The sequence below is a fragment of the Sciurus vulgaris genome, assembly GCF_902686455.1.
Source record: "Sciurus vulgaris genome assembly, chromosome: X".
NCBI classification, from domain to species: Eukaryota; Metazoa; Chordata; class Mammalia; order Rodentia; family Sciuridae; genus Sciurus; species Sciurus vulgaris.
In genome coordinates this window covers 2,378,643-2,436,916 of record NC_136471.1, presented here as the reverse complement: position 1 = coordinate 2,436,916, position 58,274 = coordinate 2,378,643, and the positions used below count along the sequence as shown (strand labels likewise).

At 42.5% G+C, this 58,274-nt stretch overlaps 2 long non-coding RNA genes across 2 annotated transcripts; both read right to left on the bottom strand.

Annotated features, from left to right (window-relative positions):
* Window positions 1-46,323: 46,323 nt before the first annotated feature.
* On the bottom strand, window positions 46,324-51,267 carry LOC306651322. The gene is made up of 4 exons (XR_013761128.1): window positions 51,166-51,267; window positions 49,795-49,893; window positions 46,759-46,863; window positions 46,324-46,628 (listed from the first exon to the last, which is right to left on the bottom strand). It is a non-coding gene; the product is annotated as an uncharacterized lncRNA (long non-coding RNA).
* Window positions 51,268-53,754: 2,487 nt separating this feature from the next.
* LOC306651323 lies at window positions 53,755-55,199 on the bottom strand. Its single transcript, XR_013761129.1, has 3 exons — window positions 54,566-55,199; window positions 54,014-54,084; window positions 53,755-53,835 (listed from the first exon to the last, which is right to left on the bottom strand). It is a non-coding gene; the product is annotated as an uncharacterized lncRNA (long non-coding RNA).
* Window positions 55,200-58,274: the final 3,075 nt, after the last annotated feature.

Below are 58,274 nucleotides of genomic sequence, written 5' to 3'. Positions count from 1 at the left end.
TACTCAGAATTGCTTTGGCTATTCTGGTTCTTTTATTGTTCTGTATGTATTTTAGGACCATTTTTTCTAGTTTTGTTGTTATGGTTTGAATATGAGATATCCCCCAAAGATCCTATATCAAGACAAAAGGTGAAATTATTAGAATATGAGAGCTGTAACCAATTCATGCATTGATTCATTTGATGAATTAATTTGAAAGAACCACTGTACTATGTGGTAACTGTATGCAGGCAGGACATGATTGGAGGAGATGGGTCAATGGGAGAATACCCTTGGTGATTGTATCTTGTCCCCCTAGCTGTTCCTTCTCTCTGCTTCCTGGTCACCATGAGATGAGTGGCTTTCCTTCACCACTGCCCTTCTACCATGGTGTTATACATCATTTTTGACCCAAGGCGATGGAATTGACCAACCATGTATTGAGACCTATGAACTGTGAGCAAAAATGAACTTTTCCTCCTCTAGGAAAAATAGTTCTTGATTCCTATTTCGGTCAGAGGGATGAACATCTAACCCAACCATGAAGAATGTCATTGGTATCTTGAGGGGGGTTACATTGAATCTTCATAGTGCATTTTGTAATCTGACCATTTTAACAAAGTTAATTCTGCCTATTCAAGAACACAGGAGATTGTCCAATCTTCTAGTGTCTTCTTCAACTTTTTTTCTCCCCTCTGAGGGGCCGAGGATTCTAACTGTGGCCCTTGCACATGCTAGACGAGAGCTCTCCAACACGAGCTAGATCTTCAGATCCTTCTTCAATTTCTTTCTTTAGTGTTCTATAATTTTTATCGCAGAGATCTTCTACCTCCTTGGTTAGAATTATTCCTAGGTATTTTTAAGGCTATTGTGAATGGAATTGTTTCCTGATTTCTTTTTCAGCAGGCTAATTACTGCTGAATAGAAAAGTTACTGGTTTTTGTATGTTGGTTTTGTATGTTGCTACTTTACCAAATTTGTTTATCACATATCAAAGATTTCTGATGGATTTTTTGCGGTCTTCTAAGTATAGGATCATATAATCTGCAAACAATGATAATGTGATACCTTTCTTTCCTATTCAAATCCCATTTATTCCCTTCTCTTGCCTAATTTCTCTGGCTAAAATTTCGAGTACTAATATTTACTAGGTATGGTGATAGTGTGCATCCTTGTATTTTTCCTGATTTTAGAGGAAAACATTTAGTTTTTCCCCATTTACTATGACATTAGCTTTGAGTTTGTCATATATAGCCTTTTTGAAGTTTAGCTAAGTTCTTTATACCACTAATTCCTTCAATGGTTTTAACATAAATGGGTGTTGGATTTTGTTGAAAGCTTTTTTGTATCTATTGTGATGATCATGTGATTTTTTTAATCCATAATTGTATTTATGTAAAGAAATCTTCATTTGTATGTATTGAACCATCCTTGCACCCCTGGAATGAAACTTACTCATCTTTTCATCACTATAACCAAAATACCTGACAAGAACAACTTAGAGGAGGACAATTTTATTTTGGCTCATGGTTTCAGAGGTTCAGTTCATGGTTCATTGCTCTGGTCCTGAGGTGAAGTGGAATGTTATGGCAGGAAGGCATATGGAAGTGGAAAGCTATTTAGTTCATGACTGCATGGAAGCAGAGAGGTAGGCCCCAGGGATACAAAATATCATGTCAAAGGGCATGCCCACAGTAACCCACCTCCTCCAGCATAACCCACCTTCATACTGTTGTCACTCATTACAGTAGTCCTTTCAAATTATTAATCCATCAAATTGACTAATCCACTGATTAGGTTATTACTTTTATAATTATTCACCCTCTGCATTAACACAGGAGCTTTGAGGGCATTCCTCATATCCAAACTATAACATTCTGCCACTGACCCTCCAAAATGGGTGTTCATCTCACAATGAAAAATTCATTTAGTTAATCTCCAAGCAGCCACATAGTCTTAACAGCTCCAGTTTTGCTCAAAAGTTTGAGTTCAAAATCAATTTTCAGATTCATGGCAAACTCTTGGCTGTGAGCCCCTGCAAAAATCAAAAGCAACTTAAACACATCCAATATATAATGGCACAGAGTAAACATTTCCCCTACAAAAGGTAGGACTAAGGGTGTAGAAGAAAGGGATGGGACCAAAGCAAGTCCTAAAGCCAGCTAGTCAAACATTTCTTCTAGCTCCACCTCTAGCATCTGGGAGACAAGGTGGCAAGATGTGATTTCCAAATGGTTTGACAACTCTTCCCCTCTGTTTCTGGTTGAAACCCATGTGTCCTCTATTTCTTCCTGGCTGTGTTCAAAGTCAGCATCTTTCCTCAGCAGACATTTGAATTTACTAGTAACTCTTAATTTTGAGGGGTCTCTACCTTAGCTTCACAGACCTTCTCACAGCTTTATGCATCGCCCTCTCAGGGGCTGCCCGCAGAGCTTCTGACCTTTACACACTTTGTCTGGCCTCCCAGGCCTTCCTTTAAAATCTCATTGGAAGCCTCCATGACATCTTAACTCCAGCATCCTGCATTCCTCTAAGACCAGTATCTTGTATATGATGCCAATTTCTACCACCAGATTGAGCAGTAGCTGAACCCCCTAGAACCATGGCAACAATAGCCTCAGAGTGCTTGGGTAGCTGAGCATGGTGAAATTAACGCTAGGGAGACAACTTTCTGCGCACCCCTGTGTGATCTGGGCACCCCCATAGTCTCTTAAGGGATTTTTCACTTTTACACCCTTGAGCCTGCCATAGGCATGGTCTTGCCAATTACTGAGATATCCTCTAGGCATCTTTATTATTGTCTATGTGCAAAGTACTTAACTTCTCTTTAGTAATGGTAATGTCTTCAACAACCACATCTTCCTTGCCCCCAAATTTATATGCACTTTTCTGGCCAAATTATAGCTTTTAAAAATCCTTCTTCTCTGCTTTCTGCTCTCAATTCTTACATTAAACCTGGCTAAAAGCTGCCAGCAATAATCATTCCTTAATGCTGTGCTGCCTGAAAATTTCCTCTGCCAGATTAATTAGTCCATAATCTTTTAATTCATCCTCACAGGAAGTCTCAAGTCATGGGCAAAATGTAAAAAAGTTCTTTGCCAGAAGGTTACATGTGGGGCCTCTTCCCAATTGAGTCCAATTCCCAATTGAGTCCAATTCTCAGTTGAGTCCTCCTTCCCCTTAGAAGACTCATGGTCACAGTCTTTAATGTCTGCATCCCCATCAGCATTCTGGTGACCACCAGAATTGCCCATTAGGCTCTACCTATAAAATTCTAAGGTCTCTCTAATCTGCATCTACAATCTTTCCCAAATTTCTCTGGCAAATCAGTTCCAAACATATCTGAACCACACACTCAGGTTAGTCACAGTAATGGCCTCACTTCTCTGTACCACTTTCTATGTTTGTCAGATTTTTATTGCTGTGAAAAAAAGGCCAAAAAGAATAACATACAGGAGGAAAAGTTTATTTTGCTCACAGTTTCACAGGTTCAGTCAATAATCAGCTGACTCCATTTCTCTGTGCCCAAGGTGAGGGAAGACATGGTGGAAGGTTGTGACAAAGGAAAACAGATCAATCAATAAGCAGAAAGAGTGCTCTCCAGGGACAAAATATATATCCCAAAGGCATGCCCCCAAAGATCTAAGTCATCCAGTTACACCCTATTTGCCTACAGTTCCCATCCAGTTCATCCATTCAACTGGATGAATGTACTGACTATGTTGAGGCTCCTATAACCCAATCATTTCACTTCTGCACTTTCTTGGATTGTCTTAAACACAAGCTTTTGGGGGTACAATTCATATCTAAACCATAACAATAGCTCTCAGTCCATGGTTGGCCAATTTCATCACTTTGGGTCCAAGGTGAGACAGAACAACATGGCAGAAGGGAAGTGGCAGAGAAAAGCCATTCACCTCATGGTGACCAGGAAGCAGAAAGTGGTAGGATCCAGGGAAACAAGATATAATCCCCAAGGGCATGCCCCAAGCAAGGGGCCATGCTCTTCCAGCCACTCTCCACCTGCCTACAGTTACCACTCAGCACAGCAGTCCTTTTATATTATTAATCCATCAAATGGATTAATCTACTAATTTTGTTACAGTTCTAATAATCTAATCATTTCACCTCTTGCATTGAAAGAGGAGCTTTTAGAAAACATCTTATATCAAAACCAAAACAGAAACCAACTTGATCATAATGTACAGTAATCTTAATGTGTTTTGGACATGAATTTTTAATGTTTTATTAAGGATTTTTGCATCTGTGTTCACTAGATATTATTCTGTAGTTCCCATTCCATGACATGTTCTTACCCAATATTGGTAAAATACTGTCTTCCTGGAATTAATTTATGAGTATTTCCCCCTTTCTATTTCATGGAATAATTTCAGGAGAGTTGGAATTATTTCTTATTTAAAGGTATACTAGAACTCAGCTGAGAATTCATCTGGCCTTGGGCTTTTCTTTGTTGGGAAGCTTTGTAATAACTGTTCCAATCTCATTTTTGTTATTAATCTGTTTATGTTTTCTCTATCTTCTTGGTTCAATTAGATAGGTCATATTTCTCTATAAATTTGTACATTTCTTCTAGATTTGTGAATTTATTGGAGTATATGTTTTTAAAGCAATTCCTACTTATCCTTTTGTTTTCAGAGAAGTCTGTCATTACATCTCCTTTTTCACTTCTAATTTTTGAATTTGGGACTTCACTCTTTTGCTTCATTTGGAAAAGGGTTCATCAATATTGTTTATCTTTTCAAACAACTGACTGTTCCATGGATCCTTTGTATTACTTTTTATTCTCTGTTCCAGCTCATGTTAATCATTTCCTTCCTTCTAATTAATTTGAAATAACTTTTTCACATCTTTCCAGGACCTTGAAATGAATCACAATCAAGTTATTTGGATCTTTCTTTTTTTCTGTTATGATTTTAATATGAGGTGTCCCCAAGAAATCTTGTGCGAAAGAATGCAAGAAATTTTGGGGATGAAATGACTGGGTTTTGAGAGGCTTAACCCTATCAATGAATTAATCCCCTGATAGGGATTCAATTAGTGGTAACTATAGGAAGGCTGGGTATGGCTGGAGGAGGTGGGTCCTTGGGTTGTGTCTCTGGGTTTATATTTTGTCCTTGTTGAGCAGAGATCTATCTTTACTTCTGGATTTTGTCCTGAGTTTCTTTCCTCTACCACACCCTTCTGCAAGGATGTTCTGCCTATCTCAAGCCCTGAGGAATGGAGTTGGCAATATGAACAGAGACCTCTGAAACTATGAGCCCTCAAATAAACTTTTCCTACTCTAAAATCATTCTTGTCAAGTCTTTTGGTCATAGTCACAAAAAAAGCTGACTAAAACATTCCCCCCACCTTTCTCTCTTTTGTGTGTATGACTGTGGATGGAACTCAGTGTGTCATGCATACGAGGCATGTACTCTACCACTGTGCTATACCTCCAGCACTTTTCTGAAAAATTTTCTATGTAGGCACTCATAGATATAAACTTTCCTGCTAGAACCACATTCATGGGGTCCCAGAGATTCTAGTACTCAGTTATCTCCATTATCATTTGATTAATGGAATTTTAAAATTTCTCCTCTTATTTCATCTCTGATTCATTCATTGTTCAACAATGTATTGTTCAATCTTCATATTTTATATAATTTCTCTTAGTTTCTTCTGCTGATTTCTAGTTTAATTCAATTATGGTTATGATCTGATCACATATAGGAGATTATATTAATTTTTGTATTGCTAAGATTTGCTTTGTGTCCTAAAATATGGTCTATTTTGAAGAAGATTCTAAGAGAAGTTCATAAAAACATGAATTCAGTTGTTATTTAATGAAATATTCTATAGAAGTTTATTAGGTTCATTTCATTGACAATATTTTTAGTTCTGAAAACTGTTAAGTTATTTTATGTCTGTATGATCTATGTATTGGTTAGAGAGGTGTGTCGAAATAACCCAGCCTGAGGAAAGACAGTGGAAGAGAGGAAGGTGCTATTTTCCAGGTGCCCCAGGGCTCAGGATTCAAGCAGCAAGAGTACAGCTTCTCAGCAAGGTGGGTGAGAGGGGATTCACTGAAATTCGATATGGACAGTAAGAGAACCACAGAGACATAGAAGTTGAGTGCTTTGAACATAGGACAAGGAAGAATACCTTGGAGTCTGGCTGGGGGTGCCAGTGCCACCACTTTACCTCGGAAGGGAGGGTGACACGGGCAGAAGGAGAGAGAAACACAGTGAACATGCCTCGTCCAGCGAGTACAATGAAGACTTGGCTCTCAAATGAAGTTTTAAGGTCTTTATTTTTATGGGAGAGCTTCTGAGCCGAGTGCCTGGTTCTTCCTCCTCCTCCACCGCCGCCGTCTTCTTCTTCTTCTCTTGTCGCGCAGCTCTCTCTCTCCTTCTTTTCTCTCGTGCAGCTGCCACTTCTCTCTTCTTCCTCTCTCGTCGCGCCGCGGCCGCCTCTCCTCTTTTCTCGTCCCGCAGCTGCTGCCTGCCCTCCTTGCCTTGCTTGCTCTCCCCGCCGCCCAAAGTACGCAGCTTTATGGGCTATAACAGCCAATCACCTTAACGGGTCAGGCGTTTGGCTCGTGGAGACTTAATGGTGGGTAATGAGGACACGTACTGATCACGAGCTAAGCACGGACGCGGAGGAGATCAGTCAGCCAATAGAAAGCACTTGCAGCTGGGCTTCTCGGTGCCATAGGACGAGGCCAGCCACCACTGCAGGCCCTACAGGGCAGCGGCCTCCAACATCTTCCCCTTTCTGTTTTATTAATGGCTTAGGATCAGGTCATCATGATAGCTCATGTGGCGAGCACCATCCTTACCCGTCATCAGAATTCTGACCTCCAGGCGTCAGAACCCTGTCTTAGGTTGGTATGGGCCCCCATGAGCCTATCGGTGACTCTGGATCCCCGGGATTGTGCCTGTCTTAGGTTGCATAACAGCAGAACATATTCTTACCCATCGTTGGTATCTCACCCATCTTGGGATGAGGACCTGTCTTAGGTTGATATATGTCTCTGTTTGCTTACCCGTCATTGGCTACCGACCCAGCATATTTAGCCACACCTGGGGAGATGTGCCAGTTTTAAGCGCCATAAGTGCCATTTTGCTGGTCTGACGTTCTCCCTGTTGTTGCCATCTTACGTGCATAAGGCATCAGATCATTAGTCCAAACCCAGTACCATAAGTATTCCAAGAGCCATGATGTCTGCCCATGTTTCAGTCTCTAATCATAATTGAGTGGTAAGGTTATCAGGAGTATAAGATCTGTTATGCCAGCTTTTAAGTGGGCATTGGTAACCTTTTGTGTTTGTAAAGCTGAGGCGGCTCTTTCAGCTATATTATTGACAGCTTGGGCTATTGGTATTGTAGTAGCTAATGCTGTCGCTGCTACCGTAGCTGCAGCAGCAGACACAGCCACTGCTGTAACCACTGCTGCTGTAATGCCGAAGTCTCTTTTGTTTCTAGACAAAATCATAGGCAGCTCTTCATCAGTTACGGAGACTGGTTACTGCAATGAAAAACTGGGAAGCATTCCAACATTGTGAAAGGAAACAAGTTACGTTAGCATCAGAACAACTTAGGACGGTAGTACTATGGTTAGTTAATAGAAACATGAAAGGGGGTGATACACAAACTGGAGTGGGAGGAAAGGTTATGCTTCCATTACAGGTAAGAGACTGAGTAGCAGATAGGAAAGAAGAATTGTCCCAATTAGAGGAGTTCCACTGGCACAATTTATGTTCCACTCCCAGAAGACTGAAAAAAGACTGTATATTAGTATATCCTTTTGTGTTAGGAAGCAGAAGCCAGTTATAAGGATTGACATGTTTCATTCCTAACTGAACATCATCCTGGTAAAGAAAAAGATGTAAAAGAACAGTCTGTGAATCAAAGAGAACTGCAGGCAATCCTGTCAAAGCATTGGTAAAAATAGAAGAGGCATTAGTTAATGGGAAGGGATGATGACGTCTTAGATGCGGGTCTTGTTAATCTCTCTGGGATCCAGACTGGTGTTTTTTCACCCTGTGGGAAAACACATGGAGCCTCGACTCCAGAATAACACTGTATCCGGGCCTCTCCATTGTCCATTGAGTACATCCTTCCATTGTACAAGGACCTTTGGAGCCGCTGTAGGATTTTCATGTCTATCTGCGGCTGTTTTTCCATCTTTGTCCAAATTTAGAAAATTTAAAGTAAATAATGCTATGTTTAGTTTATCTTTAGGAGACCTGTATGTGTCTCCTATTCCCCCTTTTAGTTTATTTAAAACAGCCTTTAGTGTTTGATTGGCTCTTTCAATGATTCCTTATCCCATAGGATTGTATGGAATTCCAGTGGAATGGGAAATATCAAAGGTACTTAAGAAATTTTTAAATGATGCAGAAATATATGCAGGCCCATTGTCTTATATTGTTTAGGCTTTCCCCAAGTCGCAAAGGCCTGTAAGCAATGTGATATTACGTCTTTTATTTTTTCTCCACTATGTAATGAAGCAAATATAACCCCTGAGTAGGTATCAATAGCTACATGAACAAATTTGAGATTTCCAAACTCTGGAATATGTGTTACATCCATCTGCCATAGATGGTTGGGCAATAGGCCTTTTGGATTAATGCTATTATTAGGTGAATTTATGTATGTTACACAATTATTACAGGTTTTTACAATGGTTCGGGCTTGTTCTTTGGTTATATTGAATTTTATTTGTAAGGTTTTAGAATTTACATGAAATTTACTATGGAAGTTTTGTGCTTCTTCTATTATAGAAAAAACATGAGGATCCCTTGTGGCTAGAGCAGCTATATTATTGCCCTGTGTTAACGGACGTGGCAAGTCTGTGTGAGCTCTTAAATGTCCTCTGTAGAATGGCTCTGTTCTACTCCAAATGAGTTTTTGTAATGCTAAGAGTATGTTGGATATGGTGGAATTTTTGTTGATTAGACAGGCATCTTCCAGTTGTTGAACTGCATTAACAGTGTAATGGCTATCTGACAGAATATTTACAGGAACTTTATGAAAATCTTTTAATGTTTGTTCTATTGTTAATAATTCTATTTGCTGTGCAGAAGCCTTTGGAAAAAGAAATGTTGGTACCTTGTCTTTATGAAAATATGCTCCAGTACCATTATTGGAACCATCAGTAAACACTACCACTGCTTGTCTTATAGGTTCCCTTTTTGTAGTTTTTATTTGAATCACAGGATTTCTTAGATAAAATTGTATATATGGATGTTTTGGATAATGATTGTCAAATTGGGCAGCAGTTGTGAACATAAGAATTGCCCAATCATTATTATTATTGCTTAAGTAAGAAATTTGTTCTGAATTATATGGGGTTATTATCTTGTCTGGAGTTTTTCCAAATACTATGATGGCTGATTTTAATGCCTTGAATATTATTTGTGCCATTGCTTCAGGATAAGAAACTATTGTTTTTCCTGGAGAGTAGGGTAAATGTATCCACATTAAAGGTCCTTGTTGCCAGAGGACTCCTGTAGGGACTAAATTATTTGGAAGTACTATGAGTGATAGAGATGCTGACAGATCTATATGATCAACCTGTGCCTCGTCTAGTCTTTTTTGTACTACATCCAGGGTTTTTCTGGCTTCCTCTGTAAGTTTTCTGGGTGAAGAAGGATGAGCATCTCCCTTTAAGATATTAAATAATGGTCCTAAATCTTGAGTAGTTAATCTAAGGTAAGGCCTTATCCAATTAATATCACCCAATAACCTTTGAAAATCTTTTAAGGTATTAAGATGGTCGAGTCTAAGAGAAGTTTTTAGGGGTGTAATGATTGTGCTGTTTATTTTAGTGCCTAAAAATTCTTGAACTTGTTGTCTTTGTATCTTTTCAGGTGCTATAATAAGTCCTCTTGTCTTTAAATGACTAATTAGATCAGTAAATACCTTATCTAGTATTGTTTGTTCTGGGTGGCAAATTAATACATCATCCATATAATGATATATAATCATATCTGGGTACTTATTTCTGATTGGTATTAAAGCACTATTTATGTAAATTTGACATATGGCTGGACTATTGGCCATCCCTTGGGGTAGGACTTTCCATTCATATCTGGCATCAGGCTGTCCATGATTAATGGAGGGGACCGTAAAAGCAAACTTTTCTATGTCGTCAGGGTGGAGAGGAATAGAGAAAAAACAATCCTTTATATCTAGTATTATTAATTTCCAGTCCTTTGGTAATGCTGATAAGACTGGTAGGCCCAACTGAATTGGCCCCATGGATTGCATTATGGCATTGATGGCTCTTAGGTCATGTAATAATCTCCATTTACCTGATTTCTTTTTTTATAACAAATATGGGGGTATTCCAAGGTGATGTGGAGGGCCTTATATGCCCTGCCTCTAATTGTTCTTGTACTAATTCCTGAGCCGCTTTAAGTTTTTCTGTATTTAGGGGCCACTGAGGGACCCAGATTGGTTTTTCTATATTCCATTTTATTTTAATTATCTCATCAGTGGCCCCGAGGAAAAACCCAATCCCTGTCTATCACCTTTTTGTTTAATTGATATTGGTTCCGTTATGCCTTGTTCATTGATTCCTAAGCCCTTTCCCCACTTGTGCCCTTGTTTTTCAATTATGTTTTGTGCTTGTTCACTGTATATTCCTTCTGTGGTTATTTTCATCCCCATTTGATTTAAAATATCTCTACCCCATAATGTCACTGGGATTTGTTCTAAGACATATGGTTGGAAAAGTCCTTCTTGACCTTCTGGGCTTTTCCATTATAGCCACAGGGAGCTCTTTTTTGGTTCTGTGGCAATACCTAATCCTCTCAATGTTTGATTTGCCTTTTGTGTGGGCCAATCCTTTGGCCAGTCTTTTTCTGCTATGATACTTGTGTCTGCTCCTGTGTCTAACAATCCATTTATAATTTTTCCTTTTACAATTAATTCTAACATAGGTCTGTTTTTTAGTTCCATAGTAAGGCAGGCCAAATTGATACCTGTAGATCCCATACCCTTATCTCCCCTAAAACGTTGTTGTGATGGGAATGAGCCATGAAGACTAGGTAGTATACAAAGCTAAGCTACTCGGTCTCCCGGAGAAATGGAAATAATGCCCTGAGGTGATGAAGCAAGCACTTTAATTTCTCCTGTATAATCTTGATCTATGACTCCTGGAACTATCATTAATCCTTTGAGTGCACTGGAGCTCCTTTTTGTATGTTCTTCCCTATCGTCATAATACGGATTATAGGCAGGGGGGCTGTTGGTACAATATTGAATTTAAACTTTCTTCTTTTTTTTCCTGTCCCTCTTTTTTAACTATCCTCTCTAGTTCCTCTTCTGAAAGTTCTTCCTTATCCGAGGAACTTTCCCTTTTTGATAATCTTTCAGAGGTTCTGGATAGTCCCTCTTTTATCTCCTCTAAAATATCTTCTCCTTTTTCTAGTGTATCTTTAAACGTTGGCCTCGGGTTAGTTAAGCACCTGCGAATCAACGTCCAAATTGTGCTCGTGCCCACCGGCAATGGTTCTACTCTCTCCCTCTTTCTTAGATCCTCTCCTAAGTGATCCCACCGTGGTATGTTTAAGAGTCCCTCATCTAAAAACCATGGCGCAGCTTCCTCTATTGTTCTGAGGAAAAGCCTCACAGTCTTTGTTTTTAGAGGTGTTCCATTTGCTTTTAATAATCTCTAAGCGGACCCTCCATTCTGATCCGTGATGTTTTGCTGCCCATTTTCTAAAGCTTTAAATGCTACCCACACTACAATGCTAAGCCACACTAAAACAACTAAAAACAGTAGCGCTCTGCAACAATACAGTACAACCAAAGACATGAACTCTTGACAAACAACAAGCACACAAAATCTTAATACCTGGCCAGTCCACTGGGGGTTACTTTACCCAGTCCCCTGTATTTGGGCCCTCTCCACTGGGGGTTGCTTTACCCACTTCCCTGTACCTGGGCCCTCTTCGACCCAGCTCCACTGGGGGTTACTTTACCCAGTTCCCTGTATACTGCTTTAACCTTTCTTAACTTATTTTACTAGACTTGTTTAGTTTTAGCAGCTGTTTTACCTGGATATTACTTACCTCTTTTGTGGCGGTGCGAGGGGTCCCGGGTTTCGGCACCACTTGCCTCGTCCAGCGAGTACAATGAAGACTTGGCTCTCAAATGAAGTTTTAAGGTCTTTATTTTTATGGGAGAGCTTCTGAGCCGAGTGCCTGGTTCTTCCTCCTCCTCCACCGCCGCCGTCTTCTTCTTCTTCTCTTGTCACGCAGCTCTCTCTCTCCTTCTTCTCTTGTCGTGCAGCTCTCTCTCTCCTTCTTTTCTCTCGTGCAGCTGTCACTTCTCTCTTCTTCCTCTCTCGTCACGCCGTGGCCACCTCTCCTCTTTTCTCGTCCCGCAGCTGCTGCCTGCTCTCCTTGCCTTGCTCGCTCTGCCTTGCTTGCTCTCGCCGCCGCACAAAATATGCAGCTTTATGGGCTATAACAGCCAATCACCTTAATGGGTCAGGCGTTTGGCGCGTGGAGACTTAATGGTGGGTAATGAGGACATGTACTGATCACGAGCTAAGCACGGATGCGGAGGAGATCAGTCAGCCAATAGAAAGCACTTGCAGCTGGGCTTCTCGGCACCATAGAGTGAGGCCAGCCACCACTGCGGGCCCTACAGGGCAGCGGCCTCCAACAGAACAAATTTGGCAGTGAATCTGTGGGACAGAGAGGCACCACGATCTTAACGGAAACAGAGACAGCATGGCCAACTGGTGCTTGAAAAGTGGCCCAGGTTTCTACGCAGGTGAGTGGAGGACTGAGGCAGGGAGCCACCTTGAAGTGGCCATGCTGTGGCTTTCTGCTAGGGGAATCCAGGAGACCATAGCAAGCATTGCCAGACTGCACCAGCAAGCCCCTGCCATGGGGCCTGGCATGTATCTGGTGGGGCATGATCCAAACGGAAACAGAGAGGATTGGCCCAGCGATGCTCAGGCTGCCAACAGAGGGGACTGGGAACTGTAGCTCACTTTCCTTTTGGGCCTGGAGGCTCTTGGCACCAGCCAGGAAGAGTCCAGAGGGTAGTCAGGTGGGCACAATTGCACTTGCGACCCCATCCTGAGAAGACAACATTTTCAGGCAGTGGAGTGTGTGAGACCTGTGGAGGGTTATCTACCCCACCCTCGGAATGGAGGTCTTAGGAGGCCCCTCAGATCCAGAGGCCTGGCCGTAGAGTGGGTTGATCTAATCTCTCTGGAGATAAAGTCTAATGTCATCAAGAACATTTTCAGTGAAATAACAGCAGAAAAATGTCCAAATCTTAGGAATGAGATGAACATCCCACTTAGAGGATGCATATAGAACTCCAAATGGAAATGAACAAGGAAGAACCTAGACAAGATATGCATCATAATCCGAATGTCTTACACAAAGAATAAGGATAGAATACTAAAAGCCACAAGAAACAAACAGGCCACAGTTAGAGGTAAACCAATAGGGTTCACTTCTGACTTCTCAACTCTGACTCTACAGTCCAAGAAACCTTGGAATGAGATAACCCAAACTCTGAAAGAAAACACTTGCCAGTCAAAATTACTAAATCCAGCAAGCTATCATGTAGAATTGAAGAAGACATAAAAACCTTTCCATGATAAGCATAAAGAATTCATAACCACTAATGGATCACTTCAGAAAATGCTTAAAGAAATATTACACAGAGAAGAACTCAAAAACAAATTACAGACCCCTCAAATGGATGAAACTTTCTAAAAGAGCAGTTAAGTAAATGAAAATCAAGAATGAAATAAATATATGAAACAAATGGAAATGTCAGTAAATAGTAAACATCTCTCTATAACAACTCTGAGTGTAAATGTTCTCAACTCTCCAATTAAAACACGTTGATTTGCCTATAATCCCAGTGGTTTGATCTCGAGTTCAAAGCCAACCTCAGCAACATCGAGGTGCTAAACAAGTCAGTGAGATCATATTTCTAAATAAAATACAAAATAGGTCTGGGGATGTGACTCAGTGTTTAAGGCCCCTGAACTCAATCCCCAGTACCAAAACCAAAACAAAACAAAAATGTTGACTGGCAGAGTGTATAAGACAAGAAGACTCAAGTATATGCTTTTTGCAAAATATATCCCATGCAAATGGAGTCTAAAATCAAGCAACAATAAATATGGTCATGTCTAACAAAGCATATCTCAGCCAAAATTATTCAGAAGAGATAAGGAAGGTCACTACATGCTGGTAAAGTGAATGATTCAATAATAAGATATAATGATCATAAATATTTATGCTCCAAATATCTGTACACCTGATTACATACAACAAACACTTCTTGACACGGTCTCAAATTGACCCCAGTACAATAATACTGGATGATACCAACACGTCTTTCTCACCAACGGACAGTTTATCCAGATATAAAATCAGTAGATACTTCTGACCTAAATAATACTATAAATCAAATGGGTCTAACAGACATTTATAGAAGATTTCATCTGAAAACCACTGAATTCTCTTGCTTCTCAGCAGCATGTGTAACCTTTTCCAAATGGGCCATATTGTAGGTCAAAAATCTAGTCTTAGCAAATGCAAAAATAAAAGAGATATATAATCCCTTGCATCTTACTGGATAACGGAATGTAATTAGAAATCAATAGCAAAAAAATCCCATAGAAATTATATAAACACATGAAGATTGAATAATGATTGGATGATAGATGGAGTAAGGGGAGAAATAGAAAAATTCCTAGAATAAGTGAGAATAGCAATTTGACATACCACAATCTCTAGTATAATATGATTGCAGTTCTAATAGAAATATTTTTGCTATGTGGGTTTACATAAAAAGTTAGAAAAATCCCAATAAACAACTCGATAATGCATCTTCAGACCTAGAAAAACAAGAACAAACAAACAGATGCAGTAGAAGAAAGGAAATAATTAAGCTAACAGGTGAAATTAATGGAAAAAAAAAGAATCTAAAAAATACAAAGGATCAATGCAACGATGAGTTGTTTCTTTGAAAAAAGAGATAAGATTGATAAACCTGACCCAAATTAACCAAAAGAAAGAGAGACCCAAATCAATAAAATTAAAGATTAAAAAGGAGATATCAACACAGACATTTCTGAAATTTAAAGGATTATTAGGGACTATTCTTAAAACTTATATTCCAATAAATTGGAAAATCTAGAATATATTGACAAATTTCTAAACACATATGGCCTACCAAATTGAACCAACAAGACATCAAAGATATAAACAGACTAATATCAAGGAATGAGATTAAAGCAGTAATAAAAAAAACTTCCAACAAGGAAAGCCCAGCACCAGATGGATTCTCATCTAAGTTCTACTAGACCTTTAAAGAAGAGGTAATGCTAGCCCCCTGAAATTATACCATGAAATATAAATGGAGGGAATATTCCCAACTTCATTCTATGTAGCCAGTATCACCTTGATACACAAACCAGGTTGAGAAACATCAAGTAAAGAAAAGTACACACTAATATTTCTCATTAAATTACATGCAAAACTTCTTAATAGAATATTAGAAAATCTCATTCAAAAACACATTTAGAAGATTGTACACTATATCAAGTTGGATTTATCCTAGGGATGCAAGTTTGGTTCAACATATGTAAATAAATGTATACTTCATTACAAATAGAATCAGGGACAAAAATCACATGATCGTCTCAATAGATGCAGAAAAAAAATCCATTGACAAAATTCAGTACCCATTTATGTTTTAAAAAAAACTAAAGAATGTAGGGATAGAAGGAAGTTATCTCAACATCATACAAGCCATAGGTGACAAACAAAAAGACAACATCATACTGAATATAGAAAAGCTAAAAATCATTTTGTCTAAAATCAGGAACAAGACAAGAATGTCTACTGTCACCATTCCTACTCAAACTAATTCTTGAAACTCTAGCCAGAGAAATCAGGCAAGAGAAGTAAACTTATAGGATACAAATAACAAAAGAATGAATCAAACTCTGTTTCCTGATGACTTGATCATCACATAGAAGACCCAATAAACTCCAACAAAAAATCTAGATCTGATAAATTCAGCAAATTTCCAGTATACAAGTGAACACACAAAAATCATTAGCTTTCCTATTGTCCAATAATTAATGTGCTGAGAAAGAAATCAAGGAAACTATTCCATTAACAAAGAGGCTAAAAAAATTGGGGAGTATTTTTGCGTCGATGTTCATTAAGGATATTGGTCTGAAATTTTCTTTCCTTGATGAGTCTCTGTCTGGTTTAGGTATCAGTGTGATATTGGCTTCATAATGGGGGGACGGAAGGGTTACTGTTAGGGTTAGAGTTAGGGTTAGGGAGGGGGGCAAGTATGGAGGAAGGAAGGACTGTATAGAGGGAAAAGAGGGGTGGAGGGGTGGGGGGAAGGGAAAAAATAACAGAATGAATCAAACAACATTACTCTATGAAAATTTATGATTACACAAATGGTATGCCTTGACTCCATGTACAAACAGAAAAGCAACATGTATCCCATTTGTTTACAATAAAAAAAAGATTTAAAAAAAAAAGCAAAAAAAAAAAATTAAAAAAAAAAATTGGGGAGTAAATCTGACCAAGGAGGAAAAATACCTCTGTAATAAAAATTAGAGGACATTGAAGAAAGAAATTGAAGATGTTAGGAGATGGACAGTTGTACTGTAATCAGGGATTATCAGAATTAATATTTTAAAAATAGGCATATTACCAAAAGCAATCTACAGATTCAATATAATCACTTCAAAATACCGATGAAATCATTCCCAGAACTGGAAAAACACTAAAATTCACATGGAAGAATGAAATATTGAGACTAACCAAAGCTATACTGAGTGATAAGAGGGAAGCTGAAGACATCACAATACCAGATCTCAAATATACTACAAAGTTATAGTAAAAACAGCATGGTATTTGCATAGAAACAGATATGAAAACCAATGAAATTGATTAGAAGAAAGAGTAATTCACACACACGCACACACACACACACACATATATATATGTGTGTGTGTGTGTGTAAATATATATGTATATATGTGTGTGTATATATATATAAATATATTTATATATATATTTATATGTATATATATGTGTGTATATATTTATATATATATACACATATATTCATTTGTTTCCTGCCTGACAAAGGTGCCAAAAACATTCATTGGAGAAAAGATAGTCTTTTGAACAAATGATGCTGGAAAACTGGAAATCTATATGTACAAGAATGAAGCTAGATTCCTATTTTTCACCCTGCAAAAAACCAACTCACAGTGGATCAAAAACCTATGAATTAGACCAGAAATACTAAAACTGGTAAGAAAAAACCCTAGTTGCAACACTCCAACATACTGAGCAGGCACTAACTTCCTTAAAAAGACTCCTAAAGCTCAAGAAATAAAACCAAAAATCGATAAGTTGGACGAAATTAAATTAAAAATCTTCACATCAAAGGAAACAAGATTGTGAAGAGAGAGTCTACATAATGGGAGAAAAAAATTTCCGCTATCTTTCTCACAGAGAATTTTATCTACAATATATAAAGAACTAAAAAAAAAAAAAAAAAAAAAAAGAAAAAAAGCTAATAACCCAATCAACAAATGGGAAAATATTCAAATAGACATTTCTTAAAAGAAGAAATAGAAATAGCCAACAAATATATTCAAAATTTTCACCATCCATAGAATTAAAACTACAAATCAAAACAACTACACTGATATTTTATCTCACTCCAGTTAGAATGGCAATTATCAAGAATATAAAGGGCTGGGGAGATAGCTCAGTCAGTAGAGTGCTTGCCTTGCAAGCACAAGGCCCTGGGTTCGATCCCCAGCACCGCAAAAAAAAAAAAGAATATAAATAATTATAAATGTTGGTGACGATGTGGGGATATGTTGGGGGCTGTGCCATGTTGGCGGCGCTGGGATGGCGCCTGATCACATCGCAGCGAGGAGGTTAATTGACATAAGCACACTCAGGTGATTTTCTTGTCCACGCACACAACGTATGCGCATGTGTTCTCGAGCACTAATTGCCTGCTCGGAGTGTCTGGCCTAATCTTTGCGTAAGAGGCTGGCCCTGCTCTCCACGTCCTGGAGGTGATATAAGCGTAGGCAGAGCGAGACAGAGACACAGCAGCCATTAGAAGCAGCCAGAGGGAAAAACACACCACAGCAGCCATTAGCAGAAGAAAAGCAGTAGTAGAAGACACGCAGCGGGGCAGTAGCCAGAGAAGACACGCCACAGCAGCCACTAGCAAAAAAGCCAGAAGAAAGAACACAGCAGGGAGTAGGGGCAGCGGCGGAAGGCAGATTGCGGAACGGAGAACTGAGGCGCATCACTAGGGCACCTTAGGTAGACACACCCTTAGTTCACAGGATGCAGGACTTCAAGGCGTGGCAGGCCTCTCTCCTTCTAAGCTCTAGGAAAAGCCTGTCTTTCCTTCAAAGTTTCTCTCTTAAGCAAAGTTTCTTTCTCTCTGATAAGCGGGGTCTCTCTCTCTCTCCTCTCAAAGCTAGTAAACCTCATTTCCTGTATCCTCTATAAACAAACAAGCAAGAAAGCAGTGCACCAAAGAGAAAGATAGAAGTGCCTCAGTTTCCACTCCACCACCCATAAGACCCGTGCAAGTTGTTGCTGCAGGCGGTGACAAATATCCACGGATTTTGGAACCGCAAAGAGCCAGCGACAGGGATAAAAGTACACTCATACATTGTTGTTGGGACAGCAAATTAGTACAACAACTCTGGAAATCAGTAAGGAGATTCCTTAAAAACCTAGGAATGGAACCACCATATGACCCAGTCATCCCACTTCTCAATTTGTATCCAGCAAATCTAAAATCAGCATACTATAGTAATATAGCCACATCAATGTTTATAGCAGTAGAATTCAAGCTATGAAAGCAACTTAGGTGCTAAGTGAAATAAGCCAGATCCAGGGTTGAGAGTATTCTCTCATATGCAGAAGATAGAGTGAGAGAGAGAAAAAAAAGGGAAAAAATCAAAATTTGGTCTCACAAAAATCGGATGACCAATGGAGTAGAGGAAGGGGATCTAGAGGCATGCAGGAGGACAGAGCATAGAGAAATACTGGAGAATGAAATCTACCAAATTATGCTATGTCATGTATGAATATACCACAATGAACCCTGTATAGAAAAATGAAATTATAATTCACTAATTAAAATAAAAATAATAATGTTAGGGATATCAGTAAAGTATGACGTAATTAATCCTTCTGTTATGTGTGATTATAATGCACCAATTTAAAAAAATCAACCAGCTTTGTTTTATTGGGGTGTGAGTCTTTATCTGAAGTAGTATTTATTTATACAATTAGGTGCCCCAATATTGGGGGCATAAATATTTACTATTGTATATTTTCTTAATAGAATGTTTCCCTTTCCAATACAAAGTGACCCTCTTTGTCTTTTTTGATTAGTTTTGACCTGAAAGTAAGCTTTGTCAGATATGACAGTATGTATTCCTATTTGCATGAATTTTTCATTTGCATGGAATATCCTTTGATATCCTTTTCCATTCAGCTTGTTTATGTCTTTGCCTATAAGATGAATCTCTTGCAAACAACATATAGTTTAGATCTTGTTTTTATATTCACTGCCAGTCTGTTTTCATTGGATACTTGAACTCATTTACATTCTGTGTTATTATGAAGAGATGTTTATTATTTACTGCCATTTTTATTTAATTCAAATGCTGAATTCTGTTCTAATTATCATTTGCTTAGCAAGTCCTCTAATGTGACTCGTCTATTTTCAAGTCCTGAAGTTTATTTTTAACTTTTGTGTTCAGTGATTTGTTAGGCATTTTAAGTAGTGCTGGCCTAATGGTCAGGCATTCTTTTAGTTTGTGCTTATCTTGGAAGTTTTTTATTTCCCATTTGATTCTGAAATATAGCTTAGCTTGATGTGACAATCTTGGTTGGTAATTATTTTCTCTCTGGGCTAAAAGGCGTGTTCCAAGTCATCTTGAATTTTGAAGTTTCATCTGATTAATTTACCTCTAAATGTGTCATGATCTTTTTCTCTGAAGACTTTTAAAATTCTGCCCTATTTCTGTCTGTGTATGTGTTCTGTAGAAGTTCTTTTATGATTTCATCTATTTGGGATTCTTAATGCATCCTGTATGTGAATGTTCATCGCATTCCCAGTGTTTCGAACTTTTTTTCTGTTATCATTTCACTGAAAAGGTTATCCATGCCCTTATCTTGTATCCCCAACCCCTCTTCAATTCCAGTGATTCTTAGGTTGGTCTTAATGTTGTCCCAGATTTCTTGTAAATTCTGATCATGGTTTCTTATTTTCTTTATTGATGTCTGAGTGTGCAAGTTCATATACCTTACCTTCAAAGTCCAAACTCTGTCTTCCACATTTTCTAATGTACTGATAAGATTTTCAACTGAATTTTTATTTTCTTTATTGAGTCTTTCATTTGCAAGATTTCTGTTTGTTTCTTTTTCAGAATCTTTATCTCTTTGATTGCTCTTTCACTTCCTATCTTTTTTCTATTAGTCTATTCCTTAGATCTTTTATTTCGACGATCATCTTAATAATCAACTTTTTAAATTCTTTGGTATTCCAGGTCTACCAATATCTGTGGATTCAGTTATTGGGGGATTATAGATTTTTGGAATCATCTTCTTGACCTGTTTCCTCGTGTTTGTTATCTGAGGTCCTCCTCATTCTTTTAATTCTCCTGCCTTACTTTCCTCCTTCTCTTCCTCCTCCTCCTTCCTTTGCATCTGTTGAGATGAATTCCTCTTCCTCTTTTATGTGGGTACTTTAGTGAGTAGTTGTCTCTTATAACAAGCACTAGTCTGGGAATATATCCTGGCTTCAACATGTCTGATTGGTGTAATCAAAGTGTTAACTTAAACCACCAGTATCACTTTAAAGGGAGAGATAAACTGCCAGTAACAGTGGTAATTTAAAAGCAAACCATATGTCAACATATGCTAGGTGAGTTTTTACTACTAATCATCACAAATATACAGGACAAAAATAAGCATGGGTAAGAATTGATTTAGAACAGGCTGAGAAGTTTAAGAATTAATGAGTTAATGACAGTATATTAAATTGCACTGGAAGAAGGGGTAAAAAATATTAAAAGAAAACTGGGCAAATGGGGAAAGGAAAAAGTAAAGAAAAAGAGTCGGGGAGGGAAGAGAGGGAAATTAAAATGAGGTGAGTATAAAGAGTGAAGGAGAGGGGAAGGAAATGGAGATGGGAGAAAATAAAATATGTACCAAGAAATGATCCAATTAATTGACAATATATATAATTAGATATAACTGATAAAACTCAAAACATGGGCGATACTAGGAATCATTTTTTATCACACAGTTGATAAAATATCAGTCCTACAGTGATTTGGTTTTTTATTTTTTTAAAGAGTAAAACATTTTATTTAAAAATTTCATATATGCTTCAAATGAAAACTCCTGTCAATTTGTTAAGCACTCATAGGGCGCCAGGCACTATACAAATTATTAGCACTTGTTCATGCTCTTTCAGAGCAAAATTAACAGCTCTGCTCCACTCATTTTTTCATGACACTAACATCCCAATTCCAGTGTCATAAAATGACTGCATCTTTAAGATTTGCTCAAGACAACCAGTTTCCAATCCAGAATAGAAGCAATCATGCAGTTAAAGCAGAAGTCAATTGGTAAAGTCTGTCAGTTGCTACATCTGATGTCCTCTCCCTGGAAACCATCACCCCTTCTTCCCCTTCTGAACTCCCACCTCCTCTTCAAACAAATCTACCATCTCTACTGCCACCTCTGCCACCTCTTCCCCTTCTCTTTTTCTGCCTCCCAGTCCACTGACTCTTGGAGGTCATTGCTCACCTGGGGGTCAAGGTAAAATCTTCTGCAAGTGGAAGCAGGTTAAATTGATGTACTTAAAACTGTAGTTTTAGTTGCCTTCATGTTTTCTGACAATTTAACTGAAAAATAAAAATCTCTAAGTTGTCTAAACACTTCATCCAATTTATTCTTTGTTTTCTAAATAAACAGGAGCATTGAAATAAGGCACCTTATTTTCATCTGTGGTTTATTTACAAACTCTGCCATCTTCACAGGGATGCAGAAACACTCCTAATAAGACTACACGTTCTGGAGGTCCTTGGTCTTGGCCTTTGTTGAAGCCTGCATGGTCACCCCTTCATCCTAATATTCTTCTGCCACAACCTCTGAAGTTGCTGCCTCCTCCACCTCGAAAGTGGTTGTTGTTATTGCCATTACCTCAGTTAAAGCCTCCATGACCTCTGATCTCCACCTCAAAAATAGTTTATCTCTTCTACCGTCTCCCCAGCCTGGAAGCAAGGTCTTCACACCACATTCCCTTTCTTCCTCCCTCCCTTTTGCAGATGGGTTCTGCTTTCTGCATTCTCAGATCCTCCTGCTTCTGTGAGCACTCACCAGTGCCATGTGCATCTTTGGGTTCGCCTTTGCTGATTTGGAATTTTTCTTGCTGATGCTTTTGAAATAGAGGCCTTTCTTTCTGGAGTTTTGGTTTTAGAATGTAACTGTGAGGAAGTTTATGTGATGTAGGTATCATGTTGGGTTTTTTTGTTTGTTTTCAGCTCTTATAAGTGGAGTCTGTCTAGCTCTGTCACACCTCTCATTCCAAGAACCTCGGTCTGTATGCTGGCAAGAGTTGATTTTGCATCATGTCAGCCTGTCCTCCAGCTCTTTCTTGGTCTTCAGGAGGTTGCATAGGAGTCACTGTTTTCCATTTGACCCTGATCAGCCCCAATTACCCACCACTCGGGCATCAGATGCTCTTCTTAGCCCAGAGCTCAGACTGCCAGTTGCCAGGTTTTCTTTCCCCCTCCACCCCTCACCCTCATCTGAGGGTCTGGGGATTCCAACCACAGCCCTTGCATATGCCAGGCAAGCACTCTACAATATGAGCTATTTCATCAGCTCCAGTTGCCAGTTTTCAATGAAAATGTTCTTCACTCTTCTCTACAAGCTGAAAAGAACTGACTTTCTTAAATTTCTCCCCAATCCATGTTGAAGTCTCATCATTATACCCAGACTGACCCTCAGGATAGGCCCTCACTGACACAATGAATAATAGAACCTCAGTGACAGATTGGTCTTGGGTATTCAAAGAGCAAGTGTACCAAGAACCAGTCAAAAAAGAAAACATAAACAAACAGAGAATGCAATATGATAAACAAGCACAACAGAAGGACTTTCAAGCTTGTCATTTGAGCACTCCAAACAAAGAGTTTAAGCTGTTATGGCTTCCCCATTTGAGTAGTTAACTAGGTGTAACTGGAGATCATTATAACAACTGGGTAAAGTAAAGAAGTCAAAATCTTAGGTTTTCCTCAAGAAGGAATCATTAATTTTGATACTTTATTAGTGACGTCCATCTAACAATCACTCTATCTACCTACCTAGTTCTAACCTGGTAATTAATTTACAAGGAATAAGTAATAGCAGCTAGAGAAACTGATGGGAGACAGTCATTTAAAAAGCACTTTTTACTCAACACTTTTTATTTACTATCGGAATAATGAGCTGGTACTATAGGCAAGTTGTAATGTTACCTAAGTAAGTAGTAAAAGACAGACAGCAGGAACAATATGTGGAAGACAGGAAATAGAAAACGTACTCTTCTCAAATATGGTTTTGTTGTTAGATTGATAAATCAGTTCTACTTGACAGTATTTCGTGAAACAGCAAGCAATAGAAACTTCAAGCAATCAGTATAACAACTGATGTTTGAAACTGAAAATCATGTTCCTTTCAACCCTCAATTATTAGTACTAGCTGGGCAAAGAACTCAAAAGTGTAGATGCTGAGTGTGTTGCCTTGGGGAAAAACGATGTGAGGGATAACTAGAAATAATGATATGATGACAGGAAGAGGGAAAATCTGGCCTTACCATTCTATTATTTTTTTCTTATTGGACTAACTAATGATTATAGACATTGAATTGTAAATTATCAACCTAGAGATAACTAGAAATATCTTATGTAAAGAGATACCAGGAAGTTAAGTATAACTGGTTTATTATACTAAACAGAATAACCACTCTTTTCAACTCAGAATTCTTACATTGTGTAAGAAATATTTGTTCATATGATAAATATCTGCTTAGCCCAAGTGAATAGGTAACTGGAGATAACTAGATGCAGTCTTTACTTGGAAAAGACATGTTCTTCTCAATGCTATTTATTTCTTATTGAAATACTGTGTTAGTATTCTGGAATATATTTAGTAATACCTTACCTAGTCAACTAGCAATTACTGGGAAAACTACTGGAACTTAGCAAGTTGAAAGTATATTCTAGTCAACTCTATATTCTTATTTCTTCTAGAAATGGTGACTTACTAACTATAGGATATAGTAACTATAGTTGCCTAAGTGAAATTCAAATACAGTTTCCTCCATAAAACTGAGATAACTGGTTGAAGACAAAAAGTGGAAAATCACATCCTTCTCAGACACAATTCTCATTTCTAATTGGAATAAGGACTTATCCCTGAAGATGGGTATTAGTACCTAAGTAATTACATAACAAGAAACAAGAAGAGATAGCTAGAACAAATATTTGATACAAGGATGATGAAAAGTGTTCTTCTCAATCAGGAAATTTTATTTTCTGTGAGGGTATGTAGTTGTGTTTAGTAAAACAATACCTCTATTAAGTGCTAGTTCCATTTAATCTGGGTACATATTCAACATAGGGATTTCCAGATCATATGGTAGTTCTATCTTTAACTTTGTGAGGAACCACTATACTGTTTTCCATAATAGCTCTACCACTTTACACCTCTGTCAACAGTGTGTAACATTCTTTTCACTCCACGTCCTCACCAATGTTTGTTATCTCACACCTTTTTGACAATGGTCATCCTAACAGGTACATGATTTTGATTTTCATTTCTCTGATGACTAGTGATTCTGAACACCTTTATCTTATACCCATTTTTTCTTTGAAAAAAATCTCTATTCAGATCCCCTGCCTATTCATTAATCAGGGTTTTTCATCTTTGGTTTTTGCTATTGAGTTGTGTGAGTTCCTTGCATATCTCAAATATCAATCCCTAGAAGATATATGGTTTGCAAATATTTTCTCCCAATCTATAGACTGCCTTTTCATATTGTTGACTATGTCTTTGGCTATGCAGCAGCTGTTCAGCTTGATGTATGGTAGTCCTTCCTTATTCACAGAGTATATGTTACAAGATGCCCCAGTGCATGCCTGAAATGTACCAAATTCTATATATCTAATAGTTTTTTCCTATGCATATTTACCTCTGATAAACTTAATTTACAAAATAGCCAAAGGAAAAGATTAATGACAATAACATACTAAAATAGGACAATTTTAATAATACACTGTAACAATAGTGATTTAAAACTGATAAATTATTTATTTCTGGAATTATCCATTTAATATCTTTGAATCACTGTTGACTGTGAGTGACCCAAATGGGAAGCAACACCTTAAATAAATCAGGATTATACTAGTCCCAATTGTTTGTTTTTGTTTTCATTGCCCAAGCTTTTGGTGGGATATCTAAAACATAGTGGCCATGGCCAATATCAAGGAAACTTCTTCCATTCTTTCTTCTGACAGTTTTAGCTTGAGGTCTATCATGCATTTTGAGTTCATTTTTTATTTGGTATGAGGTAATGGTGCTGTTTGATTCTTTTGCATACATATATTCTGTTTTCTCAGTGACGCTAGAGAAACTGTAATTTCCTCATTGTGTCTTCCTGGTGGGCTTGTCAGATTTATCTGATTGTGTATGCTTGGGTTCATTTCTGGGTTCTGTATCCTGTTGCATTGGTGTAAGGCTCTGTTTTTATGCCAGTGTGCTCTATACACTTCAAACTCAAGAATACAACATGAACATCATTTCTGTTTCTAGCCTGTAAGTTTGCCACGTGTATTTGAAAATTAGAACTGCAACATCAATATTTTCCTGAATTTTCAGCCTCCCAGAAATACTCTATATTTTTCAGCTTGCTAGCCTCCCCCATAAGAGACCTAAGCCTTAATATTTTGTCTTATATATTTGCACAAAGTTATTCATACATAAGTGAAAAACATAAAGACACACATTTTATATATTATACATGCAGAGTTACACACCCAGGTACACACTTATTTTGTTTGTTCTGTTTCTTTCTCTTAAGAACAGCATGATACAAATATCCAGCTGGGCAAGTTTATTCATTGAAGTCCATAGCCTTAGGCCAGTGATTTGAAGAATAAATACCCCAACTGGAGAGCACCTAAGTGAACAATGGGTACAAGAGGTGAGGTACAGTTTCCTCATAGAAGTCAAGAAGTGAGTAGTATTCAGAGTGTGTAGAGGAAATTTGTCAGAAAGACGCAGGATGATCCATTTCTCCACAGAGTCTTAAATATGGCCAGGTTAGCATGGAGGGACTTCAGGTAAGATACACACAAATGAACCACTGAGAGGGGTGTTTGTGGAATGTTGTTGCAAAAACACCTCCTCCCTACCTTGTTATTCACCAAAATTAAACATAGAGAGATGGAGAGGGGTGCCATGTCTGCTTTGGAAAACTCTTTAGGGGTACTAAGAAAAATTCCCTTTTTCTCTAACCAGCCCATCTTGGCCTCTTCGTCTGTTTTAGTCAGGTTTTTTGCTGCTGTGACTAAAGAATGTGACTAAAACAACTGTAGAGGAGGGAAAGTTTAGTTGGGGGCTCATGGTCTCAGAGGTCTCAGTTCATAGACAGTAGGCTCCATTTCTCAGGGTTCGAGGTAAGGCAGAGCATAATGGTGGAAAAATCTGGCAGAGGGAAACAGCTCACATGATAATCAGAAAGCAGAGAGAGAGAGAGAGCTTTGCTCAACAAGATAAAATATAAACCCCAAAGGTACACCCCCAGGGACTCACACCCTACTGACCTTCAGTTACCACTCAGTTAATCCCAACAGGGAATGAATTCTCTAATTGGATTAAGACTCTCACAACCCAATCATTTCACCTCTAAACCTTTTGCATTATCTCACATGTGAGCTTTTGGGGAACACCTCACATCCAAATCATAACATCATCACACCCACTTTCCAAATGGACCTGATCAGATGGTGCTTTCTGATGTCTAATGACTGCTGAGTGGCTTACTGACCAAACAAAGCCTAAGGGTGTGACCCAGCTCTGTATACACAGGGAAGACAGCAGGCTTGGGATAGATACCTGGGTGGTGTTGACATGGAGAATATGACCAGAAAACCACCAACACCTACTACAGATATTGAACGACCAACTCGAACACAAAACGGGAGAAGAAGAGGAAGGCCCCTATATCAACTCAGGTCCAGGAACAATATTGAGGTGAGATGACCCACCCCAAGTTCCTCCTGCATTCCCTTTGAGTCCTTCCCATCAATATTCCAGCCCTGTCATCGCCTAGGCACAGCACTCTCCTCAGAGCACATTCCTTCTCATGAAGCCCCTATTCCCATTCATCCTCCCTCTTTGAACCAGTGTCCTTTTGTGATCTCTCTCTTGTCCTTTCAGGGGCCCAAGACAACAGTGAAGATCAACAGACCAATTCAGGGAGTTTGAGGAAAACAACCTGCAGCAGAACCCCCAACCTTTCAATTGAACCTAGAAATAGTGGGGGCCAACACCATTTGGCTATTATCACCAGCTGAATGAGAAATTCAATCAAGGTGAACCAGAAGAGGACCAACAGAGTGTGGAGAATTCCACCATCTCAACTGGACTGGACAGCCAGTAACATTAGGTTGAGGTCAGAGACCTCAGAACTATCTGCACAGTCTCAAGAACTCTGGCTGCTGCTTGGAAATAGCCATTGGGGTAGAAGAGAAATTTTGTACCAAATTGGCACATGATGATGACAAGAATAAAATCAACCAGATATGAGATATGTGTGTGTGTGTGTGTGTGTGTGTGTGTGTGTGTGTGTGTGTGTGTGTTTTCTGATGATGGGTATATCATCCTTAAAGTAGCGGGTACAGGAAAATACCATTCCCCTGAATGTCCACTTTCTGTTCCCAAATCCTAGCTAAGGGAACAATGAGATCAAGCCTGGGTCAAAATGTCCAGATACACATTACCTTGAAGGACACTGGTTTTCTCTTACACACACTGGGAAATCAGGCAAGTTAGTGTTATTTGTAGAAAACTACTTTCTTTTTTGTAGACCAGTTGCTCCTTGGGATGCTGGTTATACAAGCAAACTAAGCAAGCTAATGTTGATAATGTCACTGCTTCTGCAGACTAACATCTAAAATCCCTCACTCAGTGACAACTAGGGTGGAATGAGGGTACTCTGGAAAGGATACATGTCTTCATCCAGCCTGCTGCCACTGGCCAAAACTCCATGACAGAGAGAAGGCACTGCTTGGTGAAACACCTTGAGGAACAGAAGTGCTATCTGTTTAGCCTGTTGCCACTGAACTCTTAGAGTAGTCACTGATCTCTTGTAAGCTTTTCCCCGTAAATTATGTCCTATATACCATCTCTGGAGACTCTCTTTGGCCTCTCTGCAACCTACCCCTGCCCTGGCACAACTGGGCTGTGGATTTAACTGAGGGGGCAGGAAGGAAAGTGGCAGGTATGTGAAAAGGGAGGGAGGTGCCTTGTGTAGGATTGGGGTCCAGATCAACTGGCCAACAGTTAACCAGACATGAAGGATAAGAACTGGGTCAGGGCTGAACACTGAATACCAATTTCCCTTTGAATGTACGGTATGGCTTTGTGTGAGGTTTCAGTCTTCCTGGGAACCTGGTAACACTTAACCAAGAATGAAGAACTGGCTTCCGGTAGGTCCTAGTAGATTGCTTTAGTAATTTTTGGTTTAATTGAACCAAGAAGAGTTTCCACCATCTGTCCCACAAATTAATGTGATTGAAGAAGAAAAATCAGAGTAAAACCTATCTACTTTAAAAATAATCTTTATTTTTACAATTGAGGAGAGTACAGTACATATTCCAATGTATAAGACATACATATGTTTCTTATATGCACGTTTGAAGAAGGATTTTGTGTATATGTGTGTATATATATCCTATATAATGGATATATACACACATACATATAAATCTTTTATTATAGGGAGGTAGGTAGTATTGTTGAAGCATGGTTTACAGAAAAAATGAGAAAAGGAATTATCATTTGAAGTAGAACAAAATATCATGATTCAATTTCCAGTAGTTACTAAATTGATAGACTAACTCAGGCCCTGTAATTTTATAATAAATAGGATTTAATTTTTATACAATTATAAATATATGATAAATCATTGACGTAAAAAACACTGGTTCTATAAGCATTTTACAATGGTTTCCATTAACTTCAATTTTTTATTTAAAGATGGTAAAGTGAATGCTGGTTTGGGAGAAAAAAAAACAGTAAACTTTCAATTAGAAGTGATAGATAAGTCCTGCACCCCCTTCCTTGGTGAAGTCAAAGCTTCACTTCAAAAGCAAATAAAAGGATTTCAGAGCTTTGCAAGTTAACTTCCAGCTGCTTCCTACGAAATCCCATAAGCCTAGGAAACTATCACAGACAGGATACTACCATTTATGTCCCATCTTATATTATTTGTGGTCTTCATATATGGAGCTGCCAATGATCCAGTGAGCATGATTGGTATAATTCAAAGCCCATTCAATTTCTAAGTCTATATTATAACTAAAATAAATATTGGTATGTTCTGGATGGGAAACAGGTCAGAGGATAAAATTACTCTCCTACTTTATAGAAGTGCATTCAACAAGGATGTGTCTCTCCAAATGTAAAATATTGAATGTTCAGGTATAGTTTCATTCCCATGATGATAGCATAAAACCTAAAAGAATGCAGTCATTTTTTTTCATCAGTGCATATCTGAGAGCAATTTTTGCAGTATACTTAAACTTATTTTAAAGTTATTTTTGTTAAGTGCGTTTTACTGAAATGCCACATAGAATCATCACTACTCTGAACTTTGAAATAGTACATGACAATAATTATTTGACTATTTTAAAAAATTCTTGAAGATATTTAAACCATCGATCTCTCATCATGTATGGAGCTGGAACATCAAACGCAAATTCTTTGGAATACTATCCTCACTGGCTGACTTCAGCTCTTTTGTTTACTTATTTACTTATATATTTATTTTGGTTGCTTTTTTGTGACATGGAAACCAAGCCCTGCTCCACGCTGCACAAGTGCATTGCCATGGACTAACACCCCCAGACCTCTGGTTTTATGAATGCTTCGTGTTCTGTTGGGATGATTGTGAGACATGTTTCAGGCAGGTTCGCCTTTGGAAAAATATCATGATTTTTAAACTACACACACAAAAATGAAGCTGAATTCATGTTCACGTTCTGTTATATTTCACTGTCCCTGTAAATGGGGAATAAGCTGAAATCAGTAACATGCATTCTCTTTTAATTTTCTGAGGCATCCAAATGCTACGCCTTTAGGAGAGTCATGACTGAACATTATAGACGTAGCCATTATTTCCTAAGGATTTTCATTTTATTCTCTGAATGTTCAACTTATCCATGAACTTAGGCTTAAAATAAAGACCACAGTGAGAAAATAATATCCTAAAGTAGTATACAGAAGGGGTATATACAGTGCATCAATCAGTAACAGTTCAGTTTGTCCTGAAATAATGGATACCAACTATTTGCAAACATTTCAGGCAAACACTCCCGTGTGTAAAGGGGGAGGAATTCCTCAACAATTGCAAACAGCAGGCAATGATGTCACCCAGTTCTGACAGGCAATTGGTGAGAAAATGTAGGAACACCCTGTAGATAAAGACCAAAACACTAAAGGGTACATACACTACACTGTCCCCCAGATTAAATCACTATTTAATAGTAAAATAACGGTTCATAAAATAATGCACACAGCAGGAACACTAACCTGTACATTCCCATGTACAGCTCCATGTAGCTGCCTCTGTGCCTGATTCCTCGAGAATTTTCTGCTCTTGGCCCACTCAGAGCTTTAACATCTCGTGCCTAATGATTCCTTTCTCTTTTTCCTTTTTTTTAATCTTGAATTTTCTCTTTTTGGCTCTCCCCACACACAAGAAAGGAAAACGATCTCTCTCTCTCTCTCTCTCTCACACACACACACACACACACACACACACACACACACACACACACGTACATAATTGTAAAAAGGAGATTCATTAGTTTGGTTTAAAGGACCATGAGCTGACTAGTCCCACAGTGGCCATCTGCAGGATGGAGAGGTGGAGAAATCAGTGGCTGCCCAGTCCAAGAAGCTGGAGCCTCAAAACCAGAGGGACCAACGGTGCAGCCCCAGTGGAGGACCAAAGGCATGGAAACTCTCTGGAGAGCTGCCAGTCAGGGCCTGCTGGAATCTGATGTTCTCAGGTGATGAGCACTTGCTAGAGAAGAATCGAGTTTGTGTCTGCTGAGGCTTCCTTGTTCTGCCACCTTTTGGTTCCATGCTGGCCCCAAACCCACTGGAACGTGCCACCCACCGTTAGGGTGGGTCCTCCCCTCAGCTTGCTCTCCTACCTGCCAGTCATTCCTGGAAGACTCTCATGGACACACCCAGGAGCCTCTTACTCTTGGGCATCTCTTAATCCATCAAGTTGACAATTCACATTACCCATCACAGCAGCATATTGTGCTTTCCCCACCCCCATAGTTTTACTGAGGTAAAACAGAAGTGCAATAAAATGCACATATTTGAAGTATGCAGTTTGGTCAGTTTTAACATGTATGTAATCAATACAATCAATATAAAAAGCAATTATCAAGAATACTAGCAACAATCAGTTTTGGCAAGGATGTGGGGAAAAGGAACACTCCGGCATTGCTGGTGGGGTTGCAAATTGGTGCAACCACTCTGGAGAACAGCGTGGAGATTCCTTAGAAAACTTGGAATGGAGCCACCATTTGACCCTGCTATCCCACTCTTGGGACTATACCCAAAGGACTGGAAGTCAGCATACTAGAGTGACACGGCCACATCATGTTTATAGCAGCTCAATTCACAGTAGCTTCACTGTGGAGCCCACCTAGATGCCTTCCAGTAGATGGATGGATAAAGAAACTGTGGTATATAAACAGAATGGTATATTGCTCAGCCTTAAGGAGGAATGAAATGATGGCATTTGCAGGTAAATGGATGGAGTTGGAGAATATCATGCTAAGAGAAATAAGCCAATCCCCAAACACCAAAGGCCGAATGTTTTCTGTGATATTGTGGATGCTGACCCATAGTGGGGGGAGGGGGGCAAGGGAAGAATGGAGGAACTTTAGACTGGGCAGAGGGGAGTGAGGGGAGGAGAGGGGTATGAGGATGGGAAAGATGGTGGAATGAGACAGACGTCATTACCCTATGTACAAAAAGAGTGCTTGAACTAAGTGATAATAAAAGCTTAAAATGTCAGTCTCTCTGGGATGAAACACTACTCAGATGAACACGTGTAAGTGAAAGCACTTGTACCAGAAAGAAGGGAGAATAACAAACTGTTTTCAAATTATGCAGTAGGGAGGAAAAAATAAGAGTAGGAGTGGAAATATATGAAATAGAAGAAATAATACAGCTAAAATTTGTTAAAATGTAAACAAGCATAATCGAGAAAGAAAGCCAGAATACAAAAACTATGAATGGAACGGGAGCTATCAAAATAACCCTACGGATGCTAAACATATATTAAGGTAATATTACAACCGTATGCCAACATATGCCATAGCTTACATAACATGGTCTATAGTAGAGAAGAATCCATGTGCTGTATGTATTCAGTCACTGAAGGATAAAAAAAAATTCTATCAATGTCTGTAAAGTCTAAATTATCGATTGTATTTTTAACTTCCATAGCTTCTTCATTGAGTTTTTGTTTGGAGGATCTATCCAGGGGTGAGAGAAGTGGGTTAAAGCCGCCCCGTATTATTGTGTGGTGGTCTATCTGATTCTTGAAATTGAGAAGGGTTTGTTTGACATACGTACATGCTCCACTGTTTGGGGCATAAATATTGACGGTTGTTATGTCTCCTTGAGGTATACTTCTGTTAAGCAGTATGAAATGTCCTTCCTTGTCCCTTCTGATTAACTTTGGCTGGAAGTCCACTTTATCTGGTATGAGGATAGAAACCTCTGCTTGATTACACAATCCACGTGAGTGGTGTGATTTTTCCCATCCTTTCACCTTCAGTCCGTGGATGTCTTTGCCTATGAGGTGAGTCTCTTGGAGGCAGCATCGATGGGTCTTGTTTTTTAATCCAATCTGCCAGTCTATGCCTTTTGATTGATGAATTTAGGTCATTACCATTCAAGGTTACTATTGAGATGGGATTTGTATTCCTGGTCATTTGGGCTTTTTTCCAATTATTATTTGAATTAGTTTCTTCTTTGATTGACTCTTCCTTTACTGTAGTTCCTCCCTTTGCTGGTTTTCACTTTTTTTTTTCATTGCAACTTCATGGAATATTTTCCTGAGCATGTTCTGTGGTGCAGGCTTTCTAGTTGCAAATTCTTTTAACTATTGTTTATCATGGAAGGTTTTTATTTCTTGTTCAAATCCGAAGCTTAATTTTGCTGCATATAGGATTCTTGGCTGGCATCCATTTTCTTTCAGAGCTTGGTATATGTTATTCCAGGACCTCCTAGCTTTGAGGATCTGGGTGGAGAAATCTGCTGAGATCCAAATTGGTTTCCCCCTGTACATAATCTGATATTTTGCTCTTGCGGCCTTTAAGATTCTATCCTTAGTCTGTGTGTTAGGAATTTTCATTATGATGTGCCTTGGTGTGGGTCTGCTGTAATTGTGTACATTTGGGGTCCTGTAAGGCTGTCGTATTTGGTTCTCCATTTCGTTCTCTAGCTTTGGGAAATTTTCTGATATTATTTCATTGAAAAGCTTGTACATTCCTTTGGTTTGTATTTCCGCGCCGTCATCCATCCTGAGAAATCTTCAATGTGGTCTTTTCGTGTCATCCCACAGTTCTCGGAAGTTCTGTTCATGGTTTCTTGCCATCTTCTCTCCATGGTCAGCTCTACTTTCAAGATTATATGTTTGTCTTCATCGCCTGAGGTTCTGTCTTCCAAGTGGTCTAGTCTGTTGGTGATGCTTTCTATTGAATTTTTAATTTGGTTTATTGTTTCCTTCATTTTGAGGATTTCTGCTTGTCTCCGTTTCCTTTTTTGTTTGCTCGTTGTTTTGTTTTTTTTCCAGAATCTCTGCCTCTTTATCGAAATGATCTTTCGCTTCCTGTCTTTTCTCCCTGATTTCACTCCTAACACCGTTCTTCGCTCTGCAGATCAGTTTGCATATGTACATTCTAAACTCCTTCTCTAATATTTCTTCCACTGTGGTGTCGTTGGATTCTGTTATTGGAGTATCTTGGTTTGTTTGGGGAGATTTGTTCCCTTGCTTTTTCACGTTGTCTGTGTGTCTACCCATCTCACAGCATGGATCTGAGGCAGCAGAGTTTCTACCCCACGGACTTAGAGTGTCTGTGAAGGTTTCCAGTACCTCGCTGTTTAGGGGGAGACAAATGATAACAACGACCAAAGCAAACAGTATACAGCATTAACCAAATAGTTCCTGCTGTGACATCCACAATGTTAACTATCACAATAAGCAGAAGCCATATGATGAGTCGAGGCAACAGCAAGTTTGCAATAGGATTTACATTTTCAAATGGTGGAACGGGGAGCGAACGGAAGCACTGTAGGATGTGATGACTTTGAGGGAGGAAGAGAGCAGACAAGTAAACGCCTAAAGGAAGAGTGAAAGAACAGCAGAGATTGGCTGTTAGCAGAAGAAAACAGAGAATCGAGGGAAAGAGGTAGGAGAAAAATGCAAATGAAAAGAGAAAATCTAAAAGAAATTGAAAATGAAAGAATACAAACCAACAGTAAAGTGAAAAATTTTAAAAAATGAAAATGAAAGAATACAAACCAACAGGAGAGTGAAAAGTTTTTAAAAATTGAAACTGAAAGAACACAACCCCAAACTAAAATATAGTGCTCGGGGGCTGGGGCTGGGGCTGGGGCTGGGGCTGGGGCTCCGTGATGGAGCTGCTTGCTGGCTCGCGTGGGGCACTGGCTTGAGTCTCAGCACCACATAGAAATAAGTGAGTAGAGTGGGGGCCTCTCAACATCTCGAGAAAGTTTTAAATGCCAATCAACACCCTAGTTCACAAAAAGCTGATCCACCAAAAATAACTGGATTCAAAACTGCTAGAAGTGGTTTAAAAAAAAATGAATAGGTATTGAGGTCGCAATTAAACAGAGCAAAGAATCTTCAGAAAATCGTGATGAAACGTCCAGAACTCTTTCTGTGGGCGTTCAGCAGATGCTCGGCTTCTCTTCTCAGCGGTTTCAGGTGGGCTGGACTGCAGCCTGGCGCTCCACCCTCCGGATGGCTGGCGTGAGAGGTGAGCCCCTGGGCTGAGTGCCTGGAGGCAGGGCCGAGGCTTCGGCGGCTCCAGGATCTTCTCCCAATGCCAATCGGTCTGGAGATGTGAAATCAGCGCTCCTCCAGTGCCCAGTACTTGCTGGTCCACGCTGGAAGTCTGTGCCCGAGGGATCTCCCCTGGGTTCCACTCCTCTGGGGCGGGGGCAGGGGAGCCGATTCTCAGTCCCCCACGTCACCTTCGGACTCCTCCTTTCCTGGTCTCGGTTCAGTCTGCAAACAATTTCTCCCGCCCGCCCTTCCGAGTTCCGGGCCAGACGCGTCTCTCCCAGCCGGACCTGCAAGCAGTCAGATTGCAGGCGTTGGGGAGAGTCGGTGCGTTTTCACGACCGGTTGTCCCCTGGGTAAACCTCTCCCCACGTTTGCTTTTCTCCTGGTCACTTAAGCACACTCTCTGTCGTGCAGCGTGTGTTTACTGGGCCTCTGTTTGGGCCAAACTCGGGTTTGCCAGGAGTTGGTCCCATCAGCTGCACAGTGGCTGCAAGATGGTTCCCTCCTTGGTGCTCCTCCCGAGGCCTAGAGAGAAGGGGCTTCACTAAGAAGTGGGGCAGAAACGGCGGAGTTCGCTCCCGGTCAGTTTCCCCTCTCCTCTTCTACACACCAGGGGCACACAACTGGGACTCACTGAGCCGGGCTTGTGTACTGAGGTTGGGATGGCAGAATGATTTCTAAACTCATATGATGGCCTCTTGCAGAGCCTGACTTGGTGACAGTGGCCTCCTAAGGACCAATTTTGTCAAAATACCCAGGGCAACAACTGAGCCAAAATAAAACACTCCTTGATACAGGAGCCTTCACCTTCCTGTAGGACAGGAAGTTGGCAACTTTTCTGTCCTCACGTTGAGTTACAACTTTCGAGTATAGGATACAATCTGGATTCTTTCATTTATTTCAATATTTAGTTCATGAGGTACACTGTGGCGCTAAAAAGTAGTTCAATGGGTGAATTAACTCGGAGCCTACAATGACTGACTTGATGAAATAGTCGATCTGAAAACACTGCTTTTGCCCTCCAGCATTCCACGTGAAGCCTGCTCTGGGGCATGAACGGGCCCTAAGAAGACAGGCCTCCTGCTCGAGGACAAACACCAGTACAGGAGCAGGGTTCCCGTGTAGTCCTGTTAGGCTCCTCACAAACTGTGTCCAGGGAAGTATTAACCAACGGGCCCCCGATTACCTGAACATGATCTTTAATTAACTGTTGAAGATTACAGGAAAAGAAGTTGTCAACCAAAGGCTTCCAGCTTAGAGGATAACACTCGAGGTCACACTCATGAGTAGTACCATGGACATCTCCTCAAAAGATAAAACACTGGGCTGGGGTTGTGGCTCAGTGGCAGAGCGCTTGCCTAGCATGTGCGAGGCACTGGGTTCGATTTTCAGCACCACATGGAAACAAATAAGTAAATAAAATAAAGGTCCATTGCCAACTAAAAGTATTTTTTTAAAAAATATAGCCATTAAACTATCCAGCACAAGACAACATTATTTTATGTCAATTGTGACAGCAGTGTTTTTGTATTCGTTACTAAAACACAACAATATTTAAGTGATCATGGCCTCCGCCGGTTCCTGCTGCATTTTTCTCCAAGCCATTAGGAAAGGCAACGTGCCACGGGCCGCGAGCCTCCTGCATGCTCTTGCTGGGTGCAGCAAGAGAGCCTGGCCACGGCCACTCCTTGGGCCATCGCCCAGCGTTGTGAGACTGGGCTGCTTCCACTTGCTGTGAAAGCGTCCAGTCCCACAGTTTCCCTGTCACGTAATTCTACCCACTGCAAGTGCAGCCGAGCGCCTGGGCCAGCACGAATGGCCTCGAAGGGAATGGGGGCTGTGGGGGGCCTGGCCAGAACAGGACTCTCTGCCTTTGGGCACACGACTGATGTTCCCCGAGCCGGGACTTTCGTGTGTCTGCCAGCATCCATGAGACAGGAGACTTGTTCGTCAGCCTGTAAGTAGGGTGAAATCTTGGAAGCTCTGCTTTCTGTGCTGGATGCAGGACGTTCGTCCCCATCTTCCACAATTGACAGAGTGTGCTTGCTCATCTGTGGCTTCTTCTCTGCTCCTGTACTAGGATGCAAGCTCTAGGAGTAGAGGATTTTGTCTGTTGACTTTTTGTTATGGTTCTTAGCTTAGCACCCTAGAACAGCGAGCAGAATATAGTGGGTGCCGAATTAATATGTGTAGAAATGTTGCACAAGCATTTATGCAAATCGTATAGTTAAGTCTTGCAGGATTTTTGAATAACATCAAACCGTAAATTATTGTCAACCTGGCGTCACGTTTATTTTAACTTCCTTCCCGGCACACACGTCCCTTCTCAGAAAATCAATTCTCTATCCGTGACTCTTACTGGACGATAGGCAAAACAAGTCTTGTTCTGTTTTCAGTGACAGCGCTCAGTGTCACCCACGAGGAAATAAACGTACAGAAGAACCTGGACTGCAAGCAACACAGGAGGACATAATAGCAGCAAGCCTTACCGAGCAGCTCTGCGCTCCTACCTCTGCGCTGATCTTTATATCCGCTATTGCCTAGGAGTCACGATGACCTGCTGAGACAGCGATGATGATCGTCCACCTTGCGAGTGCAGAAACAGAAGTGAGGGAATCTGACTCGTTGCCAGGCACACGACAGTGGCGAGGAGACAGAATCGAATGGTACCAGGAAGTCTGGGTGCCACAGGCTGTGTGTGGAGCCGCTATTATTTGTTAGCACAACTCACACGGACTAGTAAAGGATAGTAAAGGGCTTTGAAAGTTGGAGAGAAATTTGGAAATGAGGTATCAAATGTGTGAGAGTATATATCGCGCTTTCAGTACTTCCGGCCACTTTTTAAAAACTTTCATTTGGCAGACATTTTTTGTTTGGGTTTGGTTCTGAGGATGCTGGGTTCCTTTTATCAGTACAGAAGAGTTCCACATAATACTGGTGTCCATTTTGGCATAACAAGACAAGCAAGGAATTTGATCCGCTCCAATTCAGTCCCCTCTCCTCCCTGCCTCCCTCCCCCTGTCCCCTTTCCTCTATCCACCAGGCTTTCTTCTATTTATTAACTGCAAGTACTCTTACACAAATTCTCTTAACACACCCGCCACGATATCCCTGGCAATAAATTCCATGCTTCAAGGCCCGACGAAGGAATCCTTTCGCCAAGACTGCAGCAAGTATTGCCAAATGCCTGGCTAGCAATGACACTGTGAACATGTCATCTTTGCTAATGTCTGCCCTTCATGCCCACCCCCAGCTTATTCTGTTTCACTTGAAGTGCTCCCATGGGGGGGAGTCGATTTGAAATGTGGCCAATGTAGAATAGGCGATTTTTTCAGAGTTGTCATTTTTGGGTTTTGCACTGAGTGAGCGCCCTCAGATGACCCAGCTCAGCTCCTTTACCCTATTGAAACGTACACAACTCGCTCACTTCAAGACCCCGCAACCTGCGGAGCGGGGAAACACTCACTGGAAGATTCCCCACTAAACTCAGAAACAAAAAGCCGCCTACTATCATGACTGTTTAACATCGCAGAGGAAGTACTCCCCAATGTAAGTAGGTGAGAGAAAGTAATGTAGGTCATAAAAGCGAAAAGGAAGACTTCATGAAAAACACTGAAACTAATGAAAGAATTTGGAAAGGATCAGGTAACAAAATCCACCTAAACAGAAGCCTCTGTATACATAAGAGTAAACTGTGAGGACACGTAGCAGGGATCCCATTAGTAACCACAAGCCAAGGTACCCAGGCCTAAGCTTAACAAGAAATATCCAGAATCCAAACGTGGCAAGCTCTAGTGCATTCTGAACGGCACAGAAGTAGGCATGAGCCGAGGAGCCATGCCATTGTCTTGGATCACAGGACCGACCCGTACTTCTTTCCCATTACATTTGATAACATATAATCATGACAGAGAAACCGTGAGGATTTTCTCTGCAGGTAGACAGTTTTGATTTTAAGGGTCAGCTGCCAAACATACTTGAGAAAATACACAGAAGGAAACAGTGAGAAGGCAGGAGGAGAGCCACTCCCACGGATATTAAAAGCCACTGTCAAATGCGAAAACTGAAGCTGCTCTGTCATTACTGCCCGGATAGGTCAATTAAACAAAGGAGAATGCCTAAGTAGATCCAAATGCTTGCAAAAATTCGTTCTGCGATATCGGCGCTTTTCAAATCTGCACGCGATGCAGTTTTAAAATTGGCGTAGGGGTAACTGGAGAACCATAGAGAAAAATAGAAAGTTGAGTGTATTACCTACACTGTATATGGGAGCAAATTCAAAGTGAATGAAAGATCTACATGTGAAAATGATACTCTGTGCAATTTATTTTATAATGAAGAATTCTACCTCCAGGAAGAGTACCTAATTGAGAAGAGGCCCACAACCTATCAGGAGAACACAGAGGACGATGCATGAATTAAGAGGCCAGAGAGAAAGATGGATATTGTTCCGAATTTTTCTTTTTTCTTCTTTCTTTTTGGCGGGGGGTGGCAGGTAACTGGGGATTGAACCCAGGGGCTCTTAACCACTGAGCCTCCTCCCCAGTCCCTTTTAAATTTTTATTTAGAGACAGAGTCTCGCTGTGTTGCTTAGGGCCTCGCTGAGTTGCTGAGGCTGGCTTTGAACTTGCGATCCTCCTGCCTCAGCCTCCAGAGTTGCTGGGATGACAGGAGTGCGCTACCATACCCAGCTTAAGCGGCTCTTAAATTTATGAAAATGTGCTTGATGATTGTGCACCTACGAGAACAAATCTTGAAGTCAGCTGTCCTTACATAAATTTGTCAATTTAGTACGATCCTAATGAAAGTGCCACTTTTCCCCCTGGAGACAGACCAAGTGTTTTTGAAGTCCATTAAGGGAAAACAAACAAGCAAGGATGTATGAGAAAACCTCGAAGGAGAACACCGAGGGAAGCCACCCCTGGAAATGCATGCACTCGCACGAATACAAAATGTTGTCTTCTGGCAGCTTTTTTTCAAATTCCCCTTAAACACTAAAATATTTCTGCTATTCAATTCTATTATGTGATGTCCCAATTAAAGGCATTTCTAATACAAGTCTCGAGACGCACATGTTGCCAGAAGGCTTGCTAACAGATGTAATGTGCGTGTGATAGCATTCCTCGAAGTGCACTCTTTGTAAACTGAGCCCCAACCTGTTCTCTTGCGCGTAGTATTCTGCAGTGGAAGCTGGTATTAAACAGCGCACTCTCTGTAAAGGGGTCATCTTTTTTCCCCTCAGAGCCGGATTTGACTCATATGCGTGATGACATTTCTCACATTTAAATTACCTTCACTAATAAAACATGCAAACGTCAGCCCAAAAGACAAGAGATACCCACTACATCATCACTGCTGAACTGGGAGGCGGGGGCATTGGCCAACATAATCCGAGAAACAGAGAGCAAATAGAGACATAAGAACAGAAGGGAAGGATGAATGGAAACGCCACCACAAATGTTGAGAGCATTCAGTAAGGAAACGGTAATAAAGCTAACACGTAGAAACAAAAGTTTTCATATACACAAGAAGAAAGGGAGGGGGGATGGGAATAGGAAAGACAGTGGAATGAACCAGACATAACCTTCCTGCCATCGTGTGTGAATACGTGAGCAGGGTGACTCCACGTCATGTACCACCCCAAGAATGGGATCCTAATTAGAATCAGTTGTATTCCACGTAGGCATAATATGTCAAAATACACTCTGCTGGCATGCATATCGAAAAAGAGGAAATAAAAAAATAAAAAAGGAAGCCATAGGGTTGTCAGGGGGAGGGGCAAAGCAAGAGAGTATCGGAGGGGCCTCAAGTTTCTGGATTCGGGTTGTCCACGGCTTGTGGTCTCTGCCACTCCTCAGACATCCACCGGAGGCCGGGTGCTGTCTGCTGTAATGATTTCACGAAGGCCGGGGGGATGGCTGCCTTGCAAACTGAGGTGGTAGTTGTCCATTCAGGCTCCAGGGACCAAGTAGCATAGGACGCTTGATGCAGAGAGGCCAACAGGCAAGACGCCATGAGGCCACTCAGTCAGGGACGGCCAGCTTGCCTTTGCCGACAACCACGCGCCTGTGCCTCAAGTTGAATGTCAGGTGGGAGCCTGGGCTGCCTAAGGCACTTGCCCACCAAATCCCTCACGAAATTCAATGGAAAATTAAAATAATCCGGGAAGAATTACAATGAACGATTTCATCGACAACGGCAAAAACAAAGTATTAGGCATAAATTTAGCAAGAAATACTCAAATGTCAATAAGAAAACAAGGAAAAATTTTAAAAACACGTGGAAAGACACAACATGGTTTTGGAAAGGGTGAGTCGATCATGAAGAGGAGATTTAAAATTTAATACGATCACATGAAAATACTGGGATTTTTTTTTTTCTTTTTCTTTTGTCCAGACGGGCTGATTTTAGTGTTGATTTAGCAAACAGAAATGAGCAAGAATAGGGATGAAACCATGAGAAGGATCGATGAGAAAAAACATCTCTGCAGATACTAAACCTATCCTAAATAGTTTCTATAATTCTCATTGTGTGCTATGGGTGTACGAAGACAACAATGGAACAAACAGACTAATACACATACATATGTGTATATATATATATATCATAGACTATATATATATATATATATATATACGTATATATATCATAGACTATATGTATATGTATATATCCATATATGATCCCAATGCCAGATGCATAGAGTGGACATACAATAGAGGTGGTCTCTCAAATCAGTGGGAGAATATGGAATGAGTAAGAGTTGGTGTTGGGGTAAGTGAATAGCAGTATGGAAAAAGACAAAAATTAAACCTATTACTTGCATTAGACACCAGAATAAATTCTAAATGAAACGAACACATAAATGGAAAAAAAGTAAAACTGCACAAATGTTACCTTACAATCCAGAATTTGCTTCAGAAGAATTCGTAGTAATTGTGGAGATGGTAAAATCCAACAGAAAATGCATGATACTTAAGAGTGGAGAGTTCACAGAGATGAGAAGGCATATGATTCTTAAACCTATGGAAAAAGTTACTCGATCCTAATAAGAAAAACGAATAGGGGCAAACCTTTCTTGATATTGGTCTTGGCAACAGTTTCTTGCATTTTCCACCAAACGCACAGCAACAAAAGCAACAAAGGGAGATGAAAGGAAACTAAAAAGCTGCTACACAGCAAAGGTGACAATCTACAGAGCCAAATGGCATTCTGCGGAGTGGACGAAAGTTTTTTCCGAGCCATCTGTCTAATAATGGATTAATATGCAAAATATGTGAGAATCTACTGTACTCAATAGCAAAAAATTAATCTGATTATAAATGGGCAACGGTTTTGAACAGATAGTTGTCCACAGGAGACACACAGATGGCCAGCGGGTATTTGAAAAGGTGCTTGACATTCCCACTCGTTAGGGAAATGCAAACCAAAAGCACAATGAAAATCGCATCCTCCCTGTCGGGATAGCTATTTTTAAAAGACAGGAGATAAGTGTTGGTGTGTGGAGGGAAAACAAAACCAAAAACAGAAACCGTGTGCAGCCTTGGCAGGAAGGTAAATCATCAGTGCCCTTGTGGAAACAGTACAGAAGTGCCTCAAAACACTCAAACTGGTATCACCGTATGATCCAGCAGTTCCACTTCTGGGCATATATCTAGCAGAACTGCACCCAGGATGTCGACGACACAGCTACACTTCCATGGTCAGGGCAGCGCTATTCCCAGGAGGCGACACAGGGCATGAACCTGAGTATCCATCAAGAAATGAAAGGATGAGGAAAGTGTGGCTTATGGACACAATGAAGTACTATCCAGACACTGAAAGAATTAAATCCTGTCACTCGTGATAACACGGGCAAAGGAAGAAGACGTCATGTTATGTCAAGGGAGCCAGGTGCAGAAAAAACACCTGGCGATCTCACCTGACACGTGGAATCTGAAAAGCTGAACTAACAGAAGCAGAGAGTAGAAGAGTCCTCACCCGGTTGAGGGGTGGAGGGGTGGTGCACAGACGTCAGTCAAGGGACACAAGATTTCAGTTATACAGGAGTAGGAGGTTCAAGAGCTTTATGGGGACAACAGTGCTGAGTATAGTTGTAAGGAAAATCGCCAAGATTGTAGACTGCAAGTGTTCTCACCAAAAAACTAGAAACTGCGAAGGAACACGTATGTCAATCAGCTCAATTTAGCCATTCCACTATTTATGCGTGCTTCAAAACATCCTGTTGTACAAATACACAGTTATGTCAATGAAAAGAATGAAGCACAGCCCTACAAAGTCACGCACACAGCAGGAACGCTGAGCTCCCTTCCCATGAGCAGCACCGTGTAGCTGCCTCTGTGCCTGATCCCTCGAGGTTTTCTGCTCTGTGCCCGATCCCGGCGCGGGCGTTTCGAGTTCACTGATTCCTGTCTCGTTGTCTCTTTTTTGCCTTGGTCCTTTTGGGCTCCTCACTTCCCTCGAAGGAAAAATATACCGCTGAAATGCCCTTAATCAAAATTTCATACAATTGTGAATCCTTTCAGCCCCACGTCATTGCCCCCATAGGACAATTAGTCAATTGGCAATAAACCCGCCTGGAATTGATCTCATCCAGGATGGGCAGTCACCTGAGGGAAGGTTTGGACCTCTTTCAAGCGTGAATCCCGGGGTTAATTGCAAGCTACCATCGATTGGACATGGATGTGTCCTCAGCACGACGTGAAATGCTTCGCAAGCAGCCTCTCATTCTTCCTGACATTAACTCCATGACGGGGTGTGATCTCCATTGCACAAAGGAGGTAGAGAGGTTGGGTAACTTCCTCATATAGCTATTAGGCTACAGCTGCCCACGGTTTCAAACTCTAGTCTCCAACGTTGAACGCCAAAGTCCACACTCTGGGTGACGGCCCGCTAACGGGGTGGGAATGCACCCCATTAGACACCGTGGAAGGATACAGAAGACATTCAAGGTGTATCCCCTGCTTCCGGGACCACGGCCCTCCTCCGCTTTCCACACACGCGAGGCGTGGTTTCTGTGACTCTGCTAAAACACATGCCCATAGCCATGAGCGAGATGACACGCAGTCAGCCTGCAGAAGGTGGAAGAAATCCTCAGTAAGCACAAGGAAATTGTCGGCTCAGTGAGTACAGGGAAGGTTCTGTGGAGACTGAATCTCTAGCCAGTTGTGAAGGAAATGAAGAAATGTTGATGTCAGGAAGGGAGGATTCCCTCCCACTGGGGACTGAGTACTTTGAAAGCCCTGGGAAAATGCAGCTGGGTGTGATTCCAAAAAACTGGGAATGAGCTTACCATAAGAACAGGAACAGAATCGAGATTCCTTTGGGGAAATAGGTAAGAAAAGGTGCTTAGTTCACCAACTAGTGATTTTCAATCCAGGCCGAAGAACACTGGGGACATCCAAAATTGGAGGCAATAGCAGTCCAAAGAGGAGAAGAAATGTGAATTCAGCGATTCAAGTAAAAATGCATTTATATTGAAGTATCCAATCACGCTCAGCAGGTATTAACTGGGAGCCTCCCACATTCCAGGCGCGAGGCTGGAACGTAAACTAATGAACAGCCCGGATGTCATTTTCGAGCAAGGCGCAGCCCTAACCACAAGTCCGCATCACAGAGCCGGTTATTCTGTTTTTGTCCTTCTTGACAGAAAGTGATGCTCAGGAGCAGTCAGGGTAACTCGACGGTCTGCACTATCCAGTGCTAGGGCCTGAGTTTGTCTGACTCCAAAGGCCACAACGAGGCCCAGCGCGGCCACATGGCCAGAACGTGCCAGGAAACACTAAGAGGTGGTCTGTGCTCTGGAGAATAGGAATGAAGAAATGAGGATGCGCTGTATATGCCATTCCCAGATTCCCTTCCCCTTTTCATGTGCTGGTGTCTCCCTCACAACCTGTGGAAGCTCTTGAGGCACCGTTCACTCAACAGGACAAACAGCGGGACAAGTGATCGAATGACAGAACTGGGGGGCAAAGCAACCTGAGCCCCGAGACAGCTGTCTCTGATGCCTAAGAGAGTATCGGCGACCCTCCCCATCCACAAATGTTGTTCAACACACCCCTTATCCACCAGTTCAGGCCTTTCCTCTAATACCGGATGCCACTGAAAACCCAGGGAGCTCACTGGGTACCTCTGGGACACCTTCACTTTGAGGACCACACGGATGTAAACTACCAATGGTCACCTTTATTAAAATCATACCATTTCCCCATCGAGCGTTTCATTTGCAATGAGCTTTGTTAAAAAACCACTTTATAAAAGACAGGTATAGGAATTAACTTTTCTCAATCCGCAGATAAATATATAATCGAGGATCCACAGACTGACTAAAGTATCAAGCAAGGGGGAAAAATCCTTATGGTTTAACTTATCTCCTTGGAAAAGGGTGAGATATTGACACCATACGTAAAAGTGTTGTCCACGTTCTCTTATGTCCTTCTAATCAATACTAAGGGCACGAGTCATCTATTAGTAGTCCCCAAATCGATTGAATGGCATTCCAGGTGTGTGTGTTCTGCATCTCACGGCTGATAGTTTATACAACTGACCCTGGTGTCTTGGTAAATTCTAAGCAGCTTGGTCCTGGGGCACTAACGCATACTGCCTTTTAATAAGCCCTGGAAGCCTATAGAATATTTTTCCTTTGAAATCTTGTTTTCACTTGAATAGAGTCTGGATCTCTTAATAAGACCTCACAGGAGCATATACATGAAGAGAGTGTGTCTCTTTAATTGTTCCCCTTAAGCAGGGACACGGTGAGCTTCCATGCTTGGGCATTCTACGTCTGGGGGATGGATGCAAACACACTGACACCAGCGCCAACGTGAAATCATCTTTATTGCTAACAGTTCGTTGGCAGTGTCAGGCATCAAAAGCCAGCAGTATTACCAAAGGCCCGGAAACTTCATACGCCTGGCTTTCCAACAGCTCTCACTCAGCTCTTCAGGTTTCGTTTGTGTCTAGATAGAAAGGGGAGCCAGCACTTAACAAACCAGTGAACCTAGAGGGTATGATCATTCCAACAGAACTTCTAAGCCACGCTGGGCTCATGCAGATAATTTTAAGACTGTATCGTATCACTTGGGCTGAGCTGCTTTCTTCAAGGCATCACGAGAATAACAGGGATAGAAGAGATTTTCGAGCACTGGTCTTCACCTCCTGCTGCTGTTAGGGGAAAGGAGATAATGAAACATTTGTACAATAGTCGTGTAAACATTATCCATACTCTAGCAAACACACCCTTTTGGTGCTGCAACCAGTCCTCAGAGGTCAACTTTACATCTACCATACTTACCGATTCCATCATAAGTTTCGTTTGCAAGATGGCCATCTGTTTTCTAAGTTCACTTTGTTTACCAGCAAGAACGTTTCCCTGATTCTCCTCTAGGTCCTGCAGACTCTACAACAGAAAGCCCAGGGGTTTTTTTTTTTTTTTTTTTTTTTTTTTCATTTATTCATCTCTTAAAATATTTTGCTTTAGTTGGAGGTTGACACAAGGCATTTATTTTATTTTTATGTGGTGCTGAGGGTCCAACCCAGTGCCTCTCCCATGCCAGGCAAGTGCTCTACCCAACAGGCAAGAACAACAACCCAAGTCCCGCAGGTTCTTTTTAAATCACCCCCTTCATCTCCCGTCACCGATGTCAGCAGAGCAGCTGCACTTCAGGAGGACAGGTTGAAATTCAAGCGATGGTCATTATTAGTGCCGCATCGAAAATAGTCTACGTACTACAGGAAGACCAAAATATCCACCCGAGAAACAGCAAAATGTGTGACTTGAATGGAAGACTGCCATGATAGAGGCCTGGCACTGTGTTGCAAGAAGACAAGGAACTTTCAGGGTCGACAAGGAACACAGAGAGAGCGCAAACTGAGGTGAATCCGTGCCATAATGTGGACGTTCCCTATCATACTTTGAAATCACAGGGTGTGAACCCATCGTATTACCCCTAGTAGGCGATGCAGCATGACTCCCCCAGGGGGAATACCTAGAGAATATCTAGAGAATCACCTCCTCGACTCATGGACAACAGAACTCGCAGATTTAAATCTTTGCAGTCATTTAAAAAAATCGTCAGACTCAACTTCACTATGAAAACCACAATGTGTTCAGTGCCGTGGAGGAATGACAAACCGAATGCACGCTTCTGTGCCATATTCTGGCGACATAAGCGAGCTTATGTAAAGAAAAAAACCGAGGGCGACATGCTGGGCTACGTGGCTAAACTGGAGACCCGTGCCCACTAAGTCAGCAAATGATTAAGACCTCAAGAGGTAAGGAAGACAGGTGGAAAGTTTCCCAGGGGAAGAGCAAGAGCAAAGCACACAAGGAAGGAACGTGAGTTACTTCAGAGGAAGTCATCGACCCGGAGAGGTGGGAGGAAGGAAACACTGGTGTGAACGAAGCTTCAAAAGGGCCCCATGTTACCACGTGGGGATCCGCATATCCACAGTGTAGATGGGGATGTCGGTGACAGTTTTAGAAGACGTGTGGGCTGCTTCAGGCAGGTAATATTGCAGACCTCGAAGGATGACTGAGAGGAGGGAACCCAGATCAAAGTTTACTAATACAAGTGAAGGATGATGATCCAGAAGTAGGGCAGCAGCAGGAGCAGCAAGGACTCACGGGCGATGTCAGTTATCACTGGAGAGGTGAAAACGTCAGGCCTACCGATAACCGGATGGGAAGGATAACGGGATGCAGGAGGCCAAATAGGTCACGTTTCTGCCCAAGTAGCATCATTTAGCACTAGCATTGAGAGAACGCCTGCCCCGAACCTGGGTGCCCATTAATACACAGTTCTCACGGAACATTAGAAGCACTTAAAAATAACTCCTTTGCATCCCTTGTGTGTGTCGGCGTGCGCAAGCGCATGTGTGTAGGTGCCTACCTGTGCATGCACGCGCTCGTGCAAGCTCCTCATGCAAGTGTAAAGAATGACCCTGTTTAAACTAGGGTTTTGGGACCATCCCCGTTTGGAAGAGGGGGATTCCGACAGGAATGTGACCAGGAGATTAAAATACATCCTGTCTTAAAAAGGAAAAAGGGGCAGAACATTGTGCAGCCCTTCACTGAGTGCTGCCTAAGTATGTCCCTGCACAAAGCAGAGGCCAATGCCTCTGAGAACAGTTTGCTGACGCACCAGTGACAGGAGATAATTCTCAATCCACAAGCTGTTAGCCTTCCACTTACTTTTTCATTCTCTTGCACATCCGGGCCCTGTCTCATGAATGCAAGTTGCCTTGTGGGGTAATTTGCAGTCCCTTCCATAACAGAAAAAGCAAATGTGTCATGGAATATTCGGTAAAGAAAGGATGTATAGACTTCCCACTTCATTCTCTTTTATTCGTGGTACTGGGGATCGAACCCAGGGACGTGAAAACATCACACTGCATCCCCAGCCCTTCCGATTTTTTTTTTTTAACTTTGCGATGAGGTCTGGCTAAGTTGCTGAGGCTGGCCTCAAACTTGCCATCCTCCTGCCTCAGTCTCCCAAGTCGCTGTGATTCCAGGTGTGCATCAAAGTGCCCACGATGGGCTAGACTTCCTACTTTCATGTCTCACCACTCCGCTAAGCAACAGACCGTGGGTCCAAGAGCCACGGTTCAACTCTCAGGAAAACTCCTTGGTGGTACGTATGACTCTGGGTAATATCGCCAATTTACCCATTCCTGTCCTAAGTGACACCTACCACCATGAGCAAATCCTAAAAGGAAAACCTCGTTCAGCATGTGGATTACAGTGGAACGACAATGTCACACGAGAAACGCTTCAGAGACTCAGAGGTGAAAGCACAAGTGTTAACACAGGTCTGGAAAAGGAAAAGAGCATCTTCAACTCCCAGTACACACGGATGACTGGAAAGGATATGGTTAATGTTTTTTCTTAGTGCACTAGAAAAAAAGAGTGAAGAAATAACTATAAGTACACTGCGATAAATTTAAAATGACCATAGAGGCTCTTTTCTAAATATATTTTCGGTTTTTCTTAGATCGACATGATACCGATATTTTATCTATTTATTTCCTTTTATGTGGTGGTGCCTGACCTGTGCTAGGCAAGTGCTCTACCACTGAGCCACGACCACAGCCCCGAGGCCCTGGTTTTTTATAATTAGCCTCGGTAAGAATTCAAACTACAAAGTGCCTGGTACAATAGTCATATGAGGATGATATTTAAAAAATCTATTGTGGATGTTTCAGAAAACAGAATCTTCAAACAAAATAGAGGGGGGGGGAGAGAGAGAGAGAGAGAGAGAGAGAGAGAGAGAGAGAGAGAGAGAGAGAGAGAGAGTTGGGGGGATATCGTGTGTTACCAAACATGACAGACCTCCAAGAACTGCTCACATAACTCTCTAAAGGCTTTCATTTTCTGGCTCTGAACAAGTTGGCATTGTTGGAAAGCCTTTTGTTGTTGTTGGAATATACTCTACAAGTACAAAAAGAGAAAGGTGTAATAACAATTGGAGAAAAGCCTGAAACTTACCAAAACACAGTAATTCAGAGATACACTGTGTCTATTTCCTCACTTAACAGCATGACCAAGCTTCCATCACGTGCTCACCAATCCTAGAGGAAACTAGGTACGGAAAGTGCCCTCCTGTGCACTTAGTGGGCGATGTCCCTTTTTAACAATGTCTGATACATATGGCTCAGGTCTTGAAGATCTGAAGAACCACATGTGAGAGGCTTCCAGTAATGGTGGACTTTGTTTCCCTCCGCCCAATGGTGCTTGACGGATCCCCGGTCACTAGCTGTGCCCTGAGGTAGGAACCCTCTATGTCTGCCAATCCCGATAACCACAGAATCTACATAATGCTATTCATAGCCCAGGACTACACGGGTGACACACACCGGGTACCGTTTCTGAGCCAGGTTGAATGCGCTTACCCAGAAGGAACTCATTTAGTGCTCAAAACAACCCCGTGAGGTGAAGTCCTCTTAGCTTAGGACAGCCCCATGGAGATAACTGACTTGTCGATGGTTTCAACAACTAGGGTTGGTCACAACAGACCTTTATCCCCAACACTGAGGTTCCAGAGTCCAGGCTCCTGGCCAGTGAACCACACTGCTTCCCCTGGTTTCTCACCATCCAGCCACTGCCTCCCTACCTCTGGAGGTCCCTGTCTTTAGAACTGCAGCTCAGTGGTCTATCGGGCTGCAGCAGCTACTGAACCGAGCGCTTCTCGCTGTGAAGTCTCCCAGGCCCATGGCCGCCCTTTGTTTTTCCACAGCTTACATTACGTGGTCAGTCATCGGACCTCCACGCTTGCATATATGCCCAGCACCCCACTCCCAATCCAGGGAAAATCCAACTCTCCAGCTGCTCGGCCACGACCACGCCAACCAGCTTCACTTCAAACCCATGCTCCCGAGGTCACACGCCAGAGTTGGCACCAATCGCCACTTGGCATTTCTGCTGCCCCAGTCCTTCCGCTGGCCCACTCACAGGAAAACTTTCCCTGCCTTCTCCTCTGCCCTGAAGGCAGCGACTGCTCCCCATCCTTACTACACCGCCTCGCTCAGGAAGCACAAGCAATCCCAAGGGGACCAATCCAGTCTTCCATCACCAACTCCTCCACCCACCTTTGCCCAGCTAGCCTCCTGCCCTCTACCTTCTCTCCTCAGTGTTTTGCATGAACTGTGGCTACTCGAGACTGTGATACAAACAGGTAATCGAAATGCTAAGTCTGATACCAACAGCTAATTTTTCTCCTTGTTCCTTGACTTTCTTCACATCTAGATTCCACATCTGAACCAAAGTCGCAAACTGCTGAGAATATTCTTCATAAAGCTCCTCCCTGGAAAAGAGAATGATAAGCACTATGATATTCCATAAGTGTATGAAAGAAGTAAAAAAACAAAACAAACAAAGCATTCAAAACAAAATTGAGTTGGCATGATTTGTACCAGTAATGGAAGAGGGCCAAAAGATTGGCTAAATCTTCTGAGGGGAGATGGGAAAAATAAGGTCGGTGACTTAGCTTTACTCCAAGAACACTGGCTCCTATCTGACGGAGAGAGATCTCCACGTGCCTTGGCTCCAGAAAACTCAGCAAATTTACCACATTATACAAATATTCCATGAAAATACGCTTTAGCGAAAGAAGATTTTTATCTATAATCTTTTTTCTACATAATACATTGATTGAGGACATCCTACGCATTCACGTTCATCATCAAAGATTTCCAAGCAGGCACGTTTCATTTCCCCCCACTTGGTCCCAAGAAGGATTTTGTACAAAACACTGGCGAAACCCCATTCAATCCGTTTGTTTTTGTTGTCGTTGTTGTTCGTTTCCTTTTCAGCCAGGGTCTCACCGTGTTGCCCAGGCTGGTCTCGAACTCGTGGGGTCCAGTGATCCTGCCGTCCCACCTGCTGTAGTGCTAGATTTCAGATGCACGCCACCGTGCCGGGACCATGCAGCAGATGTATACATTATTCACAAAGGGAGATCTACCTTTGTCGCTACTACAGAATACACTTAACTTGGAAACGAGTAATGGTCTCAGATATTTAACTTTAAAAAGTTGGGGGCGGGGTACAGGGGATAAAACCCAGGGTGCTCTACCACCGAGCTCCATCCTCAGCCCTTTGTTTTATTTTGATTTGGAGGCAAGCCTCACTAAGTTGTCCAGCCTGGCCAGAAAATTGCAATTGTCCTGCCTCAGCTTCCCGAGTGGCCGGGTTACAGGCATGTTCCCTGCGCCCAGTGACTTGTTTAATTTTAATAAAGCAAACTTTCATGGAATGAGTACTCACTTCCTCCCATTAAGGAAATTCAATTGCAATCTGAAGAGACAGAAAGGTCATCTTTTATTGACTGACCTCTAGGAAATTAAGCTCAGTTCCATCCTCATGCAAGGACACAGGGAAAAGAGAAAAATCAAGCCCAGTTTGTTTTACCATATCTATTCCAACAAAGAGAAGACCATCGAGATCTCTTGAGTAGTGTGTACCCATGGATACTAGCAAAGGACACAAACTGCTTGGCCCCAACAATACCAACAAACCTTACTTTGCTGGTGCTGTTTTTCAGAACATGTTCAATCTTCTGCTTAATGGTTTTGACCGAAGCACTGATGCTCATTTTGAAGCTTTTCCTCTTTGCCTGAAGAAGCTTCTTGATGTCCCCTACGTGGAAAACATATCCCTGTTAACGTGCAGCGTCAAGCCATGAGGGTGACCTGGGTTTGGCAGTCTGACGGACACTCAGTGCCAACAAGCAGGCTCTCGGTCCAAGGCAAGACCATGTGCTTCCTTCCCTTCAGTGAGTGAAAATCGATGGTGGCCAGGACATCGATTTGAATTTTGACACCTGCACGTCAGTCTTCGCACTCTGGATGTAAGACGTGGTAAGGAAAAACAGCTTCTATTTTCCAAAACATACAGCAGGGTCTCAGAGACAGCGTCTAATGTCTTTACGGGAAAACACTTACAAAGCTAGTTTTTAACCGATGTAAAAAAATGTCCTCCAACTCAAGGTCGCGTTTAGAGGGAACGTGGCCAGCCCGCTTCACGGAAAACACAAAATTATTCCTTTCACAACCAAGGGCTCAAAGGCACACGGATAATTATTTGCACACGAAAACAAGAAAACTCTATTTCAGTTTACCAGTCAGGCTCCTCAAGAAATAAAACTACAGGACAATGACCACAAACAGTTTAAGGGAAAGAATAAATGTACTCACAGAACTCACAGATCATTTCTACATGCTGGCTACATCAAGGCAAAAGAACCTAAACTGATTCTGGCTCTTGGTTTAGGAGTCTGACACCAAAACAGTTTAGTGTAACTAACATGGGTCACAGCAATTTCAAACGAGGATCAGACTCTCAGCCTCTGACACTCACATTCTAACAATGCTGGCTTCGGCCCTCCACTACCAGGGTTATTGATGTCAATAGACAGTGAGGAGTAGCAGAGAGGATTCCACCTTCACTGCTCCCGGACCAAAGAGAAGTAATGGGCGGTCACGCAGAATATCCAAATAAAGTGTAGAATATTTCAAGGAGATGTATCCCTCACCGTGCGACCTATCGTGGAGTACAGGTTATCTCATCCATTTTCTTTTCACGTCTCCCAGTGTAGAGGACGAAAGCACCACACTCTTACCTGAGGACGGACTGCAAGCACCATGCTGTCCACACCAACAATTAAAATGGGTAAGAAAAATCTACGAAGCCCAACTGACCCCACTGTGTAACATCCTGCCTCTGAGACCAAGGTGTTCAAGATGGTCCTGTGGTCCTCCGATCACACTAACATTTCCTTGGATAACGGCTTTGATTTGAAACCCTTCACTTAAACTACAAATAGCTCCCCAAGACGTACCTTGAAACTTTGCCAACATATTCTGTAGTTCATTCCTGTGAAGAAATTACATCAGCATTTTAAACGCAGGCAGGCAAGACACCACCCTCGCTTAGGAAGAAGGACCGGAGGCGAAGCACATTAGGTTGACTGGGTGCTGTGCAAGCAGAAGGCCCACTCTTCTGAAATCATCCTATGTGTCGCGGTGGGCAAAAATTGCTTTGAACGCATTACCTCAGGTCTTGCTCGTGTCCTTCTGTCAAAGAACTGTCCCTCCCAACTGTCATCAACTCCTGAACTGCTTGCTGCATTGAAAAGAGAGAGAAAAGACATTTTTGAAGGACGTGTGCTGTTTCGAGGACTCCTGCAGGAGAAATCCCCCTTCCCTGTGCGATTTCCCCTGGCTCCTCAGGCCAAGGAAAGGTTCCTGGAGCAGCCGACAGACAGACAGACAGGTGGAATCCCTTGGGTGCAGGTCAGGGCCTGGGGCCACTTTAAGCAGGCATCTGTGAAGGGCCAAAGTGGGGTGCGGGGTAGAGCACGTCCGGCACCTGGAGCAAGCGGGAAGTGAGGGCTGCAGGGGCCCAGGGGAGCGGGAAACGGGGAGCAGGGCCTTCTCGGCGCTGGAAACTGGAAACGTGGGGCGGCCCCAAACCCAGGACCAGGGGGTCTCCATCCGCCCAAGGGCTGCACCTGCCCCGACGGGAGGGGCACCAGCCGCCCCTGGGGCGCGCAGAGCAGAGCCTCCCTGCTGGAGGGGCGCCCTGGGACAGGACCCTTTGTCACCTGGGCAGTCGAAGTCATAGACGGACAGGTCCGGAGCCTCCACCGGGGCCTTGGCAGCTCTCCCCAAGCTCTTCCTTGCCGTGGGCGCCATGGCCGTGGCCACCCGCGCTGCACCGACTCTGGAACTTCGAGAGGGCAGGGATGCACTAAAGAAGGCGGGAGGAGTCAGAGGAGCCGCAGGGGGAGGGGTGTCTGGCGGGAGAAGGGCGCGGCCGCGTGTCCTGGGGCGCGCATGCGCGCTGGAGCCGGGCGGGACCTGGAGGATGGCGGCTGGGTCGCGTCCCCCCACCTCCCGATGACCAGGGTCCCGTCCCGTCCCATCCCGTCCCGTCCCGTCCCGCTGCGGGAGGGCCGGGTGTGGAGCCCCACCAGCGCCGCTCCCCTCCATCTCAGGCCCCTCCGCGGTTCTCGCCGCTCCGGTCCGAGGCCCCGAGGCCCCGAGGCCCCGAGGCCCCGAGGCCCCCAGGCCCGCGGCCGGCCGCTGTGGAGGACAGACCCGGAGGGCAGACGGAGGCCCGGCCCACACGCTAAAGGACTCCGCAGCCACGTCCGTGGGAAGGGAGCCCTCTGTAGGCACCCGACCTGCACACCCTCGGGAGGACGCTGCCCCTGTCCATGGTGCAAGTCCCAGGGGCGCCTCGGGCCCCGCGCGTGCCTGCTGACGGGCGGCCGGGCCGATCCTCCCGCCTCGGCCTCCAGCCTCGCCCACACCCTCCGGACATCCGAGACATCCGGGCCGCCCTCAGGGCCCTCTCCCACCCCAGGCCCAGGAGATGCCGGGCGATGCCGGGCCATGCTGGGCGACGCCACCTCACACCTCGGGCCGGGGCCCTACCCGCGATCCACAGCGTCCGCCCCCGCGCAACCACACGCCGATCCCACCGCCCCAGGCCCGGCGCCTCACCGCGGGGTCCACGACCCCCACCCCTCACCCAGCTGGGCGACCCGCGACCGCGACGCTCCTCTGAGGCCTCGGCCTCCGGCGCGTGTCAGCAGCCCGCCCGTCCTCTGCCGGCGCCTCGCTCGCTGACTGGCTGGCGCCCTGCGCATGCGGGAGGCGGGGCCGCGAGGAACCACGCCCCCAGCAGCTCCGCCCCGCCCCTCCCGCGGAGGCCAGGTGCAGCGCAGTTGGGTGCTGCTGCTCGCGGGGGCCCTCTGTCGCCAAGCCTTCGCGTCGCCTCGGCCCGGCTCCTGACCCCTTGAGCGCAGGGCACGCACAGGAGGGTTGCGGACCTGCCCCTCATGCGGGAAGGACAGACGACGACTGGGCAGCGCCTGCCGTGTCCCTCTGCCGCCTTCCTCCAGTCTTCCCCGCAGGAGAGGCGCCCTCGCGGGTGAACCTGGTGCCTCGGGCAGCCCTTCCCCTGTTCAAAGATGTGCGAAAGGCCTACTGGAACCTGAGCACTTCCGCAGCAGGCCGTCCTTTCCGCCCCTGTGCGGCATCACCATTGATGCTCTTGTGTTACACATTGCTCTTCTGCCACTTCCACTTCCTTCAACATTGCCTTCCCACCGATGGTAGACTACTACACTACCGTGCTAGTGAACTACTGCTCCTCCCCTCCTGCGCTTGCGTTCCCTGTGGCGGCCTGTGCCACTGTGGGTCACCAGGGCTCTTCAGCCCCTTTCTTGTTAGGTACTGCAAGGCAGGGCTCCTGTGAAAGACTTGTTATCTCTTATTTAAATTACATATTGTTTCCTTGCTGAGAAGCATTTTTTAGTGAGGCCATCCTTGTTGTTGATTCTTAATTTACCTCCTGGGCTTTCAGAGACCTGTTAAAGAGAGTCAGTTTCCTAAGCAACATGAGGAAGATTTGAACCTACTTTTTCTTCTATTAGGGTCGCTGGTCTAATTCCTAGGTCCTTGATCCACTTTGAGTTGAGTTTTGGGCAGGGGTGAGAGACAGAGGTTTAATTTCGTTTTGGCTGCAGCCCTTCACCTCTTCCAGTATTTTTCCACATTTCCCATGTGTAACCCTAAGGCCAACTAATACGTCCTCTGTCACACACACTCACCAAAGCTTGCTGGAAGGACGTTTCTTAACGTCGCCATTCCAACAGATGCAGAGTGATAGCTCTGTATGTCTTCTTGTCTGTGGGTCCGATGGCGAGAAGATGGAGCCGTTCTTGTATGCTCACTGGCCACTTGTGTTTCCTTTCTCATTTCAGTACCCCTGAGGATGAACTGAACCTCTTTCTCTTCCAGACTCTGTGTTTTGGTCAGATTTGACGACGTGCTTTCTATATGGTGATAACGGTCTTGATGGCTGTGTTTTTCCATGCCACATCTGTGAAATAGATTCGTCGTCTCTCTGAAGTCATACAAAGTTCTCCGTTTCCTCAAAAGGGATTAAAATTTTATTGGGTGTTCATCAATAATTGATTTTGGCACTCGATGCTGTGCACACATCCAGTTTTTTTTTGTGTTTGTTTGTTTGTTTTGTTTGTTTGTTTCCATCCCAGGTGGAAATTCCAGTTTCCCATTCCCATTACTTGAAGAGCATCCATCTACTTTCCCACTGCCAGCTAACTTCTTCAAAAGCCATCCTTTGTCTCTGCCGATTGGAAAAGTTACTCCCCTCGCAATTCCCCAGATTCCCAGGTCGCCTCAAGTCTCTTTCTGGACTTTCTTTCGTGTTCCATTGGGCGGTCTGTGTACTCCATCCACCTCAGTCCCCGGGGGCTCAACTGTGGCGGATTGGAGTGTACTGGGTTATGGCAGGAGCCGGTCAAGCTCTTTGTTTTCAGTGCTTCTGTAGCTATCCTTGCACTTTTCTGTGCGCCTTGTGCTACCACCCTGATATCTGGGCTAGGCCAAGGCCCTCTCGGATATTTGTATTGGATCCTTTTACATTGACAATCAACATGGGGAGGGTAGCATCTCCATGATGTAGGAAGAACATGACCAGGAGCGAGAGATTTCTTCCCACTCATTCAGGTCTACTTTGGTGACTTTTAAAAGTGTTTGGTGGTTTTTCAAAATGTCTTCCTTTCATTAGGGATATTGCTAGTATGGCTGTCATAAATGAGATTTGCTTTGCCTTTTTGATGTGTCTTGTAAGTGGTTGTTTAGGGTGTGTGTGGGCCCACGCGTGAGCGTGGAGTCGCTGTTGCTCTTTGCATGCTAATTCTCTCTAATGGAAACTTGCAAGATCCCCTGAATGTTTCCGTTGGTACTGACTCAATATAGTACTACTCCAGGTACACTATGGTGTCCTCGGAAACTAGAGATCCTTTTACTTCCTTTTCAATCCTTTCAGCATCAGTTGCTTTGTCTTACTCATTGCATAGGCGAAGACCCGCAAGGCAATGTTAAAAAAGTCAGGCACACATTGGACGTTTTTGCCTTCCTCTTTATTACCAATGCCTATCCCCCACCCCTTTCTTTCTTTCTTTCTTTCTTTCTTTCTTTCTTTCTTTCTTTCTTTCTTTCTTTCTTTCTTTCTTTCTTTCTTTCTTTCTTTCTTTTCTTTTCTTCTTTCTTTCTTTTGGATTCAGATGATGCTCGTTTTGTTTTTCAACAGTTTTGGAACATTCTTCAGCATCTCTCAAGGTGATCTTAATTGCACCCTTAGATCTACTGATATGACGATTTTAAAAGTTTCCTAATATTGAACCCTGTGTTCCTGGAATAGATCTTACCCAGCAGCAGTGTATTATATCCTCATTGTGTTCGGAGTCTGTTTGACAGTATTTTTTTAGGATTGCC